At 45.7% G+C, this 67,500-nt stretch overlaps 2 protein-coding genes across 2 annotated transcripts in view; one reads left to right on the top strand and one right to left on the bottom strand.

The window, feature by feature from the left end:
- LOC308161973 (insulin gene enhancer protein ISL-2-like) overlaps window positions 1-553 on the bottom strand; it is a gene marked incomplete at both ends in the record, with an annotated part of 3,210 nt that extends 2,657 nt beyond the window's left edge. The window contains one exon of the mRNA XM_080536054.1: window positions 421-553. Coding sequence (XP_080392180.1) covers window positions 421-553 — 133 coding nt within the window. The remainder of the gene's footprint in view (window positions 1-420) is intronic.
- A 14,387-nt stretch (window positions 554-14,940) lies between these two features.
- mier2 (mesoderm induction early response 1, family member 2) lies at window positions 14,941-54,751 on the top strand (the record flags this gene model as incomplete). The annotated part of the gene is made up of 12 exons (XM_080536053.1): window positions 14,941-14,967; window positions 15,453-15,578; window positions 18,240-18,354; window positions 34,857-34,951; window positions 35,054-35,123; window positions 38,150-38,301; window positions 40,249-40,330; window positions 40,725-40,819; window positions 47,222-47,346; window positions 48,353-48,474; window positions 54,192-54,518; window positions 54,567-54,751. The coding sequence occupies 12 exons, from the start codon at window positions 14,941-14,943 to the stop codon at window positions 54,749-54,751; spliced, it is 1,521 nt and encodes a 506-aa protein (XP_080392179.1).
- Between the last annotated feature and the right edge of the window lie 12,749 nt (window positions 54,752-67,500).

Genomic DNA, 67,500 nt, shown 5'->3' with positions numbered 1-67,500 from the left:
ATGACCTCAAGCCTTTGAAACTATTTCAGTCTGGAGAATAAGATGTAGTGTAGTCTGTCTTAATCCAAAAAGATAATAATCTATCATTTGTTCCCGGAGTAGGTTTCACAATTTCTTCTCAGGTTCTTTTTTTTTTCTTCACATTTTTGGACCTAACATCATACAACAGTAAAGAATGATGAAGAGCAAAAAGGTTGTCAATGAACGTATGCAACGACAACAAACCTCGAGACATACACCAGTGCGTAATAGAGGTGGAGAAAAAACCTATATAAAGCCACTTTGTTCAGAACAACCAGTAAAAGGACACTATCAAAGAGATGAAGAAACACAGTAAATATTGCTTTCTTAAAAAAATAAAAGAGCATGCGATGGTGCATTAGAACGATCTAGAACCAATCTACTCACTCTGACATTTACTTGGATTAGTCCGCTCATCCATGGTTGCCTCCAGTAGCATCAGGGAATATTCTGACAGGGCATCCAGCGGGTAGAGTCCTGTCTGCCTGTGATTGTGTTTATCCCCTCCTGGTGCAGCTCCGTCACACAGCATGGTGCGGCAGGACTACGCTGGAGGAACACGTCTCTTCTCTCTTCTCTTCTCTCTCTCTTATACTCTCAGAGCCCCCGCCTCCACCACCAGCCCACACTGGCAGCTGGGAAGACACAAACATAAATGCAAACGCACACATACACATACACACACACACACACAAACACGCACACACGTGCATGCCACACACACACACACACATGCATGCCACACACACACATGCATGCCACACGCACACCACACATACACAGACACGCGCACACACACACACACACACACGCATGCATGCATGCCACACGCACACCACACATACACAGACACGCACACACACACACACACACACACGTGCATGCCACACACACACACACACACGCATGCATGCCACACGCACACCACACATACACAGACACGCACACACACACACACACACACGTGCATGCCACACACACACACACACACGCATGCATGCCACACGCACACCGCACATACACATACACAGACACGCGCGCACACACACACACACACACACGCATGCATGCCACACACACACCACACATACACATACACGCATGCGCACACACACACACATGCATGCCACACACACACACACACAGAGACACAGACACGCACACACACACTCACACAAGCACATGCGCACACACACACACACACACACACACAGAGACACAGAAACACAGAGACACACACACACACACACACACAAGCAATCTATTAAATTAACTTCCAGCAAATCCCCTCCTCCCTATTAGTAAAACAATGCAACGGTGCCCCCCTCCCTGGTTATTAAAACCCAACCTCATTTGTGGTGGTGTGTTCTGATTAGAGGAGGTCGGTGGGCACAGATGGACAGAGGTGGGGGAGGAGACTGATAACACTAGCATCCCAATCACTACGCATGCAAATTCAAGGTCTGTCTTTTGTTTTTGTTCATTAACCCTTCTTCTTTCGCTCGTTTAGCATTAGCCCTCTGCGGCGACCTCATCTGAAATGTTATCGTTTGATAAAAGCAGCAATATCGGTGGTAAAGTCGCTCCGCAGACTGAAGTCAACAGTTGTGCTGTACGGTGACATGTATCTTCTCTGTGTGTGTTGAGGTAAGGTTCATTCAGTGGTGCAGTCACACCCTTGTCCCCCCTCAGAAGTGACGACTGTCAGAGCCGATACTCTACAGCCCCTCTGTGGTGTCAGACATGGTCTCTATTGTTAGGGCCCTGCTTTGTCCTTGGATCCTCCCTCTGTAATGAATGTCTCCCCTTAGGTCAGTACCAATTAACTTGTTACTAGTGTCTTTGAGCAATATCCCCTTTAGAAATTTCGTCAACACATACACACACCCCCAACATTTCAGCAACAAACTAAATTGGCCCTTACAGCCTGTCTGGCACACTCTCACACACACAAGCACCTGCACGCACGCAGGCACACACACACACACACACACACACACACACACACACACACACACAGACAAACACACACTTTCACAGACACGTGCGTACAATGGAACAAACCTAATTAAAGACCCCCCTGGCAAACCTAATTAAAGACCCCCCTGGCAAAGCAGGGGCGGGATGGGACGCGTGTCCCTGTCTAGGCTTGTCGCCCCTCCCAAACTTCTTTACCCCGGGAGCAATTAAAACCCCCCGGGATGTCTGTGGGGGCGGAGCCGCCTGCTGATGAATACTCTACATAACTGGACTGATCAAGCTTGGGGACACGCCCACTAATTTACGGAACCTGCCTCCAACAACCTGGCCCTCCCCCTCTCCCCCTCTCCCCCTGTCCCCCCCACCCCCACCCCCCCCCACTCCATCTAATAGAAACAAGGTGCTCCTGGACGAAGTGGCAGGATCTTTTAATTTGCGAACCATATAAAACCTGGAAAAATTAGATATGTATATTAATCAAGGTAGCAGATGTTTGGCCATGGTCTCCGTTCCTCCTCCTCCTCCTCCTCCTCCTCCTCCTTCTCTGTCTCTCTGTGGCTGCTCACTTGTTTCTACTGAAAGTCATCTGCAGGGGCAATGAGAGTGAGGGAAGGAGGGAGGGTGGGTGGGAGGGAGGGAGGGAGGGAGGGTGGGTGGGTGGGAGGGAGGGAGCTAGGGAGCTAGGGCGGGCGGGTGGGAGGTAGGGAGGGAGGTGGGACTGAATATATGTGTAGTGATTTATTCACATTTGTGTACGTTGCAATTTGTCTGAGCAGTTTAATCTGTGGGTGTCCCGTTCAACACAAAGACATGGATGAGAAACATGCAAATGGATCTCTACACCTAATCAATTAACCCCTTGTGGGTTTGGTTGTATTAATTGGGGCCTGCTGTGTGTGAACCTGTGTGTCGGAGTGTGTGTGTTTGTGTTTCCGAGTGCGCATACCGACAGCGTTTATCTCAGTGTGACCTTGTTCTATGGGCAGTGCAACAACAGCCCGACATTAACCCTTTCGAACCCTCATGTCAGCACTTGTTGCAGGGACAAAGGGCAGCATGTTGCCCTTCACATGCCTGGCCCCGATCCTACTGCACACACATGCACACACACACACACACACACACACACACACACACACACACATACACACACATACACACACACACACACACACACACACACACTCATACACACACACACAAACACAAACACACACACACAACCACCAATATTTTTGTCAAACACAGAAAGCACAACTCTTTCTCTCTCTCTTTCTCTCTCTTTCTCTCTCAAAACTCTTTTTTTCTCTCTCAGTGCTTTGTTCTGTATTATGTAGTCTGCAGGTATGTCAAACACTCTGTCCACCTCAGCAACATTTCTCTACAGGTTCTCCTCTTCTTTTTCCACACGTCAGTGTGTGTTTGGCCGACCTGTGACCTGCACCTTGTCTCATGCGTGTTGCTGAATGTAAGTATACACTTACATTACAGCCATATTACAAATGTTTTGCCTCACCTGTAATATCATAATATAATCTATTATAATGATGCCATATATATATATATATGTTACGGTACATGTGGGAAGACGGTACATTTGAGGAAACTAGGGTTAGGGTTAGGTGCTAGGGTGCTACGGTTAGGGTTAGGGTTAGGGTTAGGGGTAGGGGTAGGGGTAGGGGTAGGGGTAGGGTTAGGGATAGGATTAGGGTTAGGGTTAGACATGCCAGCATGTACCAAGTCGACGTAGCACCTAACCCTAACCCTAGTTTTCCCACATGTACCGTATTCCCACATGTACCGTAACATATATATAATATTTTTTTTACCAGGAGGTTCCTTGAGATTAAAATATATTTTTCAAGGGAGACCTGGCCAAGATAGCACAACAGTACACAAGTACGAGATTACAAAATTGGAGAATAAAACACAATAAAATCAGATAAGGGACAACAGATACATGTTATAAAAGCAATTGCTCTATTCTTAATCAGAACATTAAACTCTCCCAGGGAGATGAGATCATTACGATGTAGTGTGTTCTGGAGGTTATTCCATGACCAGGGCGCAAAATGAGAGAAAGCTCCTTTGCCAAGTTCCAAGCGAATCCTGGGTATCCGGTAGAACAACCATCTAATGGAGCGAAAATCATACTAGCTGTTGGTGACATGAGTGACATGAGATCACATAGATATGAGGGGAGTTTGTCCAGTATGGCTTTGTGAATTAGATTAGATTAGATTAGATTAAATGTTATTGTAGAGTACAAGTACAAGACAACGAAATGCAGTTAAGCATCTAACCAGAAGCATAAATAGTGATATAAAACATGATATATATTTTTAAAATTTAAAAAAAATACATGATAGAGATAGGTACAGTATGGCAAGTACAGTAGTTAGACCTATATACAGTTATGAGCTATGTACCGTACAGTATGGTATGTATGCATAAGTGCATATCAAAAGAGGTATGTGCAATGGTAGTATTGGAAACAGCAGTAGTGCAAAGGGTAAATTGGATTGACCACAGTGGTCGGGGGGTGGGGGGGTCGGGTACTGAGAGTCATTGTACCCCATGTGGGGGCGGGGGGGGGTTGTTCAACAGCGTTGTGTGTGTGGGGGGGGGGGGGGGGATTGTTCATCAGAGTGACAGCTCTATGAAAGAAGTTGTTCTGTAGCCTGCTGGTACAGGACCTGAGGCTCTTAGATGGCCTGGTACAGGACCTGAGTCTCTTAGATGGCCTGGTACAGGACCTGCGTCTCTTAGATGGCCTGGTACAGGACCTGAGTCTCTTAGATGGCCTGGTACAGGACCTGAGTCTCTTAGAGGGCCTGGTACAGGACCTGAGTCTCTTAGAAGGCCTGGTACAGGACCTCGGTCTCTTAGATGGCCTGGTACAGGACCTGAGTCTCTTAGATGGCCTGGAGGGACTTGATGGTTGGTGCTGATGATGCGCCGGTTGTCATGGTTTCGTGGTGTCATCTGCGAACTTGATGATGGAGTTAGGGCCATGCATCGGCATGCAGTCGTAGGTGAAGAGGGATTAAGGCCGATTTAAGCTTCTGCGTCGAATGTACGCGCGTAGCCTGCGTAGACTACGTAAGGGGTCTCGCACTTTACACTTCTGCGTAGGTCGCTCTGCAATTACACCGTCACATCGCTAGGTGGCAGTGTGTTTTCTATGCCCCTGTGCTGTGCCTCTTCCGGTTAGGAACTCAACGGAGCTCAAAGCTCAAAGCGGCATAATAGCGATCTTTTTGTTGTTATGCTTGTTGTAAATAGAAGTTCTATGATGCATTGAAATGACATTAAACTAAGATAATACGATGGTTATCATAATTTTCAAAATCTTTATTAATAAGTAATTACAGAAAAAGTAAATGACATTTCTTCCGCATTTTGGCCGACGAGAGAGTCGGAATCTTGTCGGAATCATGTGCTACCAAGCAGACCAATCACAGAGCTTATGGTTGCGTAGAAACTGACGCGTTCTTAAAATTTTGGAGCTGTGCGCGTCAACCCTCTCCGTAGGCAACGCAAGGCCACGCGGGATTACGCAAGGCTACGGCGTCGATTTTACGCAGAAGGTTAAATCGGCCTTTATAGGGGTCTGCTGGGGGTCTGTTGGTTAGGAAGTCTAGGGTCCAGTTGCAGAGGAAGGTGCTGATACCAAGGTCTCTGAGTTTGGTGACCAGCTTGGAGGGGATGATGGTGTGCAAATGAAGATGTACCAGTGATGCTGTCTCCTTTGGCTTAATGAAGGCAAGGAAACCAGATCATAATGTACGCAGTGATGTGTACGGGACAATGAGTTGGATATATAAAGCATAGGGAACTGTGATACACAAAGTCTAGGCAGCGAAGTGTAGAGGAGGCAGCTTGCATGTAAATAATGTCCTCATAGTCTAGATTCTAGAACACTTAGAACGTAGCCTGAACAAGTGTTTTCCTAGCTGCTAAATTGAGGCAGGCCTTATTTTGATAATAAAAACCCAGCCTAACATTCAGTTTCTTTACTAGGTTCTTAATATTATGCTCTCTAAAAGAGAGCCTCCTTGTCATCCACCCAAATACTCACGTACTTATAGGATGACACTCTTTCCATTGAGTCCCTTCCTAAGGTGTGAATGCTAACACTATCTAAGATCTGGGAGCGAGCTCTGGAAAAAGATCATAAATTTGGTTTTCTTAGCATTGAGGAACCAACTTTAGACCATGAGGCCCGCAGCTGTTTAAAGGCTGTCTGGAGCTCATCAACAGCCTGGCTCAGGCAAAAGGCAACTGAGTAGACTATTGTATCGTCTGCATAAAGATGCACTTTAGCTGTAAGCATGTCCTCCCCGATGTTATTTATAAAAATTAGTAAACAAGAAAGGGGCTAGAATTGAGCCTTGGGGGACTTCCTTAGAGATCTCCATGAAGCTTGACTTGTGACCATCTGTATATACACACTGGGTTCTATCTGCAATTGTGGCATTGATTCCGCAAGATGGAAACATTCCTTTGAACAGTCTATGATGACATCACGCAATTCCTGCAGATTTTTTCAGGTGCACTTTCAAGCTGTGAATCACCCGTTCTACCACATCCCAAAGGTGTCCTATTGGATTCAGATCCGGTGACTGGGAAGGCCACTGATGAACACTGAACTCATGTCATGTTCATGAAACCAGTTTGAGATTACTTTTGCTTTGTGACATGGTGCATTATCACGCTGGAAGTAGAGGAAGATGGGTGCATTGTGACCATGAAGGGATGCACAGGGTCAGCAACACAACTCAAATAGACTGTGGCATTCAAGTGATGATTGTTTGGTATTAACAGGCCCAAAGTGTGCCAAGAACACATTCCCCACATCACCACCTGAATGAATGAGAAGGTGGACAGGTGTTCCTAATAAAGTGTCCAGTGAGTGTATACACACAGTGCCTTCAGTAAGTATTCACCCCTGTGGACTTTTTCCACATTTTGTTGTGTTACAACCTGACTTAAAGATAGATTTAATATTTAAAATGTGTCATTGATCTACCCAAAATACCCTAGAATATTGGAAGTGAAAATTATGTTTTAGAAATGTTTACAAATTAATTAATTAAAAATGAAAGTCAATAAGTATTCACCTCCTTCGCTATGACACTCTTACAGTAGAAAATGCAAAAATGTAATCAACAAGTCATTCAACAAGTCGTTGAGTTGAGTCCATCTTAATGCAAAAACGTGACAGCAGCTGGTGAAAGGGGGAACAAGTCGGCAACCAATCAAAAATGTTGTTGAAAATCAATGACACACTCGCTAGTCAAGCCAAAACATTGCAATGCAATGGATTCGGTGAGTAATCCCCACGACTCTACACTAACTAGTTAGTAGTAGGGATTACTATTACTAAAAATGTATATATAATCCGCTTTGACATTCTAGGATATTTTCTGTACAAAAACAAAACAAAAAGTTAACAAAGTGACTATTTTAAAGTCAGGTTGTAACACAACAAAATGTGGAAAAAGTCCAGCTGGGTATAGTAGTTAATATATACATATGCATACGTATAATCTATGTGGCCTTATTGTGGTTTTATAACACAATAATAGTAAATAATAATCATAAATGTATCGTCCTTTTCCTATCTTGTGAAAGCAAAAGAGACCCAGAGAAGCGGCCATGCTCTCTACCCTCCTATATCTTTATCAGTTCTGGCCATTTCTGCCCCCTCCCCTCCCAGCCCCCACTTCTACCCAATGGGCCCCTGTCTCTCTGTGTTCTACTAGATCACACTGTGTGGAGACACTTTGTTAGGAGCTGAACAATTCTGAACAAACGTTTTATAAACTAAGTAAATATAAATAAACTTTAAGTTGTATTTTGTCTAGAATAGTTTCACACTATTCCCCTGGGTCGTACGGACTGCAGCACAGGGCAGGAGATAAGCAGAGAGGAAACACTGAAGTCTACATTTTTATATGGAATATTGCTATGACTAGGACAGGATTGGTGGGAAGTTTTTTTTAACAACGTATTTATTTGGTGGACTGTTTTGAGAAAAAATCTATCTGGGTTCTATAAAGGGTTAGACAATAATATGTTTACATAACTCGTGAAAGTAGTTCAGGGACGTGAGAGGCAGTTATTAAGGTCTGCTTTCTAAATTTACTTTTAAAATTATGTTTAAGTTATTGTGTTATTAACACAGCTTCACAACTTCACAGCCATTGTCAAACCAATTGTGGGCTATTTCGTGAGCTTCTCATGGTCTCTTCTGCTTTCACTAGATAGAGAAGGGATTATAGTATTACAGTATTATTGTAAAGGAACTGCATACTTTTTCTGTACAACTTAATGATCATGCATCCCGTTTCAGTGATTACATTGAGTGTAAACGTAGCACTGTTTGTGAACAAACATGCATGAACCAAATCAAAAGGAAAACTTTACTAAAACTCCACAAGTGTAACCGTTATGTAGGTTATTATTTTCAAAACAAAGGCGCATTACATTTTCAACTTTATGAAAACTATGTGATACTGTTCCGGATGATGGTAGTCAGTGATGTGAATAACGGCGTCAAATCAAACGGCGCTACTAACGGCGTTACTTTTCCAGTAACGGGTAATCTAATTAATTACTATTTCCGTCGTTATAACGCCGTTACCGGTAATTCAATGCGGCGCGTTACTAGTTACTACTGAAGCTTCTCATTGTCATCCGACCTCAGTCACAGCTGCAAAGGTGCTTTTTGTTTGTTTGTTGGGGAGGGGCGGGGCGAGACAACCGCTTAAGTGATCATGATTGGCTATGGTAGAGAACATTTCATGGTAAGCCAACCATAAGCCAACCATAGTTCAGTGTCAACACTTCATATTGGCTAGGATGTTATGGCGCTTTTCCATCAGCGGCTCGCTTCGGGTCGGGTCGCTTCGGCCCGCTTTTGAACAGTTCTGGTTTTCCACTATACACAACAGACCAGGAACTAGTAGGAGGAGTAGGCGATAGTAGGCGGAGTTACGCGTCATAAAAGCGCGCCATGGTGGTGACGTATATTTTCACGAGACACAACACAGCCACAACAACAGCGACATGGAGGAACTTGAAGCTATCGTATGCCTTTCCCTCGGCATGTGGTATATTACTAACCGTGATTTTTTTGGGGAGAGAAAGAGAAAGAGAGAGAGGAAGCTATGTACACATAATAAAGTCATGTTTTTTGAACCCTTAAAACCACTGCCTTCACTTGTCTGCTTTATGAACTGTAGTATCATTGTGTGCCGTGTTATTCACGGACAAACACAGTGCCCTTTGCGGGTTAATAACTTCGGTTTACCGTGGGTTAGGATAACAATTCGAACGTGTCCGGATAGGGGAGAGGACAGGGAATCCAAAACCATTTGAATGGTATCGATCTTACACTCCTATCACCGTCGACAGCGCGGAGCGAATTCCCGGGTAGAAATATTCTCTGCCCCCGCTGTCAACAGGAGTTTCATCCAGCAGCAAGCGGTGCTTTGCGGGTTAATAACTTTGGATTACCGTGGGTTAGGATAACAATTCCAATGTGTCCGGATAGGGGAGAGGACAGGGAATCCAAAACCATTTGAATGGTATCGATCCTACACTCCTATCACCGTCGACAGCGCGGGTAGAAATATTCTCTGCCCCCGCTGTCAACAGGAGTTTCATCCAGCAGCAAGCGGTGCTTTGCGGGTTAATAACTTTGGATTACCGTGGGTTAGGATAACAATTCAAACGTGTCCGGATAGGGGAGAGGACAGGGAATCCAAAACCATTTGAATGGTATCGATCCTACACTCCTATCACCGTCGACAGCGCGGAGCGAATTCCCTGTTAAAACGTTTCTCTGCCCCCGCTGTCAACGGGACTTTCAACCAGCAGCAAGCGGTGCTGCGAGCAGCAGCGGCCGGGTGAACTCCCGGTTCATTGAGTTTACGGTTAAAAGCATAACTTCTCGGGGTGTCAGCGCGGTGGTTAAGGGCTCAAAATGACCGTAGACTGATGGTGAAGTTAGCAAAGGAGTATTGTGTTTCTACCACATTCACAGCCGGTGTTATTCACGGGCAAAGACGGTGCATAATAGCGATTTTTGTGTTATGCTTGTTGTAAATAAAAGATGCATTGAAATGACATTAAACTAAGATAATACGATGGTCAGCATAATTTTTCGAATCTTTATTAATAAGCTATTACAGAAACTGTAGTGACATTTTCCAAGAGCGAATGTGGTATTTCAAGATGGCGGTTAGCGATGACGATTTCCATTGACCAATCAACGGTGTGCAGTGTCACACGTCACACGCAGCCTGGCAAAAAGGTTCCGGGTCTAAATTTAGACCCTGGTATCGAAGGGTAGCTAAAGAAGCGAGCTGAACCGAGCCGACCCGACCCGGGCCGACAAATGGAAAAGCGCCAAAGAAGCAGGCCGGGCTGGCCCGGGCTGGCACGATAGTGGAAAAGGGGCTTTATGCATCATTTCAATGCATCATAGAACTTTTATTTACAACAAGCATAACACAAAAATCGCTATTATGCACCGTCTTTGCCCGTGAATAACACCGGCTGTGAATGTGGTAGAAACACAATACTCCTTTGCTAACTTCACCATCAGTCTACGGTCATTTTGAGCCCTTAACCACAGCGCTGACACCCCGAGAAGTTATGCTTTTAACCGTAAACTCAATGAACCGGGAGTTCACCCGGCCGCTGCTGCTCGCAGCACCGCTTGCTGCTGGTTGAAAGTCCCGTTGACAGCGGGGGCAGAGAAACGTTTTAACAGGGAATTCGCTCCGCGCTGTCGACGGTGATAGGAGTGTAGGATCGACACCATTCAAATGGTTTTGGATTCCCTGTCCTCTCCTCTATCCGGACACGTTTGAATTGTTATCCTAACCCACGGTAATCCAAAGTTATTAACCCGCAAAGCACCGCTTGCTGCTGGATGAAACTCGTGTTGACAGCGGGGGCAGAGAAAAGTTTTACCAGGGAATTCGCTCCGCGCTGTCGACGGTGATAGGAGTGTAGGATCGACACCATTCAAATGGTTTTGGATTCCCTGTCCTCTCCTCTATCCGGACACGTTTGAATTGTTATCCTAACCCACGGTAAACCGAAGTTATTAACCCGCAAAGGGCACCGTGTTTGTCCGTGAATAACACGGCACACAATGATACTACAGTTCATAAAGCAGACAAGTGAAGGCAGTGGTTTTAAGGGTTCAAAAAACATGACTTTATTATGTGTACATAGCTTCCTCTCTCTCTTTCTCTTTCTCTCCCAAAAAATCACGGTTAGTAATATACCACATGCCGAGGAAAAAGTATACGATAGCTTCAAGTTCCTCCATGTCGCTGTTGTTGTGGCTGTGTTGTGTCTCGTGAAAATATACGTCACCACCATGGCGCGCTTTTATGACGCGTAACTCCGCCTACTATCGCCTACTCCTCCTACTAGTTCCTGGTCTGTTGTGTATAGTGGAAAACCAGAACTGTTCAAAAGCGGGCCGAAGCGACCCGACCCGAAGCGACCCGACCCGAAGCGAGCCGCTGATGGAAAAGCGCCATTAGATGACTGGGTTGGCTGGATGAATGAATGCATGCATGGATGGATGAGTGTTAGGAAGGAGTGTACGGATGGATAGATGAATGAATGAATTAATGTTTAGGAGCTAAAGTTGGATTTGTCCAAGAAACTCATGTCTTATTTTTTCAGTACTACTATAAAAGCACTTCATATTCTTTAACTGTTTACTTTTGTTGTGTTGAAAACACTTGAAGTTACAGTCTGTCTACCAGTTGTCTGAAGTTGTGTGACAGTTTGATTTATTTAATTTACACTACAAAGATTTAAAAGCACTTCATATTGTTAAATGTTTACTTCAAAAAGTAACGCAATAGTTACTTTCCCTAGTAACTAGTTACTTTTATGATGAAGTCATTCAGTTACTAACTCAGTTACTTTTTGGGATAAGTAACTAGTAACTATAACTAATAACTTTTTTAAAGTAACGTGCCCAACACTGATGGTAGTACACGCCGTACTCTTGACAATGTCTCTATTCTTTCATGTTAGTTACTGTCATCAGTGTTGCCCTAAGTCTAAAACGTTGCGGCAATAAACTAGAGGCTGTCTCTCCACAGAGCTGTGAGCTCTACAACATCCGGGCCACCTCCCCTCAGCCTGCGCAGCCAGGACGGGAATGGCGGAGGTAAGTGAGCTAAAAAAGAGGCTTGGAGAGGAGGAATGTAAACGACTAAAACGATCCCGAAACCGCTGTACGTTTGAGACCCGGTGACATCAGGGACCGTAGATAGATAGCGATGTTGACAACCCCAGCAGTGGGTTATAGCGCGGCGTGAGAGGGGCAGTAGATTGATAATAGAGGAAGTCAGTAAAAAAAACGGGGGTATTTTATTTTGTCTCCCGTCTCGTCTCTCCGCGTTAAAGAGCCCATTCCCAGTTTCGCCAGATTGTGGATTGTGCGCTATAGAAAACAATAGGAGACCGGCTTTAAACGCTCTGTGCAGAAGTGTTCCAGGTGCAACAATGCATGTTGACTGTGAAGTTTACGACTTTTTGCATGGATATTCTCGGTATCTTTTTCGGATGTGAGCGTAAAAACCTGCAAAACTATTTCCTTCTCGTTGCCTCTGCACTAGTGAGTCAGAGAGGAAGGGACGTTCAGCACCTAGTCACAGGAGAGCTCCCATGCATGGTCAGCGATGTGGAGAATGAAGCGAAGAAGACGTTGCAACAAACTTGACTTAAGATTTATTGCACGTTAGAATACTGATCTTAAGAAGTTGAAGGTGCATAAGCTTCTGTTTAAACTAACTCTGCACTGTTGAATGCTCCATAGTGAACTGTTTTTATTGCACGTTAGAATACTTATCTTAAGAAGTTGAAGTAGCATAAGCTTCTGTTTAAACTAACTCTGGACTGTTGAATGCTCCTGGTGAACCGTTGTTATTGCACGTTAGAATACTTATCTTAAGAAGTTGAAGGTGCATAAGCTTCTATTTAAACTAACTCTGCACTGTTGAATGCTTCATAGTGAACCGTTGTTTGTAGTAGAAACGAGGACTCAACTTTGATCCCTCTGGTTGACTTCAAAATCACCAAAGTGTCTTTGAACAACAGCTTAAAAGACGCCCTTCTGAGTATCAACACACAACCAAGGAAGGAAACGGGTTGAAAGCTTTCTTTCCCGGCTTTATAGTCGTATCACATTCGTCTATTTTATTTGTTGGATTGAAAATGTGTCGTTTGACTTCGTCTTGAGTTGTCCATGACATTTAATGGCGTTTATGAAAGGTTGAGATGCCTATTGTTGGTTATTTATACTTCCATACTCGCCAATGCTGTATAGTAGATGTACAGTGGGGGAAATAGGTATTCAACGCATCAACAAGTTTTTAATCCAACATATTTTCATTGCACCTATTCGCATGAAATGTAGACCAGACATTGGTATTAACTCAATAGAACTACACAGCTAAAGAAATTGTAACATTCCAATCCGTTAAAAAAAGAAAAAGAAGCATGATTTGCAATACAATGGAATGACACAGGGGGAAAAGTATTGAACACAGTAAGAAAAAGCTAAACTAAATTAGCTATGCCACTAATGAGTTCTCCTCCTACCTGTGCTAATTAGCTGCAAGTAAACAAATCATTTGTCACCAAGCTTTCTGTCAAGAAACATGTCATCTCATGATGGGTAGAGGTAAAGAGCTCTTCCCAGTCCTTCGCAAGATTAACACGATTACTGAGCAGCATACTAATGGCACTGGTTACCTACAGACTTCTCAACTCCTACATTTCCCTATAAGCACCATTGGGGCCACTATCCACAAGTGGAAGGAACATCAGTCCACCATCAACCGGCCACACACAGGAGCTCCTCGCAAGATTTCTGCCCGGACAGTGAGAAAGTTAGTCAGAAGAGTAGCCCAAGAGACCACTCAACAGAGCCCGAGAAAGACCTGGAAGCAGCGGGTACAGTTGTCACTAAGAAAACAATAGGCAACGCACTCCACCGCCACAGTCTCCATTTGCGATCACCCTGGAAGACTCCGTTACTGAAGAAAAGGCATGTTGAAGCTTGTTTGAAGTTTGCTGCAGAACATTTGTCCGTCTATAGTCAATCGGCAGACTTAAATCCAATAGAAAATGAGTGGAAGGAAGTGAAGATCAAGAGGCCCCCCAGATTCTTCAACTTTTGAAGACTGACCATGTTGAAGAACGGGCCAGAATCCCACCTGATCACTGTGAGAGATTCGTTCTTTCATACAGGAAGCGTCTTGAAGCTGTCATTGAAAACAAAGACTTCTCCACCAAGTATTTAATACATTTCGGTTAGCGTGTTCAATAATTCTTTCCTGTGTTATTCCTAACTTTTTTTTAATGAATTGGAGTGTTACAATTTCTTTAGCTGTGTAGTTTTATTGAGGTAATACCAATGTCTGGTCTAAATTTCATGTGAATAGCTGCAATGGAAATATGTTGAATTAAGAACCTGTTGATGTGTTGAATACTTATGCCCCCACTGTACCATTCAGAACGCAGCCCAGTCAGTTGCTCTGGGATACGTTGAATCTATAATGGGATGAACAGGGATCAGCCGCCTCCTGATCCATCATGGTATCACCCATCCCTGTCTGTGGTGTGTTGTGTGTGTGTTTGTGTGTGTGTGTGTGTGTGTGTGTGTGTGCATGCTTGTGTGTGTGTGCGTGCTTGTGTGTGTGTGTGTGTGTGTGTGTGTGTGTGCGTATGTGTGTGTGTGCGTGTGTGACAGCTGATTCACTGGGCTCTGGTGACCACAGACGCAGCCTAGCAGAGATCCTGAGGCAGCAGGGAGATGAAGGGTGGCCGGAGGAGTCCCAGGCCCTAGTGGAGCTGAAGAAGAGCCTCAGGGCTTCGCAGGTCCGCCCGATGACGATGGCAGCTCGCCCCCACACAGTGAGTGACAGCTGCTCTGTGCTCTGCTCTGGTCTACCCTGCCTGCCGTGTCTGACAGGGTAACTAAGGCAGGGAGCAGAGTGTGACACTTAGCAATTACACATGAAACATTTTTTACATTTAATTGAAAGTAATCAATTAAAGGCCAAGTTCTATTTTCGGCATCCTGTAATGGAGGTGAGGTAGGGTTTAATCATCTTCTTCCATCTCTCTCTCTCTCTCTCTCTCTCTCTCTGACCCCCATTCATCCCCTCTCCTTCTCTCTCTCTCTCTCTCTCTCTCTCTCTCTCTCTGAACACCCCTCCCTCTATCCCCCCTCTCTCTCTCTCTCTCTCTCTCTCTCTCTCTCTCTCTCTCTCTTCCTCCATTCTCTCTATGTATCCCCCCCTCTCTCTACCCCCCCCCCCCCCACACCCCATCTCTTCCTACATCCCTCTGTCTCTCTCACTCATCTCTCTCTCTCTCTCTCCCTCCTCTCTCTGCAGGGCAGTGAGATGCCCTTGGAGGACCTTCTGGCGTTGTACGGGTACGAGGTGTCTGACCCGCTGCTGCAGCCGGACAGGGAGCCGAACGAGCTGGCAGCCAGCCTGCCTGACATGACACTGGACAAGGTGAGACCTCACCTGACACTCAGTGAAGTGAAGTGAAGTGAAACTTTATTTATATAGCGCCTTTCGTACATGAATGCAACTCAAAGCACTTTACAATAGAAACAATGATTGAAAACAAGATTACAAAAAGAGGGGGAGATGGGGGGGGGGGGGGGGGACACGAGACAACAGTAGGGGAGGGAGGGGTTACATCTTTGCTTACAAATATATATATATTTATATAAATATTATATATATATATATATGTTACGGTACATGTGGGAACACGGTACATGTGGGAAAACTAGGGTTAGGGTTAGGTGCTAGGGTGCTACGGTTAAGGTTAGGGTTAGGGGTAGCGGTAGGGTTAGGGTTAGACATGCCAGCATGTACCAAATCGACGTAGCACCTAACCCTAACCCTAGTTTTCCCACATGTACCGTATTCCCACATGTACCGTAACATATATATTTGACTCAGTCATGGAAGGATCTGAACCTACATGTGATGGAATGCACCGCTGAGGCCAACCGTGGTTTCACCTTTGCAGGGTTCCCACAGGTCCTTGAAATCCTTGAAAGTTTGTGAATTTGAGTAGTTGACTAGTAAATAAGTCTATGTATTGCTTAACTTTACACATATTTCACCATATATTGTTTTGCTGTGCTGTGGTAGAGAAGGCAAGAGACCATCTAGTGTTCACTCATTCAAGCCTCTCTTTTTAATTCATGTTGTCTGTGAGCGGATAGTTCCTATTATATAAATTCTCATCTAGATCTGTCTCAAACTATGCCGTGTTGAGTCCTTGAATTTGAGGGAATTGAGTCTTGAAAGTCCTTGAAAGGTGCTTGAATTTGATGTTTCAGAAGGTTTGTCTACATGATGATGATGATGATGAATCATTGACTATAGAGAGGAGTTAGGATGAAGACGTCTTGACAGTGTGCCAAGCCACTAAAAACACTCAAAAGAAAAAACAGTCAATGAATCTCTTTCATGTAGCTTTAATTAAACGTATTATGGATTGTATCATAGCATCGTATGATCATAGCATTGTATCATAACATCCTGTCCAACATGCAGTCTGGGTTCCGGCCTGGCCACGGGTGCATCACAGCTACCTTGAAAGTTATGGATGACATTCTCACTTCCTTGGACTCCAAGCAGGTCTGCATCGCTGCCTTTATCGACCTAGCTAAGGCCTTTGATTCTGTCATCCATTCCATCCTTCTACAGAGGCTCTCCAACATTGGTCTCTCGACAAACTCTTGCAACTGGTTTGCCAGCTATCTAACTGACCGAGTTCAGCAAGTGAAGACTGAAAATATCTTGTCAGACCATCTCACCATCTCTAAAGGGGTGCCTCAAGGCTCCATCTTGGGACCAACGTTGTTCTCAATCTACATCAATGATATAGCAAAAGATGCTGGCAAATCCCAGATCCATCTTTATGCTGACGACAACATCTTGTATTGTGCAGGCCCTTCACTCCACTCTGCGGCTTCCACTCTACAACTCAGCCTCACCTCCATTGAGCAGTCTTTTCATCGCCTCCATCTTCTCCTCAACACCAAAAAAACAAAGTGCATTCTTTTCGACCGGAGACCTCGTGTCAGCAGCCCCCCTAAGATCTTCTGTGTTGACGGTTCCGAGCTGGAGTTTGTCTCTTGTTACAAATACCTTGGCCTTTGGCTGGACTCATCCCTGTCCTTCACCACCCACATAAAGCACCTGCAGACAAAAGTCAAAGCTCGCCTAAGCTTTTTATACCGGAACAAGGCCTCCTTCACCCGTGCAGCCAAACATACCCTTGTCAAGATGACCATCCTGCCCATATTCGACTATGGCGATACCATCTATAGGATGGCATCTCAGTCTGCCCTCAGGAAACTCGACACACTCCATCACTCCGCCATTCGTTTTGCCACTGGTGCGCCTTTCACAACTCACCACTGTGATCTGTACACCCTTGTAGACTGGACATCTCTTCACAGCAGACGGCTCTGTCACTGGCTTCATATTATCTACAAATCCATACTTTGCAAAACACCTTTCTACCTCTCATCCCTTCTGCACCTCTCTCACCGCCCCGTCATCGTTCTAAGATCCAGTGATCTTGTCCGACTCACCATCCCCAAAGCCCGTACCGTTGTCGGGCGCAGCACTTTCCGGTTCGCTGCAGCACACGACTGGAACACCTTACAAAACACCCTCAAACTCACCGCCCTCACCTCACTCACTGTTTTCAAACAAATCCTGCAGCGAACCATAGTCGATCAATGCACCTGTTGATCACCGTCTCTCACCCATCCCATAACCCATCACTGCCTCATTTTAAGTACCCCTGCTCCACTACCCCCGCTATCCCTCACCTCCGCTCTTCCTCAACCCTACCTCCTCCGTCTCTCTCCCCTCTCTCTGACTGTTAGTATTTTAATGCATCTGTATTTGCCAGCGTTTTATTGTTTTATTGTTTATTGTATTACTTAACCTTGTTTTATTTCTAGCTCCCCCCCCCCCCCAAAGAGCCATTGCTTTTTGGTCAGGCTGCATTTGCAAATAAGAATTTGTTCTTACATGTTTGCCTGGTTAAATAAAGGTTAAATAAAAAATTTAAAAATAGCTTGATGGAAGTCAAGGTTTAAAGGTTGATGAGTCACTGATGGACTGTTCTGTTCCCAGGATCAGATCTCTAAGGATCTGTTCTCCGGGGAGGATGAGGAGGAGTCATCGGCTGATGACCTCACTCCCTCCGTCACCTCCCATGCCTCGGACCTCCTGCGCCGTCACTTACGAGGTAAGATGACACAGACACTGGCCCCCCTTCCCAGCACTGACCCCACTTAGGACCTCCCATAAATAGCGACCCCACCACTCAGGAGAGTTTTTTCACATGTCAGGATCCTATGTCACTGTTTGATTCTATGTCACTGACAGATCGTTTTATGGGAGGGCAGGACAAAAACTCCACCAAAACTCTGCTCACACCAAACTCATACGGATTAGCAACATTTTTCTTTCGGTTTTTCATATCTCTGAAGTGTAGAAACATTGTGCTCATTAAAAGTTGTAAATGGCTTAAAAAGTAGGGATGCACCGAAAGCACTTTTTCATTTCCGATACTGATTCTGAGTACTGCATTGATAAAAGCATCATTATTCTCCTTCTAAAAACACCATGCTCATGCTGGGAGGGTTCACTTATTGAATAAAGACCCCATTTCATAACTTTGCATGAGAAGAAATACAGTGCCCTCCCTAAGTAATGGGACAGTGAAGCATGTTTCTTTTTTTGACTTAATACTCCAACGAGGAACGTGAGGAGCAACGAGACGTCAAAGAAAGTCAAGGAAGCCATTGTGAGGCTGAAAAAAAAGTTGAGAAAATCTGTTTGGAACATCGTAAAAAATAAAAAAAACACTAGTGAGCTCAGCAAGAAAGACTTCTACAGTGGATGACTGAAGAATGCACACCGTAATTAAGAAAAAAAACCAAATAACTATCAGACAGATCAGAAAGTAGGTAGGACTGAATTTCGTCAGAGACTACCATCCGCAGAATACGTCACCAACCAAACTACAGAGGCGTCACTGCAATGTGCAAACCACTGACTCCTCAAAAAGAATGCTGCGGTGAGGTTACAGTCTGATAAAAAAAGTACCTACAAAAGCCTGCAGAGGTCTGGAAAAATGTATTCTGGGTAGAGAAGACGAATATCTTATACCAGAGTGATTGCAAGAGGAAAGTTTGGAGAATGTTTTGTTTTGCCCATCTGTGAAACATGGTGGAGGGGGGTGTTATGAATGAATGAATGGTCTTTATTGTCATTGATATAGTACAGGTACCAAACAACGAAATTTGGGAGGGGTGGCTCCCCTGGTGCTAGGAAAGAAAAAAAAACTTAAAAAACAAGAAGGGAATGGAGCTGGTTTACATAAATAAAGGCTATGTACACTATCCACTATACTATACTGTACAGATAAAACACTGTGCTGTACTCTATGCTATGCTATACCTATTCTAACATTTCCTATCTCTGAACCTTATGTACCCGAGGGTTGTCATATTGCACATAGTGTTATTGCACATTCATTTAAAGTGTCGCAGTTTGCAGGTTTGAAATGTTCACAGTTGTGTTTCAGTATTGCACTTGATTTCAATCTAGTAGCTGCCATCAAATTGTCTAGATTGTCCAGGGCCTAGAACCTAGGTCTTTGCTGTGTTCAGGGCCTGAATGGCCCTGGGGTAGAAGCTGAGCTTCAGTCTGTTTGTCCTTGCGAACATGGTCCTGAACCGCCTGTCCGAGGGCAGCCGAGCAAAGTGTTCGTACCCAGGGTGGGATGGGTCTCTGGAGATCTTGGAGGCCTTCCTGAGGCAGCGTGTGTTGTACAGCTCTTCCAGAGAGGGGAGGGGGGCGCCGGTGATATTCTGGGCCGATCTCACGACTCTCTGTAGCGCATTCCTCTCTGCGGCTGTGCAGCTGGAGAACCACACGCAGATGCAGTAGGTGAGGATGCTCTCCACTGCGCAGCGGTAGAAGGTCACAAGCATCTCCTGTCCGATGTGGTCTTTCCTGAGGACTCTCAGGAAGTAGAGCCGCTGTTGTGCCTTCTTGATGATGGCTGCTGTGTTGATCTTCCAGGACAGGTCATCCTGTATGTGCACCCCCAGGAATCGGAGGGTTGAGACTCTCTCCACGCTCCCTCCATCGACGAGCAGGGGCTGGACCTCAGATTTTTTCCTCCTGAAGTCCACGATGATTTCCTGGGTCTTTGACTGGTTCAGCAGCAGGTTGTTAACCTTGCACAGCTTGCCCAGCTGCTCCACCTCATCCCTGTACGCCGCCTCGTCCCCCCCCGAGATGCAGCCCACCACGGTGGTGTCGTCTGCAAACTTTACGATGGAGTTGCTGGGGTGGACGGGGGTGAAGTCGTAGGTGTAGAGGTTGTAGAGGATGGGGCTTAGCACGCAGCCCTGGGGGGACCCAGTGCTGAGTCTGAGGGCTGTGGAGGTGTGGGAGCCCACCCGCACCCTCTGGGGGCGGTCAGACAGGAAGTCCTTGATCCATGCACATATAGAGTGTGATAGTCCCAGGTCTAGTAGTTTGGTCACTAGCCTGTCTGGAAGGATGGTGTTGAAGGCAGAGCTGAAGTCCACAAAGAGCAGTCTCGCGTAGCTGTTTCCCCTCTCCAGGTGGGATAGAGTGGAGTGGAGAGTCGTCGCGATGGCGTCCTCTGTGGACCTGTGGGATCCAGTGTTTCCCCTACCATTGCCGCCCCCCCAACGGAACCACCCGCCCCCCTTAGAAAGAGGAATTATTACGGATGTAAACACCAAACATCTGACAAGCAGGCTAAAATATCTGCGTTTTTTAAACGCACCCAACCCGAATCTGGCGAGTGGCAAGCCCATAGGCTTGTTGGTAACATTAGTCCGCCAGTAGTCTCGCATAGTCAAACCTATCTCCACACTTCGTTTCGCACTGTGCCGCGCTGGAGAATAATACAACATTGTGCGCGAGACGAGTGTGTGCGCGAGACGAGTGTGTGCGTGAGATATGGAAGGCCATAAGCGCAATAAACGTCTAGACACATCGTGTCCACACGTACATTTTTCACGTGTCCGTGTCTACGTGATTTTTGACGTGTCCACGCGTAGATTTTTGCCGTGTTGCCTGTCATAGCCTGTCATAGGCAACGGGCTGTTCCATTCTACTGCTGTCTGCAAAATATAGTCCCATTTGCTACTTTGCTACCCATTTGAGTACAGAGGATGCATTTAGGAGTCTAGCGTTAGGAGTTTAGGAGAAGCTACTCTGTAGTCTGCTGGTATGACAGCAGACACTTCTGTATCTCTTGCCAGATGAACAGCCTGCTGCTGGGGGTGGGTATTGTCGATAGCAGAGCACACTGAGGTAATTTAATTTTTCAATAAATATACAGGCTATATATAAATATATATATTTATTTTGAACATTATTGTGTGACAGACAGTGCTGTGGTTTGTAGGCTTGGGACACTGGGTCTCCACAGATTGTTTCTCTATGAAAAAGTGTGGGCTATTGCACAACAAACATGACACAATTGATTACTGAAAGCAAAACTATAGGCCACCAACCACTGGCGTTGCGCAATTATTCTCTTTTTTCTCCCACAGCACTACGCCAATAATAGAGTGTATGGGATAGACATTGACCACTTAATGCTTTTAAAAAATGTATCGTTGACAATTACAAACAAGTGAACCACTATCGAGTTCACACAATGGAACGGTTCACACAACATGCCGTTCTGTATGAAAGAAATGTAGCCTACAAAAATAAAACAAACAACATATCCTGTAGGCTATTAGGCTGCTGTCAGGAGCTGCTCTGTACATGTGGTGTAGGCTATATGCCTATTATTTTAAACGAGCGCGTCTCCGGGCATTCTTCTGCGCAAAGTCCAGTATAACACACTTTAAATCTGCGCGCCCGTCGGCTCTCAATACTAAGAATTGATAACCCAGACAGTCTCTCGCAACGAAATTATTGTGCGTTTAACCAGAAGTGCAACAAATAGCAATTATATTGCAGTGATAAGTAGCAGTATTTACAGCAGTATTTACAGCAATCTATACAGTAAAGTGCAAATGGTAGCGTGATGTGCAGTGGTATATATAAATTGAGATTATATACAGTACAATGTGCAATTGTACAGGCCATGATACATATGATATATGTTGTATATAGTGAAGTATACAAAAATACAGGCTGTGGGCTATGATACACAGGGATGGGCTATGTACAGCATGATCTACACAGAACACAACTGTACGGTATGGTCAGTGAGAAGGTGTAGAGTATAGAGTCAAAAGTCAAAAGTCTGGCAGCTGAGGGGAAGAAGCTGTTGGTGGTCCTGTTGGTTCTGCCCGGGAGGCTGCGGTACCGTGCCCCAGAGTACCACGTAGGAGGGTGAACAGTCCATGGTTGGGGTGAGAAGCGTCTCTGATGATGTTCCGTGCTCCGTAGGCAACGCTTCTCGTATAGCGATCTTGCGACATTGTGCTCCTCAAATATGTCTTTATTAATTTGAGTTTTGAGAAAGATCTCTCTGCACTGGCAACAGTCACAGGTATTATTAAAAACAATTTCAGTGCTGTGGCAACATTGGGGATGCTTGGCAAAATTGACTGATTTTAGATGAGTAGGGTTTGTGCAAGGTCTTTGATTGTGCCACGTTCAATTGCCTAAAATATTTGCGGAGTCCGACAGATCCATGTCTGTTGCGCGCAAAAGTTCACGGGGACACAGAAAAGAAAATCTGTGCAAAATATCTACTGATTAGACCACAACACTGGTTAAAAGTCTTGTTCCAACCAAATAGACTCCAGAATGTGTGTATGTGTGCAGAACATGTATTATGTTAAATAATATATTATAATATATTATACAGGCACACGACCCCCCCGATTAGAGCTGGTGTCTAATGCGGGACACTGAATTCACGGCTTCGAATAATGTATTTGTGGGAACATTCACTAAATGTGCGGTTGCAATTCGAAAGAAAAGCTCGCAATGCCATCCTCACGAAGTTGGTCTGCTTGTGAAACTTTACTCCCCCGCGAGAAGTTTTCAAATCGGCTCGCCTGCAGGGTGTGGCCTTCCATACGTAGCGAAACGTACCCCCTACGCTGTTGTCGACAGCAATGACTCGACACTCCTCATTAATATGTATGAGTGCCTTGATTCAAGGTCCCTCATTGGCTATGATACGCGAGTCCATTTTAGCGGAGTGGGCTTTCCATAGCAATGACGCGACACTCCTCATTAATATGTATGACTGCCTTGATTCAGGGTCCCTCATTGGCTATGACGTGGGACGCGTAAAAAACGTACGTCTTGACGCATCAAAATATCCCGTGTGAAGACGGCAAAATACGACGTGTTAACGCGAGATTAGAGAGTCGATTTTAGCGGAGATGGCCTTCCATATGAGACGAGTGTGTGCGCGAGACGAGTGTGTGCGCGAGACGAGTGTGTGCGCGAGACGAGTGTGTGCGCGAGACGAGTGTGTGCGCGAGACGAGTGTGTGCGCGAGACGAGTGTGTGCGCGAGACGAGTGTGTGCGCGAGTGTGCGCGAGACGCGAGAGAGTTTTTGCGTGAGAGTCTGCAGATGAAAGTAAGCAAGTTGAAACGTTAGCAAATATAATTGCTGAGTGTTCTGACAGAGAAAGTTGTTTCAAATTGGTCGTTATTATTGTGACTAGAAAGTGTGTGACTATAATTCCATGGTGTAAATAGTCAAAGAACTAGCTAGCTAGCTCAGAGGTGATGAGATGAGCTAGTCTGCTGCACACTTGCCAGCTAAAGAGCTAACTGGAGGCACTTGACTTTATTATTTTAGTTAAAGTAGATATACAATCTTTCTTATTCTGCTAGAATTGGGCTTCATGGTAATACCATAATGGCATATTTACAGTACATGGACAGTGGATTGAAGCATTGGAAATGTCTTTTTTTATTTTTTTATAGTTGGACATGATCTTTTTTCAGGTGAGAGTAATGTCAAAATGACATTATCTGACTGCATTGCCCACAGCAATCCAAAAGCTATTATAATTATGTTATAAATTGATATGGATCAATTTATACCTCTTATTAGATTAGAAATACTCTGGTTGTTATGTTTGCCTTTTGGTTGACAGCAAAAGGGAGAGAGGAGGATAGAGAGGGAGAGAAGGAGAAGGAGACAGCAAGAACCAGGTGAGAAAGTGGACAGGTAGTCAAGACCACATAAGTAAGTAGCCTTGTGAACCGATGGTTCTGGAGCCTAACGGCCCATAGGGCAGGAGCCTATCTCCTGTTTCCGTAGCGTGAGGCGGCTTAATGTACAAGTACACCCCCTGGACATGACGCTGGTATGTCGCAGGGTCCATGCCACCCCAATTCCAATTCAATGCCAATTCCAATTCCACGGTCCATGCCACCCCCCCAAGGCAGCAAACCTAGGGGAAACACTGCGCTCTGTAGGCGAACTGGTATGGATCCAGGTTGGGCGGGAGGCGTGTGACTATGTGGGCCCGGACTAGTTTCTCGAAGCACTTCATGATGATTGGTGTGAGTGCCACCGGGCGGTAGTCGTTTAGGCAGCTCACCGTGCTTTTCTTCGGGACTGGGATGATAGTTGAGGTTTTCAGGCAGGGTGGGATGGTGGCCTGGGACAGGGAGGGACTGGTTGAAGATGTTGGTGAAAACCCCGGCCAGCTGGTCGGCGCAGTCCCTCAGCACCCGTCCCAGGACGCCATCCGGCCCTGAGGCTTTCCTGGGGTCCACCGCCTTCAGCACGCGTCTCACTTCATGCTCTGTGAGGGTGAGGCTGCTGAGAGCTGGAGAGAGTGGTGTTTGTGTTGTGGTTACCTCCGTTCGCCCCTCGTCGAACCGGGCGTAGAAGGAGTTCAGCTTTTCCGCCAGCAGGGGGTCGTCCTCTGCGGCTGTGAGCCTGTTGGCTCTGAAGTTTGTCATGTGCTGAACCCCCTGCCACACCCGCCTGGAGTCGTTGCTCAGGAAGCATTCCTCAATCTTCTCTCTGTGGTCTGCCTTGGCCTCTTTGATGCCGCGCTTTAGGTTAGCCCTGGTGGTGCTGTACAGCAGTGTGTCCTTCGCTGAGAAGGCGTTGTCCCTCTCCTTGAGCAGTTTTTGGACCTTCCCAGTCATCCATGGCTTCGTGTTGGGGTAGACCCGGACCCGTTTGTCCACGGTGGCTGAGTTGGTGCAGTTCACTATGTGGTTCAGAACCGACGACGTGAACTGTTCCAGGTCCTCATGCTCATATTCCTGCCATGAGGTGTCATTCAGGCAGATCTGCAGTGGAGCGGACCCTGCTGGCCAGGTTCTGACAGTCTTAGTGGTGATGGGAGCACTTTTCCTCATGGGAGTGTAGGCTGGGATCAGGAGGATTGACACATGGTCAGACATGCCTAGATGAGCTAGCGGTCTAGCCTTGTAGGCAAGGCTAGACCGCTTTTTTCTCCTCTTGTTGCACATTTAACATGCTGATAGAACTTCGGTAGTACTACCTTCAGGTCAGCATGATTGTCAGTGTCAGTGGATGACCGAAGAATGCACACCATAATTAAGAAAAACCCCAAAAGAACTATCAGACAGATCAGAAAGTAGGTAGGACTGAATCCGCAGAATACGTCACCAACCAAACTAAAGAGGCTTCGCTGCAATGTGCAAACCACTGACTCCTCAAAAAGAATGCTGGGGTGAGGTTATAGTCTGATTTTAAAAAAAGTACCTACAAAAGCCTGCAGAGGTCTGGAAAAATGTATTCTGGGTAGAGAAGACGAATATCTTATACCAGAGTGATTGCAAGAGGAAGGTTTGGAGAATGTTTAGTTTTGCCCATCTGTGAAACATGGTGGGGGGGGGTGTTATGGTTTGGGCATGGATAGCTGCCACTAACTTGTCTTAATTGATGACGGCAATGTATTTTGAAGCCGTCAGGAAATGCCTCCGAATTCACACAGTAAGACAATAACCCTAAACATACTGCTTATAGCAGCAAGGGGGTTTTCAGATAAAATATTTTTCAGATATTTCAACAAATGGAAAGTTTTTTACTGGCTGAGCCAATGGTCAGATTTAAATCCAATTTAACATGCATTGCATTTCCTGATGATAAGATTTTAAGAAAAAGACCTATTAGAAATTGTTTGGAAATTTGGAAATGATATTAATCTGTCCCATTACTTTTGGTACCCTGCAATAGAGGGACTATGTATAAAACATAGAAATTGTCATTTCTAAATGATCAAAACAATCCAATATGTACACAAATACTATCAAATACAAGATGAAAATCAATTCTTTAGTTTTGGAGTTTTGAGCGAAAATAATAAAAAAAAATCTTCACACAGAGGGCCCTGTACATACAACATGCTTAATGAAGTTGGTGGTGTTGAAATGTGAATGATAGGGCCGCACCTCAAAGCACTGAGGTGCCCTGCACATTTTGCAAATGTTGTCTTACTGGTGTCAGTATCAAGCGTGGAGTGGTTCCAGACCACAGACATGGTTGTTATTGTTGTCACCACACTCATGTATCTTCTCACCTGTGCAGCTGTCAGTTTGACACGTGTTTGGCACCTTTTTAGGACAGCTTGCTCCTTGCCATCGGATCGGTAAATAGCATTCCCTATCTCTGATTCCATGTCCAGCATTCCAATATCGGCCCGATTCCGATGTTCAGATCGGTGCATCTCCATTACACTTTACATTACACATCTCTAATACACTTTATTTGCCTCTGTCCTGGGCCTCAGTTATAAAAAGGTTGGGTACGGATGAAACACAGAAAGTGCTTACGCACAAAAATATTCTGATTTATAAGACCCACGCTGGTTTCCCTTCATAAATCATAATCATCTCTACATTTTGCGCATGTGACCGAGCGTCTTGTCCCACCCTTTTTAGAAAGAGGCGTACGCCTTCTTTTATCTTTTATTATCTTTTTATCTAATCTTACAAATGCGTTGCTAGGAGTGGCGCAAAAACACCATCCTGACATCTGTAGTAGTAACGCTAATCTATTACTGCGTGGTCATTGGTCAGAACTGTAGGCTGAAACAGTCCCCAAGGACTGGCGCCAGTAGTAAGTGAAGGGAGTGGCACATCTGTGGTATATACAGTCAGTACTATCATCCTCTCAAGTCTTTCTTCTGGATTGATATGAATCAGACTGCTTCTTTGTGTTGACACACGATACCTTCTGTGACATTGTGTGACCTGCTACCATGTTTACATTTACAATTGACATTTACATTTTTGATCTAGCAGATGCTTTTATCCAAAGTGACTTACAACAAGTACATGTGTCTAAAGTAAATGAATCCTCTGTACATCAGTCATCATAAGAAACAATTCGGTTGTTAAGTCGTGACGTGTTTCCGGGTCCAACATTGGCTGAGGCGCTCTCTTCGAAATGCCGCAGTAATAATAATAATTAATTGTATTTCAGGCATGATAATCGCTCACCTTTCGGCGAAATTCGCTGTTTTGAATCCAAAATAGGTGACCTACATTAATCCTTTTTTTTTTTTTTGTGACCACCACTAGAGTACCACTAGAGTAAATCTAAAAGAAATCAGATATGAGCACATGGAAGCTAATTTTTCCACACAAAAAACTTTCCGCCGGGACCGCCTAGCAGGTTCCGGGTCTCGTATCCTTCTCACCTTTTTCACCCCGACCCATTTTCATGCCTGGTATTTGTATAGCGCTTTTCCGAGGCTCAAAGATGCTGACAATATGTGACGCGATCTGGTGGAATGATCAAGGAGGGGGCAAAGTAATTTTTCTGTTTTTTACATATGCTTAAACTACAGATTGTAAGCTTTCAAATGATGCGTCATACATAGACATCGGGGGAAAATGTAAGACAACATGAGTATTTGAAACTTGTTAACCCTGAAAACTAAATCCTGAGAAAACGGCTTTCAAAGATGTGGGACTTTTTCACACCTTCACATCGGCAGGTAATGGGCGGTAACAATAGCTGGTCAACCCCACCCCCAACCACTCCCCCTCTAGATTGACAGCTATCAGCTGTCAATACCTGTCAGTATTGGTCACTGGGTCAGACAGCTATAGTTATACAGCTATAACATTATTACCTAGCAAGGTATTACCTAAGCTAATTACCCAGCTTATTATTATTTATGGTTGTTGTAACTGTTATTGTTAGTCTTTTAATGATACAAAAGTCAGAATTTATTTTACAGTACATAATAAAAAAAAATCGCTTTGGTTCTTCAACAAGGTACATAGTCACAATAATAAGTAATAAAGTGATAAGTATAAGTGATGGTAGTCGCACTACAGCAGAACAATAGTGCGACAAGCTGTGCAAAGTACAATCAGTGTGCAAACATTAGTGTTAGTCACTGGGTCAGATAGACTTTTCAAAGAGAACTTTACAGTAGATATTGCTAACATTATCACCTAGCAATGTTATTACTGTAGCTAATTAGCCAGCTTATTATTATGGAGGCATTAAGAGTAATTTGCTGATGTCTTGTGCTGGAAATAGTGTAGTGCTCAGTAGTCAATGTCCAGCCTTATAGTTCAGTTTCAAGTTTCAAGTATAGTTGGAACTGAGAACATACAACAGACTATACACAGGTAAGCATGCAAGGTCTGTGAATTGACTATCAATAGATAATAAATCATGACACAGTTCAAAATGCTGTATCTATGCCCAACTGTTCTTGTTATTCAACACAATATTGCCAGTGAGTTGTTGAGCTGCTGTGTCTGGTGGGGTGGAGGTCTTCAAAGCTGCAACAGAAAGAAGATAGTATATTAAAATATTGCCTACAGTTACTGGCACTCCATATTCATAAAATACTACCATTAGTACAGCGGCTTAGCACAACATTCGTGCACTTTTTGAAGAAAGCATGACATTTCTACCATAGTTAGTACATACCATAAGGTTTATTTTCAGATGTGGAGGGAAGTCAGATTCGACCCCAGAGGCCCGGGAGAGGTCAAATTCAAGATGGCCGCCAGGCCACCGTGTCTAATGTTCAAACACGCTTAATTTTAGAACCAAACAGAGTAGAAAAACACTTTAGGTGTCCTTTCCAACTAAGTTAGGGATGCCCATTCATTTGGTGATACTTTTGAGATCGCCAGAATTCAAGAAAATGCATTTAGGTCAAGGTCAAGGTCAAATTACATTGAAATTACGTGATTACATGAAACTTTGCTTCTATTTTGATAGGCTACTATTGTTATGGTTAGTGTAGAGAAGTAGTACACACTATGCAGACGTAGGCAGGCGAAGGATGCAAAAAGGTGGTTTATTTCCAAAACAAAATTGTACGGAACTCAAGGTACACACAACCAACAAACTAATGACAAACCGACGAAAGACAAGGGAAGACATGAGGGGATATACAGGGAGCAAACATTCAAGCAGACATGAGGCAGGTGAAGGACAAGACCAAACACAAGTGGAGACAATTACACATACTGTAATCATAGGACACGAACAGAACAATACACAGAGCTGCCAACAGGGGGAGCCTAAGAAACACAGGAAAGTGACTGACACGGGAACTGGGAGACCAGAAGACTGGAGGGACAAGAGAAGAGACACCACACAAGACATTAGACCATAGCAAACCACGAGACCAACACAACACAAGACCAGAACAGAACTAGAACACAGAACACATGGGGCCCTATTATGCACTTCATAAGTCTTAAGCAATAAGACGAGGCGGTAGATCTAAACTTAAGACGTGGAGGCGTGGTCAAGGCCACTTTGCTATTATGCGTGCGGTAGTGGGCGCCTAAGACCCGGCGCTAAGCCCAGAAATTAGTCATGGGTGTGTTTTGGGCGTCTTCTCAATCAACCCAATCAGCATGCCAGGTGCCATTCCCTTTAAGAACCGGCTGCGTTAAGTCATAAGCGCTATGCTATTATGCAGTTCATAGGCGCTAGACTTCATGCACGTTTTGAAACACGAGCGCGCCTCCGCGGTTTGCGCATGCGCGCTGACCCACTTCTTAAGAAGTCGGTCGGCGCACATGCGCAAACCGCGGAGGCGCGCTCGTGTTTCAAAACGTGCATGAAGTCTAGCGCCTAAGAACTTTTCAAACCCCTTCTTAGCGCTAGGCGCAAAGTCAGATCGCATAATAGCAGGGGCGCCTAGCGCACTTCATTAACATATGAACACTCCCACAATGAGTAATATATGCACGGGAGTCTTACGTCTTATGTGTGGGCGCCTAGCGACACCTGCATAATAGCAGTAGCGCGTATGAAGCGCATAATAAGGGTGGCGGTAGGTCTTAACCTGGCGGTGCGTCTTAATTAAGACTTAAGACGGCAAGTTAAGAAGTGCATAATAGGGCCCAAAGTCTCTGAGGTGGAGGTGGTGGCAGGGGTGATGATGTGGAGGGCAGAGTTCAAGTGGACGGTAACAAGTTGAGACACAGTTCATGAAGGCAGTGACAAGGTGTGAGGCGGTCCTGGGGGGTGGGGCAAGGGAGTGGCAAAGTCTCGGAAGGGTGACAGGGAAAAGAGTCTATAATGATGGAGACAAGGGCTAGGTTCACAGTATGTTGTCATGGGAGGAGACAGGGGCAAGTGTCCCAGCAAGGAAGCAGGGCGGAGTCACAGAGCGGGGCAAGGTGGAGCAGGGCAAATTGTAAGAACTATCAACTAACAACTATCAAAATCTAACAATCTCCAGAACAAAAGCACAGATCAGTGCACTTAAGTGCAGCTTTGGCACACTTGCACCGTCCAGTGCACCCTTTCTCACAACGACAGCGGATCAACTCATGACACGATTTAGAGGCTTCAGGGAGAGTGGTCCAGAGCGGATGCCAACCAGTTTCTTCCTTTGTCCAGCCCCAGTCAGATGGCTCGGGCATCTTTGGATCCAGGACCAGTGCCTGGTTCCAACAGTTGGCCTGGTAGCAAGTGCGCTTGATGTGCTCTTTGAGGGCTGCCTGGGTTGGAGGAATGTTTTCTAAAGTTCTGGACTTCTGTGTGAAGAGCTGTTTCCTGGCATCATTCACCTCCGTGCTCTCACTGGTTCGGTCATACATTAGCACCACAAATCTTTCTAGCAGTAATTTTGACTCTTCACTGACCTCACCTGGCATGCACAGGAGTTCATTGAAAGCATCATTGACCTCTGGGAAAGACTTCCAAGTCTCCCAGGCAGTCTTCTTTCCTCGGCCAGCGAATGTAGAGACAGTGTCACACCCAGTGAAAGCATGAAAGACTGGGAGAGTCTGGCACTGTATGGGACTCATTGTGGCAACCATTTGGTGAACAGCTATGTACCTAAAGCTTGACCCGACACCAAAGGCAACCCACAGCTCATCAGGAGCTATTTTGCTAAATGAAGCCACAGCCAGTACCACCACATCGGTATCAACGGTACGTATGGTCACCTTCTTACACCCCTTCTGCACAGCATCTGCCACATGCAGAAGTAGACGAGTGTCTGCCTCCTCTTGTGAACATGGGGCAAGGCAGGCCAAGCATAACTCAGCGGGAGAGCAGAGGACTCCAGTTCCAACTGTTGCATACAGTTCCTTGCCCTGTGGTAGAGGTAGATGAACAGCTTTGTGTGACAGGAAAGAAAACAACTCCGTTTTGTTCTCATCGCATCGAAGGAAGTCCTTCCAGTTCTTAGGCATCACAGTAGGAGGAGCCACCCTTTTCCTGGTGCCCTTTCCCCTCTTCTGTCTGGTTGAGGCTTTCAGGCTGGCAGGTAGATATACATCCCAGACAAGGTCAACGCGGGTGCTTTTCTGATGTTGAGCAGAGATGTATGGTGCAAACACTGTTTCTCCATACTCTTCAAATGTTCTTGATGTGCTAGGATTTAGCATTTGAACCACCGCTGCACCATCAAGAATTACTGCATCAGCTACAGGCACACTCTTGTTTTCGTGCAGATCTGACTCCAGGCAGCGAAGTAGATCTGCTTTAACCCCAATCCGAAGTTTTCCTCCAGTTGACAGAGCTGGTGGGGCTGCCTGGTTTTCATGGGAGAAGAAATTTTGTATGTCTCCATCTCGTGTTTGACAGGAGATGTACAGCCTTGAAAAGAGACCACAGTCACTCTTCAGTGCTGCAAGTTGTGCCTTGTCTTTTGACTTTATTTTGACAGGTGGCCTACTGAACAGTGGCAACTTGTTCTTTCGAAGTGTCTGCGTGACAGGTGTTGTACACTGTTCTAGCCTTTCTGTCACAAACTTGCTGTACTGCTCCTCACCAAGGGTCTCGATCCTTCTCACAGTTTCAGCCACTTGGGTGTCCATGATGTCCCTTGTGTCAATGACTAGTAGGTCTTGGCTGTGTTCTAGAAAATGATTCCCCATCTCTTCCAGCACTGTCACAAGTGCCTTAACCTCCTTCAGGAATGCTGCTTGCACACCAGAGTGTTGGTCATGGTGATTGTGTCCAGTGTCACTAACTCCATGCTGTTGCTTTATTGCCTGTTCCTCAAACTCTTTAGTGATCCTGGCGATTTCTGGCCCTGCTACCATCCAGCGTCTGAGCGCTCCTGGATTGCCAGTCAGTCCAATAGCCCCACCAGAACCTTTCACCATTGCGTTGTTCTGCTCATGGGACTGGTCAAGTGCAATGGCAGAGAACTTATTGCTGGTTTTGTGCACCACAACATTTCCAGACTTGAATTCTGCTAGGACATCTGGGTGTTTTTCAGCAAGAGTCATCATGTCACGGATGTGTATGGGAAGCCATCTGCTATAGTGTGTGTGATCTAGGGCGAACATCCAGGGAATGATTTGCCTCAGGGATTCCACGTACAGCAGGAAGTTACCTTCACGAAGTGACCTGATGTACCGCAGCAAGAGAATCTCCAATGACAGGGTCTTAAGCCAGTAATCAAAGTGAACACTGGCTTTTGCTCGCTGTATGCACCACTCATCAAAAGATGGACTATCAGGTGGCACGGCATCAGTATCATCAGATGAGCAGTCTTCACTGTAAGCTTGTTGGAGGAGTGTGTAGAGGCTTGCAGCTGTGACCTGGTGTGCATGGCGGGTCTTGCTAGCTAGCAAACTCATTCCCGGCTATAATCAAATTCAATGTCTTTGCATGTTACAGTTAGGAACTAAGGCTTTACTCAAGTGTACTAATATTGTCTGTTCATAGTAAGTCAGTTTACTTGTTATATTTACCTGTTGATATTTCATCAGAAGTGCTCTCTGTCTCGTGCATACTGCACTATCACGGAGTGTTGGCGTTACTACTGGTAACCGTAGCTACTGGTGCCCTAGAGGGCCATCTGCTGATAACTCTGTGCTTAGCAGGAATAAATAAAATAAAATAACCACACATCCCAGTAAATAATAACTAATAACTGAATAATGCAGGGCAATAAAAACATTTTTTTCCCTCATAAATACAGAGTTCATAAATAAAATGAAATTTTCTGAGGTAAATGTTTACATAGACCTTGACCTAAATGCATTTTCTTGAATTCTGGCAATCTCAAAAGTATCACCAAATGAATGGGCATCCCTAACTTAGTTGGAAAGGACACCTAAAGTGTTTTTCTACTCTGTTTGGTTCTAAAATTAAGCGTGTTTGAACATTAGACACAGTGGCCTGGCGGCCATCTTGAATTTTACCTCTCCCGGGCCTCTGGGGTCAAATCTGACTTCCCTCCACATCTGAAAACAAACCTTATGGTATGTACTAACTATGGTAGAAATGTCATGCTTTCTTCAAAAAGTGCACAATTCCTCATAATATGAGGAACAGCTAAGCCGCTGTACTACATACCATGTTCATAAAATAGCTAGCCTAATACATGACAATGATAATTACCTAAAGTGCTCAGAGTAGTGTTAGCGGCTAGCGGCTAGCTCGTTCATAACAAAGAAAGCAACAGATGTTTTTAAACTTTTAACATTTCTGTAATCTATTACACTTGACATGTTACAGTATTCCAGTATTACACACTGAACATGAGTCTTACACACAACTTTTACAACGTAGACATACTAACCGTACTTACAACTTAGACAGACATTTCCGAGCTACAATGCTAGCATGCTAACAACAATGGTGGCCAGGAACAATGTGCTTTCAGTTAGTTGCTAGTGGGTAATAATAAAGAAATGTCTAAATACACGAACACACTGGTTTCAACTAGTAACTAACTTAACTAACAAATTCGCTATGTACATAAATAGATCTGGCTCATAATAGATCTTACCTTACGAGTCTTAGTGGAGTAAACAAACAAGCACTCTGCTTCCTGACTCCTCTCGTAGCCAAATCGATCGACCAATGAGAAACAACCTGGAACCAGTTCCTCCCCTCCCACAAGGGAGGATTTCTCAGGAGGATTCAGGCTAAAAATAAGCTTATTTTGTTGATTAGAAGTACACGTATTTAACTATCGTAAAACTGCTCGAAAAAATAACGAGTGGGTAGTTCAAAACCTTAACTTGTGTCTGGTGACAAAAAAACGAAATCAGATTTTTTGGTCTAAAAGACTTTGAACGCAAATTTGAAGCCTTTGCACTTTGCGCCCGTTTTGCAACTCCATGACGTCACGTCACATATGGGAGAAATGGGAAAGTGCTGCGTCCCTTGTTGTACGAATAGATCCGAGTCTAAAAGACGATTGAACTGTCATTCTACCGCTTTAGTACACTGGTACTCTGGTGCGAGGAAGTTTTGTATTTGGACCCCGTAAATTGTTAAACGTCACACCTGACGTCAGACTGAATTGTGTGTTCCCCAGCTCACTCCCTAGCAGACGGAGACAAGGACACCATCAGCTCCTCTGATGAAGACTCAGACGACGACGCCTCCGTTCCCTCTAACGACGGCCGCAAGGTGAGAAGGGGGTGGGGGGGGGTCTGAGGGGATGACGGTATGACGTTTTGACTTGTCTTTATTCTTGTATGACTGACACACGTGTTTTCCTGTGTTCATCAGGATATCATGGTGGGCTCCATGTACCAAGCCAAGATCCCTCCTCTCAGCCCCTATGCCTACCAGGAGAGAGGTAACTATTCCCCTATGCCTTAGATAGTATACAGTGCCCTCCATACGTATTAGAAAGAGGAAGCGTGTTGCCTTCTTCTAGCTCTATACTGATTTCTATACAGTTTGGAAATCAAACAAGTCCCCCTTGTGTCATACGTAGTCCCCCTGTTTCAGGGAACCAGTAGTATTGGACAGTTGGTTTGACGTGGTCGACGTTGGCCTGGTGTTTCTGGTTAGTCAGGCGTGTCCTGTCACGTCATTTGCGCAGGCATAAGAGAGATGTCAGCGTCTAGTATTGATTTTGGCCTTTACGTTTTCCTTTGGAGTCTGTAATTGGTGTCTGTCAACATGAAGACCAAAGGGTCGTCACCGCAAGTCAAGGAAACCATTATTGGGCTGAGAAACCAGAAGGAACTTCAAACATATCCAAACGCTTAGGCTTACTAACAACAACCATTTGGAACATCATCCAAAATAGGAAGAACATTGGTGAGCTATAAAGTTTGCTATAAAGTACCTAAAAGAGCCCGGAAAAGAGTTTGGAAAAAGTCTTGTGGACAGATGAGACAAATATTAACATGAAGGCAAGTGTGAAGTGTGGAGAAAAACAGGAACTACCCAAAACACCTCATCTGTGAAACGTGGTGGAGGGAGCGTTATGGCTTGTCTTCATTGATGACGTAACTGCTGACAGGAGAATGGATTCTGAAGTGTACAGAAACAGCTTGTCTGCTGAAGTATGAGCAAGAGGGAGGTTAGAGAGGCCGGCTAGCAATCGGAAGGATCCTGGCCTCAGGAGTGAGCTGGTGACTGGAGGGTTGCAGGCATCATATCTAATGTGCCTACCACTGCCGTTGTGCCATTGAGCAAGGCACTTAACCTCTAATTGCTCCAGGGGCACTGACTATGTCTGAGCCTGTGCCTAGGGCAGAAAATAACATTTCGTTGGACAATGACAAAAAGGTTGAATCTAATCTAATTTTATAGGGCGGCACTTCATCATACAGCAAGACAATGACCCGTAAACATTTCCATAGCAACTAGGGAGCTTTTTAGGTCAATCTCCAGATTTGAATCCAATTACAAACAAGCAACATTTTATTTGCTGAAGAGGGAACTTAAGGCAAAAGGACCTCAAAGCAACAGCTGAAGATGGCAGAGCATGACCAGGGCATATACCCAGCATCTGGTGGGTTGGGTCGCAGACTTCAGCCACTTATTGCATGCAAAGGATGACCAAATACTAAACATGAGCACTTTATTTGGACATTATATGATGATAGAATATTTTTTCAATATTTTTGGAGCATTTTTGGGGAATATGTTTATACTTTATAAACAGTGAAACCCATCTGAAAGACAAAAACATTGAATTAAAGCTGAGAATCTCTTCTAATTGTGTGATTTAAAATGTTTGAGTATGGAGCTAAAAGAAGACAAAATGCTTCCTCTTTCCAATATTTATGCAGGGCACTGTACAGGGGCGGCGCTAGGGGGTGGCTACTTGGGCTCAAGCCCCGGATGTTTTCTGAAAAGCCCCGAATGTTTTACTTTAAAAAAAACTAAAAAAACGTGAGTAACGTGCAGTACTGGAGTCCAACAGAGAGGCAGCAGCTGCGCGACATTAGCCTGCGTACTGCGTAGCCTGCCCTGCCCTGAAGAAGAAGTGATCTCAATCAGTGCCTCTCAATCAGTGCCTGACAAAAGTGTAAGGATGGATATCCGAACGTTTTTTTCAAAAAAACAATCGCCAAGAACTGTTGCAGCAGCAGTATCAGCAGCTGACAACAATGACATCACCAGCAGTGATGACATAGATGATGTTTCAGGTTTGTGAATCTTATTAGAAAGGTGACTGACTCTTTGACACTACTTTTCCGGTTTGCTAATGCTAGCTGGCTAAAGTGGCTATCATAACATAACATTATGTTATAATGAAAATGAAGCAAGGTACTGTTACGGTACATGGTAAGATATCAAACAAAGGATAATACTTATACAAATAAAGTGAATAACAGGCTGATAGTCTTTGATATCTGCACTCTGGTTGACTGAGTAACAAGTGAAAAAGAATGATGTAACGTTAATGTTACAGCTAGTAAACATGGAGTAACCACATTAAGTATGCCCTTATGGTAGTATGTATGTATACAGAACATGACTCAAATCTATCCTAAGATGTAACGCTAACTAACTAAGTTTGTTTAATGTCCCAGGGGGAATTTGATTTCACAGTACTATACACAGGCCAACAATACATACATATAATATATCGTCATATAACACAGGACAAGACTCTAAATACAATATAAGTGGTGAGCACAGAGTCTGCCCTGATATACATACTGTAACATAACTAGCCTCAGCCCATCAATTATGTAATTCTATACAAATATAAATGATGGTGACTGACAGGGGGAGCTACGTGTGCTGACCTCCCTCTGTGCCCAGAACCACCACAATTAGTTTGCTTCATTAAAGGGTGTGAATGTATATGTGTTCTCCAGTGCCTTTTGTCCGCTTTAAGGTGGTGGTAAGTTGAAGGTTGAAGGCACATTTTTCCGGCGCGCTCCGCGCGCACATTATATTCTTCCTCTTGGCTAAGCCCCGGATCTCCTGCGATCCTAAATCTGCCCCTGGCACTGTATATCTTCTCACTTCACATGTCAGTAATTCACTAATAATTAAATTGTCCTCTCATAGTTTTAGTTTTCCTGTTTTATCAAACAAATGTAAAACTCAACCTATGCCCATGACATCCGTATATACCTCTGTCTATCGTACTGTACAAAGAAAAACAGTTTTCTACACACTGTATTCATTTACATTTACATGTTTGGCATTAAGCGAACGCCTTATTCCAAAGCGGCTTACAACAAACGCATTTGACTAAGTAAGTGAATCATCTACCCACCAGTCGTAGCAGGAAAAGGTCATCTATGCTCAGGCCAGGGCCCGTTGGCAGTCGTCGTGCTAGAAGGAAGATTTTCTGTCTTTTTTATTTAGTATTCTAATGTTGCTTGCTCTAACCTCTCTATCTCCCAGCCTACGAAAGTGTGGACCAGTTGCTATGGACACCAGGCGTACTGTCAGACCAGACTGTCCAGGACTTCCTGCTGGACTTCCAGAGACGAGGGGAACAGGAAGGACAAGCAGACACTGTCTTACCTGAGGACACCGTCAAAGACAATGAACAGGTACAGCTGGGTGAGGGGATCTCTGTGCCAGGCTGTAGGTCCTCTAGGCTGGGCTCAACTTGTTTACCAACTTGTTTAGCTCCATGTTCACTAGTGGTGCTTTTCCATTACAGCGCCAAAGCAGGCCAGCCCGGGCCGGCCCGCTTCTTTTCCCCTTTTCCATATGTCGTTCCGGGTCGGGTCAGGTCGGTTCGGCTCGCTTCTTTAGCTCCACATCGACCCCAGGGTCTAAATGTTCATATCCGGATCTTTTTGCCAGGCTGCGTGTGACGTGTGATGCTGCACACCGTTGATTGGTCAATGGAAATCGTCATCCCATGTCCCATCCCATAGATTTCTTCACTAACCGCCATCTTGAAATACCACATTCACTCTTGGAAAATGTCACTACAGTTTCTGTAATAGCTTATTCGAAAAATTATGCTGACCATGGTATTATCTTAGTTTAATGTCATTTCAATGAATCATAGAACTTTTATTTACAACAAGAACAACACAAAAATCGCTATTATGCACCGTCTTTGTCCGTGAATAACACCGGCTGTGGAGGTGGTACAAACACAATACTCCTTTGCTAACTTCACCATCGGTCTACGGTCATTTTGAGCCCTTAACCACCGCGCTGACACCCCGAGAAGTTGTGCTTTTAACCGTAAACTCGATGAACCGCGAGTCCAGCCATTTTCGCCGTTCACTCATGAGTCAAATGCCGGTTTTAACAGGGAATTCGCTCCGCGCTGTGTCCACGGTGATAGCAGTGGAGGATCGACTCCATTCAAAAACTTTTGGATTCCCTGGCTTCTCCTCTTTCCGGACACGTTTGAATTGTTATCCTAACCCCCGGTAAACCGAAGTTATTAACCCGCAAACGGCACCGTGTTTGTCCGTGAAACACGGCACACAATGATACTACAGTTCATAAAGCAGACAAGTGAAGGCAGTGGTTTTAAGGGTTCAAAAAACATGTCTTTATTATGTGTAGAACAACATATGTGTAGAACAAAATCCAATAGAAATGATTCAAGCATGCAGACAATCAGGCAGTAGCCATCTCTATGCTGAACATAACAATGATGCTACAGTCAGTGAGGTAAAATAGTAGCCATCTCCTTACGATAGCCCACATACGTTTCTTTCTCTTTTCAGCATTCCTCTTTCGAGTATCCTTCCTTCTGTCTTCGCTCTTCTGTCTTCTCTCTTTTCTCTCCAAAAAACCACGGTTAATAATATACCACATGCCGAGGGAAAGGCATAGGATAGTTGCAAGTTCCTCCATTCTGCTATTGTTGCTGTGTTGTGTCTCGTGAATGTTATGACGCGTAACTCCGCCTACTATCGTCTACTCCTCCTACTAGCTCCGGGTCTGTGTGTATAATGGAAAACCAGAACTGTTCAAAAGCGGGCTATAGTGGGCTAAAGTGACCCGACCCGACCTGGGGTGGGCTGCTGATGGAAAAAGGCCATAGCAGAGGCGACCAGTTTGCTTTCGGGCCAGGCTGGAGGTCCTCCTCCTCACCTTTAAGGTACTCTATGGCCTGGCTCCTGCCTACCTAATTGACGTACTCCACCCCTACACCCCTGCACGTGGTCTCCGATCCTCGGACACTGACCTCCTTGTTAAACCCCGCGCTAGGCGACACACACTTGGCAACCGAGCCTTTTCTTCTGCTGTCAAGCTGTGGAACACCCGTCCACCAGCCCTCCGATGCTCTGATACTTTCAATGCATTCAAGACCAGACTCAAGACCCGTCTGTTCAGACTCGCCTTCACACAGCACGACATGGGTCCTGACTAACACTGTCCTCCATAGTTGCTACTATTTTTACTATGATTTTCTTTTCTTTTTCTATTTTTGTTTGCAGTGTCCTTGAGTCTGAAAAAGGTGCTTTTAAATGAAATATATGATTATGATTATTATTATCATTCTCTCCCTCCCTCTCTCCCAGGCTCTGTATGAGTTGGTGAAATGCAACTACAATGCAGTGGAGGCCCTGAGACGACTGCGTTTTAATGTGAAGGTATTCAGCGGTAAGACCCCACACTTCACTAGCACCACGGCTCCACCTGAACACTACTATGACATGTCATTTATTTGACATAAACGGTAACAACTATGAAAAAAGTAATGTCAATGACAATGGTGCTCTTACTCGCCAAATCTACATAGGATATTATAAATGTGCCTCTTATAATCTTTACTGACTAACTGAAATGTATTTAATACTTGGTGGAGACGCCTTTGTTTGCAATGACAGCTTTAAGACGCTTCCCGTATGAAAACACTAATCTAACTAATTATTGCCATGCAATCAACTTGTCAGTCAATTGTTGGAGTTTGGTACAGGGTCAGCCATGTTTGGGGTTCAGTGCCTTGCCCACTTATTTCCCCTCACTGTATGTTGTTGGTCTTCATGGTCTCCAGAGGAGCTGTGTGCCTGGAGCGAGGAGGAGTGTAGAAGCTTTGAACACGGCTATCGAGTTCATGGGAAGAATTTCCACCTCATTCAGGCTAATAAGGTGAGTAGTGACCCTGACCCACCAACATCAGCATTGAGGAGACAAAAAAAACAAAACATTAGGGGCCCTATTATGCACTTCTTAACTTGCCGTCTTAAGTCTTAATTAAGACGCACCGCCAGGTTAAGACCTACCGCCACCCTTATTATGCGCTTCATACGCGCTACTGCTATTATGCAGGTGTCGCTAGGCGCCCACACATAAGACGTAAGACTCCCGTGCATATATTACTCATTGTGGGAGTGTTCATATGTTAATGAAGTGCGCTAGGCGCCCCTGCTATTATGCGATCTGACTTTGCGCCTAGCGCTAAGAAGTGGTTTGAAAAGTTCTTAACTTAAGACGTGGAGGCGCGCTCGTGTTTCAAAACGTGCATGAAGTCTAGCGCCTATGAACTGCATAATAGCATAGCGCTTGTGACTTAACGCAGCCGGTTCTTAAAGGGAATGGCACCTGGCACGCTGATTGGGTTGATTGAGAAGACGCCCAAAACACACCCATGACTAATTTCTGGGCTTAGCGCCGGGTCTTAGGTGCCCACTACCGCACGCATAATAGCAAAGTGGCCTTGACTACGCCTCCACGTCTTAAGTTTAGATCTACCGCCTCGTCTTATTGCTTAAGACTTATGAAGTGCATAATAGGGCCCTAGGTGTGCTAAGAAGCCAGAAATCCTATTTTGCTGACAGGATCGCTTGTATAGATAGATAGATAGATAGACTTTATTTGTCATTGTTACAGTACAGGTACCAAACAACGAAATTTAGGAGGGGAGGCTCCCCTGGTGTTTAAGAAAGGAAAAAGAAACACATTTTGGAAAAAGCATAGATGCATAAAATCACAAGAAGATAAAGAGCTGGTTTACATCAATAGAGGCTATGTACACAATCCACTGTACTATACTGCACAGATAGTCAACTAGGGTTGTCATATTGCACAAGAAAGTATTTTTTCACTTTTTTTTTTTTAAAGTGTCACAGTTTGCAGGCTTGAAAATGTACATGTTTGTGCCTCAGCACTAGCTGCCATTTCAATCCGTCCGGACTTGTCCTGGGCCCAGAACTTAGGCCTTTTCTGTGTTCAGGGCCTTGACGGCCCTGTGGTAGAAGCAGTTCTTCAGTCTGTTTGTCTTAGCGGCCGGGGTCCTGTACCTCCTGTTCGAGGGCAGCTTGACAAAGTGTTCGTGCCCAGGGTGGGTCGGGTCCTTGGAGATCTTGGAGGCCCTCCTGAGACAGCGTGTTTCGTACAGCTTCTCCAGAGAGGGGAGGGTGGCGCCGGTGATCCCCTGTGCTGTTCTCACGACTCTCTGTAGATCGTTTCTCTCCGCTGCCGTGCAGCTGTGGTACCAGTTGGAGATGCCGAAGGTGAGGATGCTCTCCACTGCGCCGTGGTAGAAGGCCACCAGCATCTCCTGCTTGCTGTGTTGTTTCTTGAGGCATCTCAGGGTGTATAGCCGCTGTTGTGCTCTCTTGATGGTGCCTTTAGTGTTGTCCTTCCAGGCCAGGTCATCCCGTATGATGTGTCCCAGGAAACGGAGGTTTGAGACCATCTCTACGCTCTCTCCGTCGATGAGCAGGGGCAGGATCTCGGACTTTTTCCTCCTGTAGTCTACGATGAGTTCCTGGGTCTTTGACTTGTTTAGCAGCAGGTTGTTTACCTTGCACAGCTTGCTCAATTGCTCTACCTCATCCCTGTACGCCGCCTCGTCCCCCCCCGAGATACATCCCACCACGGTGGTGTCGTCTGCAAACTTTACGATGTAGTTGCTGGGGTGGATGGGGGTGAAGTCGTGGGTGTAGAGGTTGTAGAGGATGGGGCTTAGCACGCAGCCCTGGGGTGACCCAGTGCTGAGGCTGAGGGCTGTGGAGGTGTGGGGGCCCACCCGCACCCTCTGGGGGCGGTTGGTCAGGAAGTCCTTGATCCACGCACATATAGAGTGTGATAGACCCAGGTCTAGTAGTTTGGTCACTAGCCTGTCTGGAAGGATGGTGTTAAAGGCGGAGCTGAAGTCCACGAAGAGCAGTCTCGCGTAGCTGTTTCCCCTCTCCAGGTGGGATAGAGTGGTGTGGAGAGTCGTCGCTATGGCGTCCTCTGTGGACCTGTGGGCTCTGTAGGCGAACTGGTATGGATCCAGGTTGGGCGGGAGGCGTGTGAGTATGTGGGCCCGGACTAGTTTCTCGAAGCACTTCATGATGATTGGTGTGAGTGCCACCGGGCGGTAGTCGTTTAGGCAGCTCACCGTGCTTTTCTTCGGGACTGGGATGATAGTTGAGGTTTTCAGGCAGGGTGGGACGGTGGCCTGGGACAGGGACTGGTTAAAGATGTTGGTGAAAACCCCGGCCAGCTGGTCGGCGCAGTCTCTCAGCACCCGTCCCAGGACGCCATCCGGCCCCGAGGCTTTCCTGGGGTCCACCGCCTTCAGTACGCGTCTCACCTCGTGCTCTGTGAGGGTGAGGCTGCTGAGAGCTGGAGAGAGTGGTGTCTGTGTTGTGGTTACCTCCGTTCGCCCCTCGTCGAACCGGGCGTAGAAGGTGTTCAGCTTTCCCGCCAGCAGGGGGTCGTCCTCTGCGGCTGTGAGCCTGTTGGCTCTGAAGTTTGTCATCTGCTGAACCCCCTGCCACATCCGCCTGGAGTCGTTGCTCAGGAGGCATTCCTCAATCTTCTCTCTGTGCTCTGCCTTGGCCGCTTTGATGCCGCGCTTTAGGTTGGCCCTGGTGGAGCTGTACAGCGGTGTGCGCTTCCCTGCGAAGAAGGCGTTGTCCCTCTCATTTAACAGTTTTTGGACCTTCCCAGTCATCCATGGCTTCGTGTTGGGGTAGACCCGGACCCGTTTGTCCACGGTGACTGAGTTGGTGCAGTTCACTATGTGGTTCAGAACCGACGACGTGTACTGTTCCAGGTCCTCATGCTCATATTCCTGCCATAGGGTGTCATTTAGGCAGATCTGCAGTGGAGCGGACCCTTCTGGCCAGGTTCTGACAGTCTTAGTGGTGGTGGGAGCACTTTTCCCCATTGTGGTGTATGCAGGAATCAGGAGGATTGACACATGGTCAGACATGCCTAGATGAGCTAGCGGACTAGCCTTGTAAGCACGTTTGATGTTGGTGTATACCTTATCCAGTGTTTTTTCTCCCCTCGTTGCACATTTTACATGCTGGTAGAACTTGGGTAGTACTGCCTTCAGGTCGACATGATTAAAGTCCCCCGCTATGATGTGGATAGCCTGTGGATCAGTACTTTGTTGGCTACTAATGACGTCGTATAGTCGCGCCAATGCTACTTTGCTGTCTGAGCTAGGTGCAATATACACACATGTAATTAGCACCGCGTTAAACTCCCTAGGCAGGTATGTGGGTCGGCATTTAACAGTCAAGTATTCTAGGTCTGGTGAGCAGTGGCTACTTACAGTTTTCGTGTTTAAGCACCAGCTGTCCTTCGTCGATATTATGATCCCACCTCCTCTTGACTTCCCGCTAAGCTCCGTGCGGTCAGCGCGATGAAGCGTTCGGCCCTCTAAGCTAACGTTAGCGTCCACAATGTTGTCGTTTAGCCAGGTTTCGGTCAGAATAATCACACAGCTATCCCCTACGATGCTGTTTTTTGCCACCTGTAGTCTCAGTTCATCCATCTTATTTGTCAGGGATCTGACATTTGAGAGGAAAATGCTTGGAATAGCTGGCTTGTTTGGGTTCCTCCTTAGCCTTGCTAACAGGCCTCCCCTGCAGCCTCGGGGTTGCTTACGATCTCGCCTCCGTCGCTTCCGCCTCAGGGAGGGGACTGAGAACCAAGGTTCGCCCGGTACACGGGCTATCTCGTTAAAAATCCTGTGTTGCTTTAGAAACTCCGCTGTAACTGTCTTGTCGTTTTGCGTGCCGATTTCTAATAAGTCGAGCCTGCTGTAGGTACTATTTACACAACTGTTCCCTATAAGTATTAAAATAAAAATGTACATACAAATATTCTTAAAAGCACAAAAAAACACCAGCGTGGAAGCCACCCCGAGCCTCGCGACTAAGCGCGACGCCATCTTGGGAGCATCTAAGCATCTATGCAAATGTGTCGACCCGCCTGTGTCAACCTGCCTGTCGGTTCTTTGTATACAAGTCAAGGAAGCCATTATTGGGCTGAGAAATGATAAATAAACTATCAAACATATCCAAAACCTTTGGGACATCATCCAAAAGAAGAGAAGCTCTGGTGAGCTCAGCGAACACAAACGGCTTGTAAGGCCAAAGAGGACTGCTACAGTGGATGAGCTAAGAAGGCTCACCAGAATTAATAAAAAGCCCAAAACAACTGTCCCACTGACTAGGAACTCTCTCCAGGAGGCATGCGTGAATATGTCAGAGACTACCATTTGCAGAAGACTTTACCAGCAGAACTACAGAGGCTAAACTGCAGGGTGTAAACCACTAGTTAGAAACCAGAGTTCCAGATTACAGTTTGGTACAAAGTACCTTCAGAGTTCTGGAAAAAGGTATTGCGGACAGATGAGAGAAATATTAACATTCACCAGAGTGAAGGCAAGTGTAAAGTGTGGAGAAAAACAGGAACTGCCCAAAGTCCCAGGCATACCACCTCATCTGTGAAACATGGTGGAGGGAGCGTTATGGCTTGTCTTCATTGATGACGTAACTGCTGACAGCAGCAGCAGAATGATTTCTGAAGTGTACACAAACATCCCTGTCTGCTGAAGTATGAGCAAATGCTTCCAATCTCACTGGACACCGCTTCATTATGACCCCAAACATATTGCCATAGCAACTAGGGAGTTTTTCAGAAAGTTTTTCGGAATATTCTAGTCAAATCTACAGATTTAAATCCAATTAAATGTCCGAAATTTTCAATCCAATTTAACATACATTGCATTTCCTGATGATAAGATTTTAAGAAAAAGACCTCAAAACAAACAACACCTGAAGATGGCTGCAGTAGAGCCCTGGTAGAGCAACACCATAATAATAATCTGGTGGGGTCAACGGGTCGCAGACTTCAGGTTAGACTGCAGTTATTGCATGCAAAGGTATGAGTGTAGAAGCTTTGAACACGGCTATTGAGTTCATAGGAAGAATATCCACCTCATTCAGGCCAATAAGGTGAGTAGTGAGCACCCACCAACATCAGCATTGAGGAGACGAGAACAGAACCATTAGCTGTGCTAAGAAGCTAGACATTCTGCTGATGTCATACAGGATCCCTTCTATGCCAGGGTACCAACCTGCCTGTGCCAACCTGCTAGTCTGAGGCCACAAGACGGGAAACTTGAAATAAACTCCTCAAGAAAAGTTCGGAAACGTTATTTTGGTTGATTATTCCTCCCCTTTAATAATACCAATTGGTAGTGTATTTTATATCGTTGGAAAGCCTGATTAGTCACCTTTACAACGAGGTACAACTTGTAAGGATCATGCATTCGTGGAATGAGTAACACAGCTAAACGTGTGGGTAGCGGCCCAAAAAGATTTGCCAAAATCCCCTGCAATATTCCTCTGTTGGTATTCACTCTCGTTTTGAGCTTCAAGTGCTGGCAGGTGTATGTCAGTCACAGGTGTGTGACTGGCACCTGAATGGCACCTAATTGACAGGAATTATATTCTGGGGCCAGTGGCGATCCCATATCTCCAGAATCTGGGACCTAACTCCATCCTCCAGGATGACAACGCTCGCCCCCACAGAGCCAGGATCATCACAGAGCACCTCCAGAATGTGGGAGTGGAGAGGGTGGAATAGCCTGCTGTGAGTCCAGACCTCAACCCAATTGAACACTTGTGGGATCAGCTTGGGCGTGCTGTACGTGCCAGAGTGACCAACGCAACCATGTTGGCTGACTTGCGGCAAATCCTAGTTGAGTGGGATGCCGTCCCACAGCAGTGTGTGACCAGGCTGGTGACCAGCATGAGGAGGAGGTGCCAAGCTGTAGTGACTGCGTATGGATCTTCCACACGCTGCTGAGGTCCCTGACAGTGTCAAATTAATAAAGTGTAAAAATGGCCAATATGTGTTGTTTTTTCCTTATTACTGTGGGAGAGTGCAATCATCCAATCCACCAAGCAACTCAAAACGAGAGTGAATACCAACAGAAGAATATAGGGGATTTTGGCAAATATTTTTGTGCCGCTACCCACACGTTTAGCTGTGTTGCTCATTCCACGAATGTATGATCCTTACAAGTTGTACCTCGTTGTAAAGGTGACTAATCAGGCTTTCCAACGATATAAAATACAATACCAATTGGTATTACTAAAGGGGAGGAATAATCAACCAAAATAACATTTCCAAACTTTTTTTGACAGGTTTACATTTTAAAAGTTATTTTATCTATACTGTAGTAAACTGAAAATCCTTCTCTGCTGTTGTTGTTGTTGTTGATGTTGTTGTTGTTGTTGTTGTTGTTGTGGTCAGGTGCGCACACGCTCGGTGGGGGAGTGTGTTGCGTATTACTACATGTGGAAGAAGTCTGACCGGCACGAGTACTTCACACAGCAAACCACAAGACTGGGCCGCAAGAAATACAGTTTGCAGAACATGTGAGTAGGACTGCGTTCTCACAGACCAGGCTCTGCAGTCAATACTGAAGCCCTTTGACCTTTGAGTTGACTTGGACACGTTGTCTGTGTATAGTTGGCTAGGGTTCAGTAGGCCACTGATGTATGTCGCTGTTCATGTAGCACCTTCTGTATAATAATAATAATAATAATAATAATAATAATAATAATAATAATAATAATAATAATACATTGGACTTATATAGCGCTTTTCTAGACACTCGAAGACGCTTTACAAACTGAAAAGATCGAGTAGTAATAATAAAAAGAAACAAAAGATAATTAAAAGAAAGTATAGGGGTCTAATTAATTTTTAGATTACTAATCTAAGTGTCTTTGTAGGACAATCTACTCTGTATACTGCAATCACACCTAGATTTTGGGCGGAGAAGCGGCGAAGAAGCAGCTCCAGTGTTCTCTCTCAACCGGCATTTTTTGAAAAGCTCAAATTTGTATCAAGGTCTTATGAACCTCTATGTCAAAGGGCACCAATTCGTATGAGCAAAGAAAGTGCAAAAAAAGAAAGTCTTAATTCATTGTAATATTGTGTATATGTTACGGTACATGTGGGGAAACTAGGGTTAGGGTTAGGTGCTACGTCGACTTGGTACATGCTGGCATGTCTAACCCTAACCCTAACCCTAACCCTAACCCTAACCCTACACCTACCCCTAACCCTAACCCTAACCCTAGCACCGTAGCACCTAACCCTAACCCTAGTTTTCCCACATGTACCGCATTCCCACATGTACCGTAACATATATACACCATGAGACATAATGCAATCAGACTTTTGAACACTGCAAACAAACAGGGTTCATTTTCGGAGTGATTACTAGAACTAAAACTGGATGAACACTTATTTTCTCTAAAAAGAGAAATGTTAAGGACAAGGTACAGCACAATGAACATGGGCCTTGTGTTATTCGGAGGATGCTGTTGGTGTTCAGCATGATGTGTTGCTGAGGATGCTGTTGGTGTGTTCCAGGGATGATGGAGAGCAGGATGACGTTGGGGAGATGGAGGGGAGCAGCAACTCTCACAGCTCCCTGGCCCCCGGGCGGCTTGAGACCCCCTCACCTCCCCCGGTCATGGACCTGGACAAGCAAGGTACTCTCAGGCCTGGTCTCTGTCCCTCCCTGCCCCGGACACAGCCCCAGAACCAGTCACACACATACAGTACACAGACACAGAACCAGTCACACAGACACAGAACCAGTCACACACATGCAGTACACAGACACAGAACCAGTCACACAGACACAGAACCAGTCACACACATGCAGTACACAGACACTGAACCAGTCACACAGACACAGAACCAGTCACACACATGCAGTACACAGACACTGAACCAGTCACACAGACACAGAACCAGTCACACACATGCAGTACACAGACACAGAACACGAAATTCGGCGGTCCCTCGGTTCATTGGCGTCCAATGTAAGTAACACCGCCAAAAATCTGGGAGTCTTTTTTGATAGTCACTTGAATTTTGAATACCATGTAAAAAAGGTCACACAGTCATGTTTCTACCATCTTCGCAATATCGCAAAAATCAAACCAATCCTTACTTCTCAAGACCTCGAAAAAATCATGCACGCATTTATCTCCTCACGTCTAGACTACTGTAACGGACTCTACTCTATCCTCAGCCGCTCTTCTATTAACCGACTACAATTAGTACAAAACACAGCTGCCAGAATTCTCACTAACACACATCGCAGAGCTCATATAACCCCGGTTTTGGCCGCTCTTCACTGGCTACCTGTTAAATCCAGAATTGATTTTAAAATCCTTTTAATAACTTATAAGGCATTACACGGGCTGGCCCCTCTCTATATCTCAGAATTATTACAGGCAAAGCCCAATGTGAGATCTCTCAGGTCCTCGGACAAGGGCCTTCTGGTCATACCCTCGACCAACCTCAGAACCAAGGGTGACCGAGCTTTTGTAGTAGTGGCTCCCACACTGTGGAACGCCCTCCCAGTGTCGATAAAGAATGCTCAATCCGTTAATTGTTTTAAGAACTTTGTTTCGAAAGGTGCTTTATAAATAAAATGTACTTACTTACTTACTTACAGAACCAGTCACACACATACAGTACACAGACACAGAACCAGTCACACACATACAGAACCAGTCACACACATACAGAACCAGTCACACACATACAGTACACAGACACAGAACCAGTCACACACATACAGAACCAGTCACACACATACAGAACCAGTCACACACACAAAGTACACAGACACAGAACCAGTCACACACATACAGAACCAGTCACACACATACAGAACCAGTCACACACATACTGTACACAGACACAGAACCAGTCACACACATACAGAACCAGTCACACACATACAGAACCTGTCACACACATACTGTACACAGACACAGAACCAGTCACACAGACACAGAACCAGTCACACACATACAGAACCAGTCACACACATACAGAACCAGTCACACACATACAGAACCAGTCACACACATACAGAACCAGTCACACACATACAGAACCAGTCACACACACACAGTACACAGACACAGCCAAACACAACAGCCCGCCGCACCGGAGGTTAAGAGACGAGGTTGTCTAAAGTATGCAGTGTCCCGAGGGTGGTACAGTGTGTACCAGGCAGAACAAGAGCTGTACACAGGCTAGCCTCGTACACAGGAGGCTGTACAGCCAGAGAGGGGAAAGATGAAGGGAGTGTCTCTCAAGAGCTTGTAGTACCTTGGGGCTGCCCACATAAACACACACACAATGTAAACAAGGGTATAACAAGCTTGCCCCTTCATTATAGTCTTAACTGTCCTCTTCTCTGACGTCCCAGACATCTGTCCACATACAGCTACCCTCTGAAGACACACACACACACACACACACACACACACACACACACACACCCCCCGCTCCATCTCCATCTCCATAACCCAACCCCAAGTCCTTTTTTAGTCCATTGTTCTTTTAATTTCTTGTCTTAATTACATTGTTTTTTGCCTTCAGTTTGGTGTGTTGTGTTCATGAACGTTATATGATTTCAACCATTTTTGAATGTGTTGTGTTTTTTCCGTGTGTGTGTGTGCATGCATGTGTGTGTTTGCCCATTGGTTCTCCATTGCGTGTGTGTGTGTGTGTGTGTGTGTGTGTGTGTGTGTTCATGTGGCGCTCCAGTGGAGGAGGGCCGCCCCCGTCGCAGACGAACGCCTCGGTTTCTGTTAAAGCCCTGAGCTTACTGCATACAGGCCACACTCACCAGGCAGGGCCCACAGGTAAAGGCAGAGAAAGAGAGAGAGAGAGAGAGAGAGAGAGAGAGAGAGAGAGAAAGAGAGAGAGAGAGAGAGACCGAGAGAGAGAGAGAGACCGAAAGGTGTCGGGGTATAAGCTTCACTAACTCAACCCTGAGGGAGTAGAACTAGAACCCTAACCCTACACTAACCATCACTGTCTCCTTCACCACCTCCTCCCCCTGGTACACCCCTGAACTACGCACCATGAAACAGACCGGCCGCCAACTAGAATGACTCCACAATAAAACCCACCTCACTGTCTATGCCGAAGCCTACAAGCACCATATCTCCTCCTACCGTGACGCACTCCAAGCTGCCAAATCTGCCTACTACTCCAACCTCATCAACACCACCAATCGAAACCCCCGCACCCTCTTCTCCACTGTCAAGACACTACTCCAGCCCCCGGACAACAACACAACTTCCTCCCCTGATCTCTGCAACTCCTTTCTCCACGCCTTCAACAGCAAGATCTCCCACATCAACAGCTCACTGACTGCCTCCATCTCCAACTCCACCACCCCCGCCCCCCCTGCTGTCATCTTCCCCCCTCCTGATTACCCTCCCCCTACTCCTGTCACTACTTTCTCCCCTGTTGACTCCTCCCTCATCACTACTATCATCACCGCCTCCAAAACAACCACCTGCTCCCTCGACCCCCTCCCTACCACCCTGACCAAGGCCTGCCTCCCTGCCCTCATCCCCCACCTCACTGCCCTCATCAATCAGTCACTATCCCAAGGCCACGTTCCCTCAAGCTACAAACTTGCCGCTGTCACCCCCATTCTCAAAAAGCCCACTCTTGACCCAGCCAACCTCTCCAACTACCGCCCCATCTCCAACCTACCATTCTTTTCCAAAACCCTAGAGCGCGCTGTCGCTGCCCAACTTCACTCCCACCTCCAATCCAACAAACTATATGAACCCCTTCAATCTGGCTTCCGCCCACATCACAGCACTGAAACAGCCCTGGTCAAAGTTATCAACGATCTCCTCACCTCCGCAGACTCAGGTGCCCTTTCATCATTTCATCATAGACCTGAGCGCAGCCTTCGACACAGTGTCCCACTCCATCCTCCTTCAAAGATTGCGCCAACTGGGTGTTGAGGGCACCGCCCTGGACTGGCTCACCTCCTACCTCACCAACAGACAACAGTTCATCTCCCTCTCCGGTCACACCTCCTCCTCCTCTGTCACACAGGGGGTCCCACAAGGCTCAGTCCTCGGCCCCCTGCTCTTCCTCTGCTACACACTCCCCCTCGGTCACATCATCCGCCAATTCAACCTGGACTTCCACTGCTACGCCGATGACACCCAGATTTACATCACCACAAACTCCACCCAGAACCCACCCCTCACTCACATCGAAAACTGCATTTCAGCAATAAAAACCTGGCTCACACACAACTTCCTCAAACTCAACAGTGAAAAGACCGAAGTCATCCTCATCGGCACCAAACCCACCCTCAATAAAACCGGACCCATCACACTCACCATTGACGACACTACCATCACCCCCTCCCCCCTGGCTCGCAACCTCGGATTCATTCTGGACCCCACCCTCTCATTTGATCCCCACGTCAGCTCTATTGTCAAGACCTCCTACTTCCACCTCCGCAACATTGCAAAAATCAGACACTGCCTCTCCCCGCCCGCTGCTGAATCCCTCATCCACGCCTTCATCTCCTTCCGCCTTGACTACTGCAACTCCCTACTCACCGGCATCACCTCCCGCTCCCTCCATAGACTCCAGATGGTCCAAAACTGCACGCCTCCTTTCAAACACCCGCTCCCGTGACCACATCACTCCTGTCCTCCACTCTCTCCACTGGCTCCCCATCAAAGAACGCATCCAATTCAAAGTCCTCATCCTCACATACAAAGCCCTCCATAGCCTGGCCCCCCCTTACCTGACTGACCTCCTTCTCCCCCACCGCCCTACCCGTACCCTCCGATCCTCATCCATTGTTCCCCTCACTGTCCCACCCTCAAAACTCAAAGGCTTCGGTCACTGTGCCTTTTCACGAGCTGCACCCCGCCTCTGGAACTCTCTCCCTCAACCACTCAGAGACTCACCCTCACTCCTCACTTTTAAATCCCACCTCAAAACCTACCTGTTCTCTCATGCCTACAGCCTCCCCTACCCCTAGCCATCTCCCCCATCCCGGCCACCCCCGCCCCCCCCTGGACACGCATACAACCTCCCCTACCCCTACCCATCTCCCCTAACCCTGCCACCTCCCTGATATGCATACAGCCTCCCCTACCCCTAACCACCTCCCCCCCCCCTACCACCCCCCCCCCCCCCCCCTCCCCGTTCGCTGACTATGTGTTCCATGTTACTTGTTGTTTTTGTGTTTTACGTATCTCCTATATTGTCAGCGTCTTTGAGCCTCGGAAAAGCGCTATATAAATCCAATGAATTATTATTATTATTATTATTATTAATTATTATTATTATTATTATTATTGTAGTCATACAGGGTTAAAACACTGTAGAATAGCCATAGAACTAGAACCCTACAATAACCCCATTGTCATACAGGGTTAAACACTGTAGAATAGCCATAGAATATAGAAAGTGTATACAAAGTATTAACAACAATGCTGTTTTTATGTTATGTGAAGGAACAAGTCATATTGTTGGGGTTTCTACAGGGTGTCTTGTGGAAGCCAAACTAATTTGAAAGGGCCAGTTTCAGAGGCATGACAAGTATGCACAATGTGCATGTTTGAAATCTTGGTCAAAATGTAATCACAGAACACATAAAGAGTACTTGTGTGAACAAGCTGCCTCTTATATACAGTCTTAAATGCCCTCTTCTCAGAAAAAGGTCTTTTCAAAAGAGTTTTAGCCATGTATGCATCTAAAATCGAAAAAGATGATCTATAATTTTCTGAATCTCAGGGCTCAGGAGAGAAACGTCTCATTGGAGGCCAAGTTTTCTCGTCCTTCGTTAGACAATATGACTAGACTTGACTGAAAAAAATAAAAAAAACTTTCATTTGTATAGCACCTTTCCTGAAAACGTTGCAGCTCAAATTGCTATATGTGATGATGACTCACTCACTCCTGACCTCTAAATACTATTGAATACCTTTTCATCATTTCAACACTTTATCCGCCGATGAACCTTTTCAGAGGGGGTAGTGGTGGTCTAGTGGATAGTGAGTTGGACTTGTGATCGGAAGGTTGTGAGTTCAAATCCCGCTTGAAGCCACACCACTACTAGTGTGCCCTTGGGTAAGGCACTTAGCCCTCAGTTACTCCAGGGGGAATGTCCCTGTAATTCGTAATTGTAAGTCGCTTTGGATAAAAGCGTCTGCTAAATGGCAAAATTATTAATTATTAATTATTAGAATGATTGGTTTGGTGATAGATGCCGAGAGTCAAATTGAGTGAAAGTCATTTGAGAACCGCCGGTGTACCTCCAGTGTGTACCATAGGACCAGTGTGTACCATAGGACAAACCCTTGGTTGTGTCCCTCTTTTACTAACTCCTGTGTGTTTTGTCCAGATGCGGAGCTGGGGACGGGGGTGTTGGAGCAGTGTGGTGATGACGGAAGCCTGAGCCCACTGAGGGAGCAGCAGCTCAGCCCCTTCGCACCACCACTACCCCCCCTGGACGTCCTGCAGGAGCCCGCTGTGAACTGTCCCAGCCCAGGCAGCTGTCCCGCCTCGCCCCCTACCCAGTTCCACCTCCAGCTCCACACCTCTCCCAGTCCCCGGGCCTCCGCCAGGCCCCCCCCCCACGGCAGCTCCCCGTCCCCCCCAGCGTCCCCACCTCCTCCGCTCCTGGGCACTGGGTTCTACCAGCTAAAGCTGGGACCCTTCGTCTCTGACAGTCTGTCCAGGGGGCCTGAGTGTGGTGGTGGTGGAGGTGGAGGTGGAGGTGGAGGTGGTGGTGGCGCCACTACCCAGAGGCTGCAGGTGGACTTCACCCTGCCCTCAGCCCCGCCTCTGCTGCCCTCACCCGCCATGGCCCCCTCCGTCTCCGTCACCGCTGACTTCGGGGCCATCAGCAGTTTCCTGTGCCCCCCTCCTCCCGTCCAGCACCCCCGCTCTCTCACCCAGTGAGGGGGAAGGAGAGGTGTCTCACCCCCCCCACAGAGAAACATTCCCAGCCTGGATCGTAATAAAAGGTACGGTGCTTTCCGGTGCTGCTGACCTGTCTAAAGTGAACTGATGATCCACACAGTGGTGTTAAGAAGCCCTCCAGAGGAGGGGGTGTATTTTTTCCCTGCACTTCCTGTGCCAGTGCGTGGTGGGAGACGGGCCCACCCTAGACTGGTGTGTTTACAAGGGTGAGTCCCCCCCACTCTTCAAACTCAGAAGCACAATTTTTCCTACCTTGCCTGTTCTGGAACGGCACGTTCTCTTTGCCCTATCCAACGTCAGGTTACGGTGGGATTGGAGAAGCGGGTGGGATTCTTTGGTAGCTACCGAGGCCAAAATAGGTTGTTGCAGTGGTTTACTCTACTCATACTAGGATGCTGCTAGTGACTGTGTTCAGGCTGCCCCAACACTGACTCCTGTATGCTGCGTCGGAGCAGTAGGACCAGACGAAGACTTTTTCTCTACGGTCACTTCTGGTATGTCTGTTTCTATGAGCAGGGTTCAGTCTGCACTTCTACGTCTGTGTGCTTCTCCCCTCGAGCGCCGTCTCTGACTGTGGACCTCGTTCTTAGAATCAGTCTCCCTGGTTCACTGTGTGTTCTTAGGCCCGCCTTGTTCTTGGAACATCCTGAACTGATTTTTTGGTTGTTTTTTATATACAAGACCTGTACAGGAACACCAAGAAACAATGCTTTCAGATTCTGTCACTATGTTTTTTTGTTTTTGATTTCACTGCTTTTGCTGTTCCCGGTTTTTCAGGTATTCCTCCGAAAGGTTTTTGCGACACACAAACCTGAGTTCTGAGGCGGGTAGTTTTGTGTTCTCATTCAGCAGCACAGTTGATTTTGACATTTTAAAAAGGGTTGTGTAACAGTACAAAAGCTCCCTCCCACAATTGGCCTGACAGCCATGGTAGTACTGTAGGGCAGGTCAGCCTGTGTTCTAGATCATTCTTGTACATGCTACGGTAGGTAAAGTCACTGAATACACAGTAACTCAGGTTTAGTAGGCTAGGGGGGTCTTCCCTGTTTCTCATCTCCAGGTTTGTGTGACCCGCATGATGTCGCTCTGAACAGCAACACGTCTCACACCTTTGATGTGGATGTTTGATGTCGGATGTGGACTGTCATGGCCGTTGAACCTGACGGTATAGAAGCAGTGAAGGACCCTGACCACATCCGCCTCAGGCAGCCGACCGACCCAGAGGCCTCCCTTGGTGCAGTACACTATCCTGCCACTAGAGGTCCTCAGCGTAGCTGAGTCCGATCCATCCGGCTGGGCCGAGCCCCCTGACGGCCCGCCCGGCACCCTGAGAGAACCCGTCCCCTGTTCTCACCCTGTTCTCACCCTGTTCTCACCGCCCCAGTGGCAGAAACTCTCTCCATCTCTTTATTTATTTCCCAAGTCTTATTTTTAATCCCTGGGGTCTTTCCGCTATCCCTATTATTTTGTCCCCAGCTGTTCTGGATCCATGTTCTGTTTGTGTCTGAGGGTTTACAGGAGACTGGGCCACGCTGACTATCAGGGCAGGACACGGAGTAGAAACACTGCCTTTTGTTGATTCTTTTTTTTAGCAATTTATATTGTTCTGCTTCTGTTATGTTGGTTTGTAATTATAATTATTATATTTTGTACAAAAATAAACTATAAAAAAAACTGTTGACAGATAATGAATGGTGTTGTTTTCCAGTCACACTTCTGCACACATGCATGCATACACACACAAACACACACACACACACACACACTCACTCACACACAAACACACACGCACACACAATTAATCGTTTATTTGGTAAAGCATTACAGCAAAGAAACCAACATATAACAGTCATACCCCCGCCCCACACACACACACACAGGCAGTGGCTGCACCTGCACTCCAATGTTATGCAGCATAACATGACACATTATACCCATAATGTAGTAGGACTAGCTCTCTCAACCCATGCCTTGTATTGAGGTTGAAGGGAGTGAATGTGAGATTAATTGTTCTGCCAGACACAAGGAAGAGGACAGCAGCATCTCAGCACAGTCAGATGACCTGTTATGAATTCAGGTCTAGTCTCTCGCATCAGCAAAGCTTAAATTGGCTTGTACAAAGAAAATCTATTCTGCTCAGGGTTAGTGTCACATGCATATCTCCAAAATGTATATTGATAGGTTGGAATGACATCAGTATCACCATAGTCACTCCTTAGCAATAACAATTATCCTTGGAATTAGGGTGTTTAGACTAGAACACAAAGTTGATGTAAAGGCGACAGATTGGTGGACCTTGTCCATGTGTTACACGGGTGGCACCTCCAGGAAGCTGGCTTATTTGGGTTCGGGAGCACACAGACAGAATTCATCAATTGAGTATGTATATACTGTATGCACTGTAACGAGTGATCAAGCATGACGTGTGTGTGTGTGTGTATGTGTATGTGCTGACGCTGTTGTGTCTCCCCTGAGGGACTCCACTCTATTTCCATCAGGGTCCCATAACTGGCTGACACCAGCAGGGGGCGAGCTAACAGAGGAGACAAGCAACCTACACAGATCTTCATTCAGGTACGGTAGGTGAACCTACAATTTTATGTTAACATAAAAAAAAATATATATATATTCTGATGTTTGCTCATGTACAGTCATTTGCGATAGGGTGTGATATTCTCTAACCTGTCAGAGTTGGTCTACTTCTGCATTTCACCTCAGAACAAGAAAATGGAAGAATTCTTGATCTAAAGTCAATTTAGTCAGTTTTCTAAATAAAATATACTAATATACTACTACTACATGAACTCGTACATACTGTATACTAATAACACAGTGTAGAGCAGGTTATGGTGCATATGGTATGATTTCTATCTGATACACTGCGGTCTGTTTGGCTCAGGGTATTCAGCCTCAGCTGCAGATAAATATTTACACCAGACTGACTGTATCTGTGTGTTGGCTGGGTTCCCACGGGCCATGTGCCTCCCCTCCCCTCCCCCGTCTCCACCAGGCTTTGATCTGAGAGCCACTCAGAGATGAAAGATGGAAACGTGTCCTGGGATGGTCAGGAGTATCATAACACTAACATCATAGGCCTACCATAGAATATCATTGTGAGCTTAGAATTCTAAGGTTCTATCTCCGTTTAGGGCAGTTCAGAGATATTGAGCGTCAAAGTTTTTACATTCCGTTATGTTTTGTGAGATGGAACCTTTGTATTTTATTAATTACTAACTAAAAAATGTAAACATTTTTAAAAATAACACCACACAGGCATTAATAAACACCGAATGGATCAGATTATGTAAAAAACTCAATTTCGACATAAATGGAGATAGAACCTTATAATTCTAACGTCCCAATATTACAATATTGCCTTTGGAAATTAGCCAGATCATCAAGTGTGATTCCTAAGGTGAAGAAGTTCCTTACAAGAGAAGAATAGGTCAAACTATATAATAAGAATACGATTAGAAAAGGGAATTATTTTTGTTCATCATTTCTTTGAAGTTTTGAAAACTTGATGAATACTTTATGAGGGTCCAGCAGCAGGGCTTTGCTTTCTCTTTCTTTTAATCCAGATGATTGTTGGTTTTGTAACTGTACCCTGTTTTACACTGTTGGACTGGTGTTGAGTGGGGACATATTGTACTGTACGTACATTTCTGTCCCAATGAAGAACAGGAGGAGGACCTTCAGAACTGGGAGGAGGAGAGGAAAGCCAGGAAATGGGGTGGAAAAAAGTTTCCTGCCTGGATCTGTTCAAATTAACTCCACCCCCCCCTTCCCCACACACACACACACACACACACACACCCACACACACACACACACACACACACGCACACACACACACACACACACACACACACACACACACACACACACACACATCCCCTGTGACCTACGGCCAACATCATTAGTGCATGGCAGAAAGAAAAGCCCTAGGTCAAAGTTCCACTAGTGAGTAGGATGTTGGGTTTGAATAATTTAACCAATTATAAGCCAATGGACTGTAAATGACCTTTAACCCTTGAGTGGTGTAGAGTCTAGAACCATTACATACCTGAATAAAAAAATACTAATTTTTCATGAGATTTTGCAGCGTGTTGTGATTTTGTGTTTATCTCAAATGTGATGCATTCTCAAATGACATACAAGTCAATGAAACGTCATAATGTTTTAAATTCTTACTATTGTGCTGCAACTATTGTAAGAGTTGATCATAATGTTTCATAATAGTTTATCCATGTAACATAATGTTTCATGATAGTTTATCCATGTATCATAATATGTCATAATAATTTATTCATGTATCATAATGTTTTAAATTATTACTTTACTCGTCTTAATTACATTTGCTACTTCCTCTCCAGACATGGCAGATGTTCAGATTAAATCGGTTGTAGTTAATCCTCAATTATCCCAGATGAATTATAACAGAAATTCTAATCAGTCACACCTATCATAAAACACTAATCTGAATGGTGCCCTGTGAATTAATTACATTTACTGCACTCAAATTACCGTCTACTATCCTAATGGACAGTCTTGTATTTCCCTACTCACACATCATCATATGGAAGCTTTGTTTTTGAGCATTTAATGTTACACATCATAAGTGAATGCATAAGCATTTTTAACATCTGTTAGAAATGAAGGCCTCCTTTAGGCTGCAGGTTGTAACAACACCGCCCTCTAGTGGCGAAAATAAATAAATACAGAAGGTGATGCAGACAGAGTGAAGACTTCAATATCATAACATTCACATCGATCCCATTCAATAATTCAAACTAAAACCATAAAAGAATATTAAAAACGTAATTAACTGCCACCTGCAAGTCAAAGAGAGAGGGAAGGTGGGATTAGACAAGAGAAGAGCAAATAAATTCAATCCATTTGTAATAACATGTGTAAAATGGAATCTACCTACCTGCAATAGTGTAGGATAACCAGTGTTTGACATACCACTTACCTGCATCTGTGTGTGATGAAAAATAACATGTTCTTCATCACAGACCTTCCATTACTACATATATTTAATTTAATTTAATTGATTAGACTTTATTTCACCTTCACCAGTATATCTTATTATCTTAGTACTTATCGTTAAGCTCTAAAGCAACATGTTGCTTATTCTTAATCTAAACCTCTTACATACTTACAGTGTACTTAACTTATTAACTATTCTAAGGCAACATTAACCAGCTGATCAGGTTTTTTTGTTCAATTGAAAGCTGTTTTAATATTGTTGTATCTGCTAGAAGGCAGGTTGGCAAACAGGGCATCCAAAAAGGATTTAAGCTGGTCCTGGGTCTTGTAGCCATTGTCAAATTCAGAGCCGGTGCCAAGGGCAGGTCTGGGGCCAGGGGCAGGTCTGGGACAAGGGGCAGGTCTGGGGCCAGGGAAGGTCTGGGGCCAGGGGCAGGTCTGGGACAAGGGGCAGGTCTGAAGCCAGGGAATGTCTGGGACAAGGGGCAGGTCTGGGACAAGGGGCAGGTCTGGGGCCAGGGAAGGTCTGGGGCCAGGGGCAGGTCAGGGACAAGGGGCAGGTCTGGGGCCAGGGGCAGGTCTGGGGCCAAGAGAGAGGAACTCCTCTAATATCTTTAAAACACAGGTAGTTATGTATCTATAGTAAATCAATGCTCACCAGACTAGAAACCAAACCATTGGTTAAAAGACAATAAGAGGTTAGTAGAAACGTAGAAAACAGGAATGTGCTCCTACCTGAATCCCAGTACACATCTTGGTCTCCGTCTTGGAGAGGAGATCAAGCTGAAGGTGAAGACCATAAGAACATTACCCTTTACATAGAGACATGAGACCATAGAAATGGAATTCTTATGTCATGTGACACTGTTCAATTCTAAATCTATTCATGAGACACTCACATGTCGGTTGTTCACTGAGTCTACTGTTGTCTGGCTCAACCACATCCAGGTCACGACCCCGGTGACCTCACAGAAGCTGAACCATTTGACTTCTGAGCTCTAAAGTAAAATCAGTCAAATAGTTTCAATACATTTTAGGGGTATGTACAGGTTAAATTGTACGTAAAAAATGAAATACTCAAGTATTAGGTAAAGCAGGATCAAGGAGTGATAATGTCATACAAGAAGCCAGTAAGTGCTTTTATACATTGGCTCTCACTGCAGGCAAGGAATTAGAACATCTTAATATATTCCTTGAGTGCAGGTAGCCTTTTCAAGATTAAGCCTTAATATCACATTCTATAGTGGAATATTGGAGATGTTCTACAATAGAACACTCAGCTTACCTGTAGGCCTCTGAAAGTACCCTCAGTTAGGAGAAATTCCCAGAACTGATGTGACTCACAGGTCACCTCAGAGGTGAAGTCCTTCTGTATTAGACAGAGGCGATGTTAAAATTGGCTCAAACTACAGTGAATACACCAACTGGGACACTGTATGTGACGGTCTTGGTGCTCTTACCTGGAAAGTGGCCAGTGGCCCGCAATACAGGGGGCAATACAGGGCGCATGTATGACCTTTTGTATGTCAAAGTCTTGGTGCTCTTACCTGTAAAGTATCAAAAAGAGTGGGAACCCAGCAGTAGATCATCAGTCATTTTGGTATGAATTTTGCACGTCCAGAAATGCAGGCTAGCTAGGGCTAGGGTTAATAAACAGGCTAGCCGTCATAGATGAAGTTCACCGTGTGTAAGCTTGACAGACATTTCCCCTGCTCATTACTGTGTACAAATGTACTGTATGGACTGAGGCCTCAAGAGCGCTTCAGCAGACACCTAGACACACTACTAATTTGTAAACTCTGGCTATGGCCCTGCTTATAACCATGAAATGGCAGGCTCATTAGGAGAGGACGAGAAGACCCCTCTCTCTGTAGAAGGCAGGTTATGTTTGTTGACATTGACAAGCAGACGACCATCTGGCTCAGAGGGGGAGGTGGTCCAGCAGCAGAGGAGAGAGGCTGAGGTGGAGGATGACTCATCTCACTGTCAGGAGGAGGGATGGCTGGAGGCTGACACTTCTGGCTCTTCACATTGAATATGTGAATATTATGTGAATATTTTTGAATTCGATTAGATTTCATTTTACTTTATTGTCATTGCAGAATACAAGTACCAGACAACGACATGCAGTTTAGCATCTAACCAGAAGTGCAAATAGTGATATAGTGCAAATATGATATGAGGAATACAATACAAAATTGGATATGTGCAGTTATGAAATGATAAGTACAGTATTAGAGTCTCAAATGCAATTTTTAAATATATGAACATATTTGTAACATAACAATAACAATTGTTTCCCTTGACTGTGATAAGACTCTTTTTTCTGTGTTTACAAAATAAATAAATGTATTTCATCGGGACTATATCATCCTACACTATAGTATAATGTTTGTCATATCTTTTTCGAGAGAACTATCCATGCAGTTTGCTCAAAATTGGGTCAGATTCTTGAATAACACTGATACAGACTACAATAAACTACTGTAAAGGAGATTCTCAGAGGTTTAGAGAGTACATCATTACTTAATGAGAGTTGTGTTTATGGCTTGAGCTGGAATGCGTACTGCTGTTCCTCTGTTATGGGAAATCAGAAGATCAGATTAGTTCAACCATTTTCCCACACTCCCATTGTCTTCCCTGTTGCCCAAGCAGAGTTGCCCCTCAGCCCGAGCCAGCCAGCCCCAGTGTGTGTTCATAGCCCATGTCCTGACCTGCTCCTGGGAACCTGGTGTGCCCTCCCCCCCAGACATTCTCTACACACTGCAGGCCAACATGTAAAACCACATCACCTACAGTATACACTCCTACAAGTTTAAATTCAACATTGATTGTCATATGTACTGGGGAACGTATGACAGTACAATGCAATTCTTACTTGCATGCTCTCCTCTTTGAAAACACAATAGAATACAATAGCAGTACAGGAGCGTGATAGTAGCACAGAATACAATATGAACTCAATAAAACAACTGTTGTTTATCTGTGACGAGATTCACACTGTTGTGTAGTGTGTCTCTATGGAGGTTGGGTGAATAGGGTAAACATTCCAACTAGCATTTATGCACAATGCTTATCCTCAATACCTAACCTAAGCTAACGGATATGCTAGCTCCTACTCTGTGAACAGAGATGTTGGCACCAGATTTCACCCAGGACTGGCCCATATAATACTTGCAACACTTGCCAAACTTTCTGGTACTGAGCCACGTGCAGACTAGATCCGGCCCACAATTGTCTGTTGACTGGTTATGCTAATACCTAGCATACTTGTCTATGGTGCTTTCTGGGGAACAACAGCTAGGCTCCTAGCCTAGGCCTCACAACTAGTTCATTCCTAAGGCTCCCTTAAAATACCCTGTGGTACCCCTAAAGTGTACAAACTCCCTACATCAGGACCTGAAGGATGATTTGATATGGACTGGTCATGTGTCAGTCATTCTGTGTTGTGTTATGGATGTTATATGTTTGTGCTGGATTATTTGTATACCATTGGACTAATTTACTACCGTACTGTATTGTATTATATTGCATTTCATATCATCGTACTCTGCACAGAACTGTTGCACTATTAAAGCCACTGTAAAATCCATCACTTTATTATGTTATCAATGTACGGTTACTTTTTTTACTTACTTACGTTACTTATTAGTATTGTGTTATTATTGTGTTTTGTATTTGAATTCGGCAATGTCAATGTTGAGGAGCCAAAGCCAAAGAATTTTACTCTTGTGTACTTTTTCTGAATCGGATTCTGATTGTGAAGGAGGGCTCTTCATAGAATCCATAATTCAGGGGTAAGATGGCAACAACATTCTTCTTCCAGTGTATTAATATTAAAGCGTGTGTTAATTTAGTCAATATTGTTACATCGATTTCCATTAAATTCCAACATGGCATCTTGTAGGCCAATAGGAATGTTTACATCTCTCTTGGAGGTATATTGGACTTTTGTGGCGTGTGTGTGTTTGTGTGTGTGTGTGTGTGTGTGTGTGTGTGTGTGTGTGTGTGTGTGTGTGTGTGTGTGTGTAGGTAGGTGTGTTTGTGTGTGTGTGTGTGTGTGTGTGTGTGCATGCCCCCCAGCACCCTCCACTGCTCCTCGGCTCTGGAGGACCGTTCAGACTGCTAATGTGACCCACATGAGATAAGTGACTCTACTGTGGATAAGTGACTCTACTGTGGATACGTGACTCTACTGCACCAAGGTGTCATTCAAGTAAATAAAAAAATATTTAATTGAAGTAAAGCTCTGATAAACGACCGAACGCTAACCAAAACATATTATTCTGTAGGCCTTCAGTGACGTTTCTAATCTGATTGTTTTCTGTTTGTCTCATGCAGTCTCCTCCCAGGAGTCACGTTAATTGCTCTGTGCTGTAGTTCAATGTCTCCTGCTGGTCTGAGAGTTCCCAGAATGCACTAGGCCCAGGGGACTGCCGTGCCATGAGTGTGTCTGACACATTTTTGATGTTAGATTGTGTTGCTGGTCATTCCCGCCTGTCTCTTTCCCTGCTAAAACAGCCACTAAATCTGACTCGGTTTTACATGCTGTATAACAAACGTCTAGTATGCAAAATGATGCCAAACTATGCTTTTGTGTTTTGTGTCTAACATGTACAGTATGTGTTATATTGTCAATACCATCCCACAGCACCCAAAGCCCGCCTTCTTCTTCTTCGGCGTATGGGTTGTTGTTTTCCTCTCCACTCCACCAGGCTCGGGGCCGAGGGGCTGCCCTTTTACCACCCCGAGACCTGGTTGAGGGGCTCACCCGGGCTATATTTCTGGACACCCCTCCAGAAGCCACGTCATCGTCTCGTCATCTGATACCGACAGACCATGCATCCTGTTGGGTGGGTGGTACACCGGGCAATCCAGGATAACATGGTCTGCGGTTTGGTCCTCTGCGCCACACTCGTACGACGTATTTGGGGCCAAGCCCCATCTGTGCATTGATGAGCAGAAACGCCCGACGCCCAGAGCCCTGATGCCTGTCTCCACGGGACGGTGTTGGATGATTTACGACTGGAGGTGCCATGGCCTGCGGTCGGATCCCCGTCAGCCTGTGGTTTCCCTGTGGAGCGCTGGGCCTCCTGTGAGCCTGGGGAACATCACCCACACTGGGAAACACTGAGCAACAAGACAAGCACAATGACCATCTGTCAGTAGGTCTGTCGGTTCACCATTAAGCTCATGGGCACACATAATTTAATACCATTCCTCCATTCCATTCCATGCATTCCGATGAGCCCTGGCGTCCTCCGGTTTCTATCTCCACCAGCCTCCCCCGGTGGGGTGGAGCTAGTTATTTGTAGTATGTGCAGTATTGTCCTAAAGCAGTATGTAATGGCAATATATACATCAAAGAAAGACTTGACAGACCAGTTTTTTGTCTTTGCGTGAGAGCTGGAACAGGTGAGAGAATATACCTGTGATAAATGTGTTCCCCAGAGGGTGTGGAGCGGGCGAAAGTGTGCTACAGGTTGTGAGGTGGGCGTGGGGTTAGAGTGTGGAGCGGAAGCTGGAGAGGTACTGTCAGCAGGGCCGGTCCTAGGCATAGGCGAACTAGGCGGTCGCCTAGGGCGCCAAATGCCTGGAGGGCGCCAAATGGCAAAAAAAAAAAAAAACATTTTTGCTTGTTTTCTGATTGCTCTATTAATGTTTGAATATGTTTATTTGTACCTTGTTTTCTGATTTCTGTAATTGTAATTTATAGAAAACTACATTTTTGTCTTGAAACCATTGTTGTCCATATTTTTACTGTTGAATGTGTGGGTGGTGATGAGGCAGTACTGGTGGCTTAATGCTTAATGCTGGCGGAAAAGCTGAACTCCTTCTACGCCCGGTTCGACGAGGGGCGAACGGAGGTAACCACAACACAAACACCACTCTCCAGCTCTCAGCAGCCTCACCCTCACAGAGCATGAAGTGAGACGCGTGCTGAAGGCGGTGGACCCCAGGAAAGCCTCAGGGCCGGATGGCGTCCTGGGACGGGTGCTGAGGGACTGCGCCGACCAGCTGGCCGGGGTTTTCACCAACATCTTCAACCAGTCCCTGTCCCAGGCCACCATCCCACCCTGCCTGAAAACCTCAACTATCATCCCAGTCCCGAAGAAAAGCACGGTGAGCTGCCTAAACGACTACCGCCCGGTGGCACTCACACCAATCATCATGGAGTGCTTCGAGAAACTAGTCCGGGCCCACATAGTCACACGCCTCCCGCCCAACCTGGATCCATACCAGTTCGCCTACAGAGCCCACAGGTCCACAGAGGACGCCATCACGACGACTCTCCACTCCACTCTATCCCACCTGGAGAGGGGAAACAGCTACGCGAGACTGCTCTTTGTGGACTTCAGCTCTGCCTTCAACACCATCCTTCCAGACAGGCTAGTGATCAAACTACTAGACCTGGGACTATCACACTCTATATGTGCATGGATAAAGGACTTCCTGTCTGACCTCCCCCAGAGGGTGCGGGTGGGCTCCCACACCTCCACAGCCCTCAGACTCAGCACTGGGTCCCCCCAGGGCTGCGTGCTAAGCCCCATCCTCTACAACCTCTACACCTACGACTTCACCCCCGTCCACCCCAGCAACTCCATCGTAAAGTTTGCAGACGACACCACCGTGGTGGGCTGCATCTCGGGGGGGGACGAGGCGGCGTACAGGGATGAGGTAGAGCAGCTGAGCAAGCTATGCAAGGTTAACAACCTGCTGCTGAACCAGTCAAAGACCCAGGAAATCATTGTGGACTTCAGGAGGAAAAAATCTGAGGTCCAGCCCCTGCTCGTCGATGGAGGGAGCGTGGAGAGAGTCTCAACCCTCCGATTCCTGGGGGTGCACATACAGGATGACCTGTCCTGGAAGATCAACACAGCAGCCATCATCAAGAAGGCACAACAGCGGCTCTTCTTCCTGAGAGTCCTCAGGAAAGACCACATCGGACAGGAGATGCTGGTGACCTTCTACCGCTGCGCAGTGGAGAGTATCCTCACCTACTGCATCTGCATCTGGTTCTCCAGCTGCACAGCCGCAGAGAGGAATGCGCTACAGAGAGTCGTGAGATCGGCCCAGAAGACCACCGGCGCCCCCCTCCCCTCTCTGGAAGAGCTGTACAACACACACTGCCTCAGGAAGGCCTCCAAGATCTCCAGAGACCCATCCCACCCTGGGTACGAACACTTTGCTTGGCTGCCCTCGAACAGGCGGTTCAGGACCATGTTCGCAAGGACAAACAGACTGAAGCTCAGCTTCTACCCCAGGGCCATCCAGGCCCTGAACACAGCAAAGACCTAGGTTCTAGGCCCTGGACAATCTAGACAAATTGATGGCAGCTACTAGATTGAAATCAAGTGTAATACTGAAACACAACTGTGTACATTTCAAACCTGCAAACTGCGACACTTTAAATGTATGTGCAATAACACTATGTGCAATATGACAACCCTAGGGTACATAAGGTTCAGAGAATAGGAAATGTTAGAATAGGTATAGCATAGCATAGAGTACAGCACAGTGTTTTATTTGTATAGTATAGTATAGTGGATAGTGTACATAGCCTTTATTTATGTAAACCAGCTCTTTTCCCTTCTTGTTTTTAGTTTTTTTTTTCCTAGCACCAGGGGAGCCCCCCCCCTCCCAAATTTTGTTGTTTGGTACCTGTACTATATCAATGACAATAAAGACCATTCATTCATTCATTCATTCATTCATGTGGTGGTGGTGCCCTTAAA

The sequence above is a fragment of the Nansenia antarctica genome (assembly GCF_963989245.1).
Source record: "Nansenia antarctica genome assembly, chromosome: 7".
NCBI classification, from domain to species: domain Eukaryota; kingdom Metazoa; phylum Chordata; class Actinopteri; order Argentiniformes; family Microstomatidae; genus Nansenia; species Nansenia antarctica.
This window is presented reverse-complemented; position numbering and strand designations above follow the sequence as displayed.